The following is a 71376-nucleotide window of genomic DNA, read 5'->3' on the forward strand; positions in this document are numbered from 1 at the left end:
CAACAGAAGAGTTACAGAAACCTCTCTGAATGGCTGTGGCACCATATCCAGATCAACAATTACAACATTATTAAAAGATTCCAAAAGATCCAGTGAGACTTAGAGTCTGGTAATTTAACGGGTATCGATATTTTCATCCTAGGAAGTTACAGGAATATCGTTCTTAAATATACATGAGTCACCAAGACACTCAAAGCTATAAAATCAGGGGTAACTTTGTCAGGCATTGGACAGATAGTCCACATGACACATGGAATGACACAGGAACATGCATAAAGCAGCTGAAAGAGGTGACATCAGAGTTTGGGTATGTGGTGGTGAAAAGAGGCATAAATAACTGTTTCCAAAGGGGTTTCCTTCCAGACCTGGCAGTTTCTGTAATACACTTAAAAGCAGCAGGACTGAACACAAAGCATCTCAGCCAATAATTAGCAAAATGAAAATAGTGTTTGCTAAGAATGTCACCTTTTACTAGATGGGGAGTGAGGACTCTCTGAAGCATCCAGGCATGTAGCTGAGAAATCCAGCCCAAGTCAAACAATGGAACTGAAAGAATGCTTCAGATCACTGAAACTCCTCTGTTCCTAAAAGAAGAAAAAACCCCACCCACAAACTTAGAGGGTCTGAAACTGTTAGTAAAGAAATAACCCTAGAAGTGAAACAAGCACATGCAAATATTACTTCATATAAAATACTTTCATACAGTTCAAGGATACAACAGCTTAGAAGTGCCCCAAAGCTTTCTTTGTGCACTGTAAAATGGCTGTAAACTTATCTATCAAGCAGTGGATGGGATCTGGCTGGTATTTTGAGTAAAATCTTTGAGCTTACTCTGTGATTCTCATTTCTTGCAGAAATATTAGCTACTAGAGTAAATAGAAAAATGAATTATCTTATGCTGTGGAATCTAATTGATTGTGTACTATGTGTGTTAGAATTTGTCTGCAGGACAGTTATGAACTAACCTCTTGCTTCTCCCAAGGATCTCCAATTCAAAGCTGGTAAACAGAATGATGTGGAGCTGCTGTGACTCAGTGGCTAGAAACAAAGGACAGGGAGAAAAAACCCCACCTAACTGTTGGAGTATACATAATTCCCAAAACAACAACAACAACAACATGATGACCATGAGCTTGAAAATCTAAGTAAACGATTAGTTTAGGACTGTCCTCCTGTCTAGGTTTGAAAGACAGGTGTCTGCCAAGGAGGGTGGGAACCTCCCGTGGATTGGAAAATACGACCCCCCTTCCCTCCTTTCAAAATTGAAATTAAGGGGCTTTCAGGCAAAGATCCGGGAAAAGAAATAACAGTTCTTTACTAGTATGTGTATGTATGACAAGGCAATCAAACAACATCAACGGCAGCAATAACAAACACAAACACAAACCCCAATGGACGATCTCGCTCTTCAGGCGCGTTCCCCGTGGGTGCAGTTCCTGTCACGGCCACCAGGGGCGCCGCTGGCTCCCGGCCGGGCAGGGCTGCCGTGAGTCCCCCGCGCCTGCAGGGGGCGCTGTGGCGGCAGGAGGGGATGAGGGGGGTTTCCTTTACGGCCCTGCAGCGGCAGCCAGGCCCAGGGCCCCTCTGGACAGCGAAGAGAGAGCAGCAGGGAGCTCAGAGCAGCAAGCTGGGAGGGCAGGGATGATCAAAGTCCTGGAGTGGTGGATGAGATGTGTCAGGAACTCCTCAGCTGTAGCTGGAACCCCAGTGTGTCCAGGCCAGGCAGGGGTACAGGGCTATAATGTAGCAGAAACTCGGATCAGTGGCAAAAACCAGCAGAGCTGGGTAGTGCCAGCCGGGCTCCTCCACAGCAGCTGCTGCACACAATGGGTAAATGCACCCTCCGGGAGGGGGTTGGAGTCCCGGTGGTTTCCCTGATGGACCCGAACAGACAGCGAGGGTCCTTTTCTTGCTGAGGCAGGGCGTTAATCACGTCCAGTGCAACAGCCGCTCTTACGAGCAGGGCTCTGCTCACGGTAGAGGAAAGCAGAAGACAGAACCCTGCGGTGGTGCTGAGTTCTTTCCACAATGGCTGCAGCCTCCTTCCCTCCCAATGCCCAGAGTGCAAGAGAGATAGAAGTTGTACACAATCCTATTTTCCCAGTCCTATTATCTCTGCCCCTCAGAGAAAAAAAATCTCAGATAAAAGAATAGCCAGCTACACCCTTCATAGGGCAACTTCTTTTTTCTCTCTCTAAAGTATTGATAGTTATTTTTTCCTAGCAACCTATGGGACAGAATTCCATGAGGGAAAAGAGACAAAAGGAAAGATCCTAACCCCCAGCACCTCCCTGTCTGGTGGGGCTGCATTTCACCATGGCCTATCATCTCTAACTCAGGTTGTCAGTTTTCCTCTCGGGATTGAGGTCAGCCAGAGGAACACGGCAGTGCTCTGACCATATGTAACAGTGGATTCTCTTGCCATGGTTCATTGGTGCTACTGAAAAACCATACACTTCTAAAGTCCAGACATGCTCAGGGCTACTGTCTGCTTAATGCAACAAAACTTTTGATAGTTTGTAGCTAATTTGTAGCTACTGAGAGGACAGAAGAGCAAATCTTGACACTATTAGATGTTATTTGCACTATCATTTGATGCATAATGGTATATATAGCAGAAAGTAGATTCATTTGACCAGAATATCAAGTAAGGTGATATGGTGGGGCTGTGAATAACTCAGTCTGCCCCAAGGACAGGAGCTGCAGTTGCTCTGCCCTGTGACTATTCAGATCGTCTCCTCTAATTTTGTCTGTAAAATCCACGTGTATGTGGTTGCAGCAGAGAAATTTTCAGGGTATTAACAACTTTGGAGTACACAGTAATTTGTTTTATAAATGTCACAATGACTGTCTCTAAGGAAGTTGATTTCTTTTGTCTGTATAAAGAAATGTATTTTACTTCCCAAAGCAAAAGCTTCCTTTGAAGAAAATTAAACCCTTTCATTCCACGGAGAACAGATTGACAGTTTCTGAATCCTAAATCCTTTTTGAACTGCACTTTGTTCTGGAGGGATGTGGAAATGCAACTGCCCTGGCAAACATTTGCCACCATGGCAAATCACTGTTTTCATACAGAGATAATTGTTCTGTAAAGTATGTCTTCTGCTTTCTGGGTAGGGGAAAGTCAGATTTCTTTGTGCTTGGTTGGACATTTTGCTATCCTGAGATGCCCTAAAGTCATCTGGTGAACTGCAGTCAGAACTCACTGTCCATATCTAAAGGCTCATAGTTTGTCTTCCATTCCTCTACCAGTCATTCTTTTTCAGATGGTTGACACTGGTTTTATACAAACTAAGAAAATTGTTCAGATCAATTAGCTCTAATCTGATGTGATGCTGGTAGCAGGGAAGAACAGCTGTGCCTGCATTTGATGTGCAGCAGTCGTTTGCAGGCAGCTGATCAGCTCTGGGGATGGATTTTGGAGAGCAGCAGTGGGTAAAGGCTCCATTCTTCTGATCTGCAGCTCAACAACCCCTTCCCACACTGCTCTGCAGTCTGTTGGTTAAAACTAGATGAATTCCTACTTCTTATTCCAAATAGAAAGTTGGAGAACCTCAGCACAATTCCAGGTGAAATCATACCAGTTATGCAAAGGTACAAGTTTAGCCAGGAAACCATGCCCAATCTTTTTCCTGGGTATGTTGACTCTGGATGTGCAACATCAAAGAAAGAAAATTTGGCTCCATGCTGCTGTTTGCAGGGCTGTGATCAGCAGTCACTGTGACCCAAGAGTGGAGGCCACAGAGATGAGAGTGTCTGCTGGTCTGGCAGAGCAGTGTGACAGCACAGCTGGGAGCTGGCAGAAGTACCCAGGGCTGCAAGTGGAACCACGAGAGTATGAGAACCACAGGCATTCTTTGAGGTGCCTTCTTACTGCAACAGAAGACGCTGGTGCCAAATGTTTAGTGACAGTGCATTGCTTTTGTAGAGAAAATCACTCTACGAAAAGCCAGTGTCCATAAAAGAGACAGCAGTCCTGCAACTTTATCTGAAGAAAGGAAGAGAGTCCACTGGGGCACACCTCCATGCAGTTTCTCTCTGGAGATTTCCGAGGGTGCAGCTTCCCTTTATCCTAAACTCCGTGTTGCTGGGGAGTGCAGAGGGATGTATGTTGCCCTCTTCATTTCCCCATCAGCTGCTCTGAGAGGAAGGTACAGCCTTCCCGAACCGCTTACCCCACATTCCGCCCTGAGCCTGTCATTTTACCCCAAAGTTCAGAAGCTCAGCCTTGTGCAGACCCTTGTCTGTTTGAGGAGTCAGGCTGTCTGGGCCCGGTAAGGAACCTGCTTTCTGAAGTTGGCAGAGACATTAAGATCCATTTCAAAGACGTTAACACCCTACCTTCACCCATCGGAGTGTTTGTAAAGACATTAGCACACATCCTACCTATCACTTCTCTTCACCCAGCATTCACACAGGCTCTGCATCCACATGCCAGAGTAGGTGTGTAAAGGGAATTAGGGCATCCCCCAAATCTGCAGAACTGATTTTAGAGTCTAGTTAAGGGATACATGAAAAATGGGCATATTTGAAAGGTGATCAGCTTGCAGGATTGAACAAGCACTCCTGCTTGTGGAGCAGAATTGGCTCCTGTGAGGGGACAGGCTGGTTAGCTGGGAACTGCTTTGCTTGGAGCAAATACTGGTGAGTACTGTGCAAGCTATGGAATGAATTCACTTTTATCAGCTGCACAAGAGAATGTGCTTGTTATACCTCCGTACTGAAATTTATGGCATTTCTTCCAAAGGACCGTGACAGCTTCCAGCCGCAGTCCCGGTGAGTCAAATATCAGAAGAGGGTGCCAGCGGAGTCAGCGGCAGAACCCACCTGGCCCGGAGATGGTCGTGCCACCTCTCCTGCCAGCCATCCGCTCCAACGCTGCAGGCTGACAGCAGCGGGAAGTTGAAAACCACGGCCGGGGCGTGGGGAACCCGGGCTGGGTGCCCGCTGTTGGCCCCGGAGCCTCTCTGTGGCTGCGAAGGAAGGCGGCTTCAGAGGGCTGACGCTTCCCGGCTCCTTGGCGGGCGGGCCGCGTACGCGGCGGGCGGCAGCGGGCGCCCCGTCCACATCAGCTGTGGGACCAAGTCCGCCCTGTCCCGGTCCCATCCCGTCGCAGTCCCGTTCCAGTCGCAGTCCCGTCCCATTCCCGTCCCCGTCCCCGTCCCCGTCCGGTCCCCGCTGCCCGGGCAGTGGCGGCGGCGGCCGGCAGGGGGCGCGGGCGGGCGGTGTGGCCGTGGGGGCGGCGCTCGGGCGGGCCGGGCGCTCGGCGGGCGCGGAGCCGCGGCCGTGGGGTGGCGGCTCCGGCGGCTCCAGCTCCGGCCCCGGGAGGAGGCGGCGGCAGCGGCTCCCGCTCCGGGCCCGGAGGAGGCGCCGAGCGCGGCGAGGCAGGTAAGGGGCGGCTGCGGGCGGGGCCGGGCCCCCGGCGGGCAGGTGGGACACCGCCGGCGGGGAGCGCTGTGGCCGGTGTCCCGGCACGCCCCTGCCCTACCCGCGGGGCTCCGCTGCCCGGTAGGGGCTCGGCGGAGCAGGCGGGCGGTAGCTGCCGACGCCCGGGGCGGCGGGGGCGCGGCCCGCGCCCGGCTCCGAAAGGGGCAGCGGGAGCGCTGCGGGCGCGGAGCCGCGGCCGGCCCGGCCTGGCGGGCGGGGGCTCGGCCGGCAGCCCCTCCGCGGGGCCTCGGGGCGGGCCAGCCCTGCAGCCCCTCCGCCGGACGGGACCCGGACTGTGCGAGCCGGGTGTGTGACCGGGGCTGTGCGAGCCGGGTGTGTGACCCGGGCTGTGCGAGCCGGGCTGTGCGAGCCGTGTGTGTGACCCGGGCTGTGCGAGCCGTGTGTGTGACCCGGGCTGTGCGAGCCGTGTGTGTGACCCGGGCTGTGCGAGCCGTGTGTGTGACCCGGGCTGTGTGACCCGGGCTGTGCGAGTCGTGTGTGTGACCCGGGCTGTGTGACCCGGGCTGTGCGAGCCGTGTGTGTGACCCGGGCTGTGTGACCCGGGCTGTGCGAGCGCTGCAGGGCAGGGGCTGGCGGGCTCATCCCCCTGCCATTCCCCCCGTCCCGAGCCTGGCTCGCGGGTGCCCGCCTCGGCTGGAGCGGGGCTCCGCCGCTCCGGGTACCGGACTTGTCATCCTTTGTTGGCGGGTACACCGTGGCCGAAGTGAACTTTGTGAATTCACCTGTTTCCTGATGCCTCTTGTCTTTAGCGTGGTCCCGTAGCATCCTTTTCATCGCACATACTTAACCTAGATAATTTTAAGGTCTTGAACAGACTTCTTAGTGTATCTCTGTGCTGTAGGTTCCTGAGAAATGACCCTGGACGTTTTGGCAAGCATGGGCTTCTCATTGGAGGTGTGCTCTGATGGACATTGTCTTGGCCTTCGTGCAGAGTGTAGCCCTTAAAAAACAAAACAAAACTCTGTGAAAGCGTGTTTTACAATGCTGGGAGTAAGGGCTGAACAATGCATTTGTAAACACTGAATGCAACAATGCATTTGTAACCTGAATTTCTGGACTGATCACTTTACATAAAGTCTTTAACAATGAAAATGACAGGGTGAGAAAAGCATGTGTAATGACTTTATAAGCCTTTTATTTTGTCTGGCATCATAGTCTCAGATGAGCATCTAAGTACATATCTTAAATTTTCTCTTCTACAAATTTTACAAAGATATTTTTCTGTGATGAAAAAACCAGTACTGAATAAGTGGCTCTATCTTTGTACTAACTGCAAAAGCTGTCACATATAATAAGTTATTGTGCCAGTATTACAATAGTAATGGGATATTAAACCAGCACATTTTGGCAGTAAGTAGCTGTAATACTTATGCCCTGTTTTGAAGTCTCTAGAAGGAGGATTAGCTCAGACAGATTTTGTAGTGGGAGGATCTGAGTGAGATGAAAAGCAAAAGCTGCTTAATTTTAATCTTCTCAAAAAGGTAACTACAAGTAGTGCACATGGCTAAAACACATATGCTCCTCTCTCTAATGGCTTTTAATTGTAGTATCTTGAATATGTTATGTAAACTCAGTAGTACTGAAATACTACTTTTTATAAGATTCAATCCATACTGAGCAAGCTCCCTGTTCTGGGGCAAAGGAAGCATTGAGGGATGGCAGGGAAGGTCTGACAACAGCAGAACTGTAAAATGGCTTTGGTGTAACTGAGGCTGTGTCTGTACCTGTGCAGAGGTGTGCCTCGGCTTAGGCTGCAGGCATTTACTTAAATTGTTCAATTTTCATGATTGGGAACTTCATTTTCTCTAAGAGCTTTTTTTTGTCTTCTGAGCTTTTTTTGGTCTAGTGTTAGAGGTGGGCATCTTGAAGTGAAGAAACGGAAAAGCAATGCTTTGTGGTCTGCAGAATCACTGTCTCCCATGAAGTGTGCTCCTCCAGTGGTTTTACAAGGGGTGTGTATGTTTACACACTTACCATAACCTCCTTAGACAAATGAAACCGAAAGTGTCCTGTGAGCTTTCTTATGTATGTTCTTTTTTCATTTTCACAGTCTCATAGGAGACCTTTGAAACTAGACTTTAATTGAATTTTTTTGATGTTTTATCTGATGAAGTTCCAAATATTAAAAAAAAGTTCTTTTGCATACAAAGGCTTTGTATTTTAAGTGTGTCTGCATGTTATTGCCCAAAACATGAACGGTGGATTCATGTGGTTCTGAATGTGGCTTTTATCTGGATTTATGGTCAGTTCTAGTTGCATAGCCTCGTCATCTCCCCACAGTTTTATCTTTTGACCAACAATAGCACGTTGGCCATTAATTAAGTGGAAAACCACTCTGAGATATTGTTGCTCACAAGCATACATCACATGAGCAAAGGAATTAAATGTTAAGCCACCCACTAACATATGCTTTTATGATTTAGATTTATGGTTTATGGCGGATGCTACAGAGGAGGTGGTGGTGCTTTAATTGTTCAAGGAGGTGGAGCCTTCAAGCCTGCCTCTAGCAAAAGGATGAAGGTGTTCTCCCAAGAGCTTGGGAGTGTGCACAGAACACACAGCTATTGCTTTGGCTGTTAAGGGAATCATTTGATGAAGGAAGTATGAGAAGATTAAAGAAAATGGAGTTTGTTACAGGGAATACAGGAAAGTTTTGGGAGTTACTGTAGATAAGATACCAATAACGTGCAGGGAAAGATATCGTGGCAGCCCAGCTCCCCTGACAGGCACTGGAGCAGCACACACAGAGCTGTTACCAGCAGCCTCCAGGGTGAGAAAAGAGCTGCTGATAAAGAACCTCAGTGGTCCAAATGTTGGACAAAGAGTGTAGTTTGGGCCAAAACTGCCCCAGCAGTGCATCACGTTCAGGAAGTGTTTGAACAAAGCCTTTAATCTTGCCCTTCTCTAGGTGAGTCACCTTCAGAAGGGTGTGTTTAAAAAACTCTGGCTTGGATGGTAAATTATATACCTTTATTAGATATTTTTTAAAAAAGCAACTTAAATTTCACAGCAAAAAAGTGAAGATATGTCAAATGCTTGGGAGGAGACTTAAATGTAGATTTCATGCAAGATATTTGCTTGTATGGATTTGAGTGTCGTGGTAATTTTAATGGCCTTGTATTAAAACTTTGCAGTGCTGATAAAATATTGTGCTTCAAAATGCATATTTTTTATTTATTTTTGAAATCCTTTTGAAAATACTTTCTGGAACAGGGACTGGAAATGCAGGCCAGTGTATGGCATAAATTGCACAGAAACAGAATTGGAAACAGTTGGTCATAAAGCTATGTAAAGGATGATGACTGAGGGTTTCTGTAGCAGTTTTCCAGGATGATTCTAGGAATGCTCTGCAGACTGTGACATGCTTCATATTCTGTTAAAATCAGGCTGCACTTTGGTGAATCCCAAAGTGAGTCCCCTGAAGCAAGAATTTAGCTTAGCACACTATTTAGGGCAGAAGAATGTGGAAAATTTTATTGTCTAAAATTTATAGGGGAGGATACATGAGTCTTGACTTATGTCAATGTAGGAGCATGTGAGGTTTGCCCATATGACTTGTTTTGTGCCATTTGGTTTAGGTTAGAATTCAAAATTCATGTTCTTGTTTGTCTTGAAAATATTAGATGTTCTCTGATTACAGCTGGGTGAGACATTTTTTTGTTCAGTGAAGAAATATAAGAGTGGGAAGGTGTACTGTGACAAATGGCATTTATGATTCTTCTTAAAAAAACAGATAATGCCTGAATCATCAATGTAATGGTTCATCCTAAGCAGCAAGGAAGAGCATTCTTTCTGCATTGTGCAAGCTGATAATAGAAACATTTTCCAGGAAGGCTACATAGGTAGATGGTAAATGTGTGATTACATACTAAGTGGTTCTGATGACAGGCAGAGGATTCAGAGCATGATTGACAGGCTGTTTCATATTGATTAGAGAAGTAAACTGGGTTTTGAAAAGCTAGACAGCTGGCATATTTCTTTAAAGTAGCTGGTTTTTGGAAGCTGAAATAATTAGGCTTATTTGTTTGTGCCACATGGTAAACACTTTCAGAAGGGCTGTCTGGAAATACTCATCAGTGGCTGTTTTTCAGCTGATCCATTCACAGTTTTTACAGCCACCTAAAACTTCAGCATGAACCAAGAATGAAGTCAGTTTCCCCCCCAAATTGTCACATCCACGGTTTCCTTTGTAAAAATAACAAACCAGACACGAGAGCTGTGTGTCAGTGTGTGCAATAATAAATGTCACAGTTGTGCAGTGGAAGATGCTGAACTGTGCCTTCCCGGTGCTGGCAGTGGGACCCTGCAGACAGCTGCTGCCCTCTGTGGTTAATCATTGTTCAAAAGGACAAAGTAATGCTGGCACTGGTTCTTGCACTCTGCCATGCATTTCTCATGCTTTATTCACCTTCCCTGCGTCTGTGGTTGTGATGTTGGGTTGTTGATTGCTCCTGAGTCTGAACACAGCTTGTGTTTCTCTCTCTGAAGACCTTTGGGCACCTTCATGGGGAGCTTATAAAATGTAAAACCAGCTAAGCAACTAAAGCAACAAAACTGTAGCCAAAGGAAATGCTGGGACATGATGTTTAATGCCAGCGCTGTTTACCTGAGCCTATTTTTATTTTTCCTTCTGAAGCAATGACTCTCTGCCTGTGCCTGTGTGTTCAGCTGTCTGTGAGATGATGTGTTCCTCGTGGTTAGCTTGGCTGCTGCCACAAGGATCCAGGGAAAAGCCAGGCCTGCCCCTCTGCCAGCAGCATGGCTCTTTTCCCAGTATGCTGCCTGTGTTATTCCCCATCCAGCTCTCCAGCCAGGCAAGCTGGCAGTTGTGCAAAGCTTTGTGGGGAGGAAAGGGCAGCAGAAAATGCTGACTGTGTGCTAATGCATCTGTGAAATCACCATTCTGGGGTTAGATTGCAGGAAGATGACAAAACTGCTGAACAAAGTATCTTGAATAGTTTTTTCCTCTCCAGTATGAGCTGCAATGGGTAATAGTGGAATGTGTGGAGAAGCACAAACTTTCCATTTGGAACAGAAGTGTGTATCTGCCCTGTAATTTCGAATCCTTGAGATTTTATGGAAGTGGCTGAATATGGAAGTTTTGGGTGATTTGACTTACAATAATAGGATGGAACAGATCTCATGTAGGGCTACAGGCAGAAGAAAAATCTTTTGGGATGAGGGTCAAAATATAGCTTAAACACAAGGATAGGATAGAGTAGAAATGTGATGGGTAATAAAATCAATATCATCCCTTCCATCCCTCTTGCACAAACACTTCCCAGGCTGTTGCACTGCCATTTTTCACATCTACAATTAAGCTAATTTAGGAAAATGATGCTTTACTATGTGGAAAGCTCTCAGTAGTGGCCAAATCACCAGATGTGAATTGGGACATTTTAGGGTGAGCTGACAGCTGTGGGGGAATGGCTGGGGCACTGGGTTCAAATTCTGGCAGTTTTCCAGAGGTGAGGAATGAAGGACCAGGTGAAGATGGGATATAAGACAGGATGGGGAGTGGGCTGAAGAGATAAAGTCTCCCCAAATCCATTCAGGTTGGATACTGTGAGCAAATGAACCTGTGTGAGCCCCTGAGGTGTGTGGGTGTGTGACTTCCACCAGTAGAATATGTGTGTGTGAGGTAGGGTATAACCTGACCCAGTATAAGGTCATTGGAATTAAAAGAAGTACAGATTTGGGAACTCAGATCACATTTCAAATCCAAATCTAACCTAAGTGGAAGAGCTGACAAGCAGTGAAGAATACTGTCCTTATCATTAGCATCATCTTGGACATTACATGGGATAAATTTGACTCAGTGTGGGAAAATAAGCATTTTTCTGTGTTTATGAGCTTTCTTCACTGATCTGTTTATTCAACTTGTCTTCCCTGGTTGATCACAACCAGCTTTGAGTGTATCCCTGCAGTGTTTAATTCCAAAGTTAGTGCCAGAAGAAGGTATTTGCCTCAGGACACAACCCCTGGCACAGGGGCAGAGGGAGGCAGATTCCTGCTCAGAGGAAACACACGCACAGGGGAGTGTTATTGCAGGAGATGGAGCTGTTCAAACAAAAAAACCTGCAAAAAAGTAAAACCTGAACTTCAAAAGAAACCCCAAAAATCATTTAACAATTCAAGCATGTTAGCTGCATTGCCTTTGTGTGCTTTTTGGAGCTGTGATGTTATCTGATCAGCCACTGCCTGTGATCTGGGGGTGATTAGGATCTATGCTTATGGTTATGAGCATATGGTATATAGTTTTAAAATTGTAAGTTTAAAATAATTACATCCTGGTGCTGTTTTTTAAGAATTATTTAATTTTCTCTATGTTCTAGAATGGTTTTGCAGCCAGTTAATATTCAGTTCTGGCCTAGAGCCATCAAATCATACGGTTTCCTTCAAGTTTCATAATACTGTTAAAAAGAGTTGCTCAGTTTCCTTTAAGGAAGTACAAGAACTTCCTTTGGTTTTGTTTTTACTTTCTCTGCCTTTCAGAGGCTTGTATGAATTATTATTGCATAGGAAAAGGAGTAGGAATATGGGGACGTTCCTGAAGTGGATAACAGAGTTGGGCTTGTGACAGATCTTCCTGGGTATTAAAATCTGGTTCAAGCAGAGCCTCCAAAATGATGTGTTGGACTGATGGGTTGGTATTGACCTCAAGTTTTTTAAGACTTCTACACAGTAGTGTAGGACACTGATCTTATTTCCAACCAAAAAGAGGTGATCAAAGCCAGATCAAAACACTTGCTGAAAGTTTGTCTGAGCTGAAGAATCTCTTGAATTAAGGGTTTATGTGGACCAAAAGAAACCAAAGTTAAGAACACCTACTCCTGGAAGTATTTCATGATCTCATATGTGTGCTGTTCAAGTGAGTAAACCACATGAGACCTGTAAAGGCATAGTTGGAAAACCAAAGGCCAAAGCATGGTGATTTTCAACAATTCATAAAAGGAATATGAAAATAAGAGGTTTTAAGCTGGTGAAGGAACTGCAGTGGTCTCTTCAATACTTAGGATTTGGGTATGCCATGAAGCCTGACTTTTTAAAAAGGGGAATAGGTTGTGATCCATCGTTATTTGAACTCTGTTGAAAGCTTTGTACTTTGACAGATTTTATTATAGATTGGATTTTGTTGGTAGACTGTAACACAGCAGTGAAGCTTCTCTGTGGTTTGAGGGAAGCAGTCTGTGCTGTATCATGTTCTGTCCAAAATGTGGCTTCAGATTCAAACCCACATCCTTCAGGGATTGTGCTGCACCCTGAGCTTAGAGCAGCGTTGATGGTGCCAAGCAGACACCTCTGCTAAGGCCTTCAGAGGTTCCCTTGGGTGCCATGTGGAGCTTTTGTGTTTTCCATGGTGTGCAGCAGAACTCACAGAGGTTCCTGTCTGCCTCTGAGCCTCAGAGTGACGTGGAGCATAGCATCAGTGACTAAAAGTACAAATCAAAAGGGAGAGAATGTGTGAGCTGGCAACGTGGATCATGCTGCTGACCACTGTTTTGTCCTCTGGTCTAAACAGATGTCTAAATCTGTGAGAAAGTAGAACATAAAGGGCTCTGCAGACAGCTTGGAATAAACATTCCGTAATTGTTTCTATGTGCAGCCCTGCTTTTTCTCTTTGTTTATTGTCAGAGCTAATTTAGACTTTTGTTGAGTTCCTCCAGGCAGGGCATGTCATCCCTGTGTCCTGGCTGATGGGAACACTGCATATTCTGTGTAAATAGACCAGTGAAGCTGGTAGGAGCAAAAATGCCTTTGCTGCCAGGGTGCTGCCAGAGCCTGGCATGAAGGCAGCAAGCTGTGTCCAAGCTGAGTGTAAAGGGAAATGTTCTGGGAGAAAAGGAGACTCAATTTATCGTGGTTTTATTTATTTATTTTAATGAAAGGATGTGTAGAATGTGGAAACATTATTTGCATTATTTGAATTGCAACTGTTGAGGACTTCTCTCACATATACTGATAATTTTAGGAATAGTAGAGAGCATGGAGAAGGAAAAGAGCATTCTAGGGCAGTGACTTCATCCCCAAAGAATCAGATATTTATTGTACCTTATACTCTCAAACTATGGTTGTCTTCGTCTCTAAATTAGTTCATGTATTTACTTATATTTTTCTTATTAATAGTTATAGGAACATTGATTATGTAGAAACTGCAGCATTGATCCTGTTTAGTGACTTCATGACAGAAATTATTGTGTTTGGTCTTAAAAAAACCCCTGTTTTGGCTTTCAAGTTGTTTATAAGGGTATTTACAACTCACAGTTAGGGTATTTCTTCCAAAAGTACTTGTTTGAGTTGTCAGAAGCATTTGGTTTTCGAAGTGTTTCCTTGCAAGGTGGTTAGTGGTCAGAGTACAGGGAGGTAAGCTGACACACCTAAATGGTTTGCTGTGCAAGGGTGAAAAAACCAATTAAAATCCAACACTTCATGATCTTTTCATGCTTTTTTGACAGTTCCCATGCTTTTAAAATTTTTTTTTTACTCAGTTATGTTTGTTCAAGATAATGTGGGCATCATTTCACCAGAAAATTGATGTAACTGTAAGGAAATTCCAGAAATTGAGAGATTTCTGGCTGAAGAGTCAACTTCCAATGCTGTGAAACTCATAAAGAATAGCTGTAGTGTTCTAATGTTACACTGCATTAACTTAATATTATTGCACAAAACCTGAACATAGGTGTCTCTGCATGACTGTGTTTATTGCCCAGTTTCAGGAGATTCATAGACTGGTAGGTTTTAAGTTCAATAAAACAAATACATTCTAAAGGACTTAGACTGGCAAAATCAAATGCAAACCTGAACTATGCAAACATTTGTTCTGCTCACATCTCTTGGCCTCTGGTACCTGAAAGAAGGCAGCTCCCAATGGTGACTGAGCAGGACAGAACTGCACAGAAGGAAACAGCCAGAAGGAAACAACCAGAAGGAAACAGCCAGAAGGAAACCCCTCCGAAGGATGTGAGCTGAAGGTGGCTGTTCCAGCATTTCCAGTATAAAACTTTATGAGAGTCCTGCTCAAACTTGAAAGCTGCTGAGGAGAAAGAGATGTTTAATATGTTCACCAGTTTGTCTGCTTGTGCACGTTGAGGTTTGAAAGCTCAGATTTTGGAGTCCAGGGAACCCTGTATTTTGAGAGCAGTGGATTATCTTTGAGGTGTGCCAATGCTCAGCCTGGCTGTTGGTCCCTTCACCACTTCTGTGTGCTCAGCACTCGTCAGGCTTATTAAATTCAGAGGTAAATCTGCTGCACTGGGAAAGTGAGCGCTGTACAGAGGGGCAGAATTGTTCAAAGATCTGTTTGATCCCCTGGCTTGCATGGAGTGGGAGCTTCTGCTGCTCTCTTGGAAGGCTGGGCAGTACTGCTGGGCCACTGCAAAGCTTTTGCATCTTGCAGCACCAGCTGGGCCAGCATGAGGGTTTTAGAATGGGCTAGGTAAGAAGAAACTTGCAAACAGAAGACAAGAAAAATTTGGATGTGGACATTTTATTGTACTAAAATATATTCAGTAACTTAGCTGTTTTTCTTTTGTAATCAGATACTTGTGGTAAAATGTTAAGTAGTTAAGAAATAAAAGTATTTTATAAGTAGCTATTAGTTTTTACATGTAGCCGTGTTCTATAGGACAGGCACTGTTGTTGGCACTTGCTGTTTCCATGCCTTACTTGTGGAGTGGTACGTTGCCTTTTTTATCATGGCTTTTTTTATCTTCTCTTAGGTGTTGGGGGTTTCTTTGTACGTGTGTTGTTTTGTTTATTTTTGCTTCATGAGGCTGCTGACCTGTTTGTACTTCCAGTTGAGTTTTGCATGTCCTGTGGTTACTGACTTCCAGCTTAACTCATGGGGTGAGTGGGCTAACACGAATAACACTACTGAGCAGGCCTTATTTAATATTTTCAATGATGAGCTGGTTTTACTCCTTTTAGAAGTGTTGTGACCTGTTTATTTGTAAATGCTATTTGAAAAAAAAGAGTGTGCTTCTTGTTTTTTTCCAATGGGAAAATGGAGGGTTGTGCTGAGCAGTATCACAGATGCTGTGCTACTTTGTGGTGCCGTGCAAAATGCACCCTCAATGTTGCAGGGATCATATGTCCAATTTAAATTGCTGCTGCTGCAGTGGCTGCAGGGGTTTTGTGAGGGTTTCCTCACTGTGACAATTACAGGCATCAGTAACTAAGCAGGTCATGCTGACCAGGGAATTGGTTCTGCTGCGTGTTCCCATTTCCACTCTGTTCTGGTTCTTGCACTGGTGGATTTGGTCATGACCAGAAAATCCCAGCCACTATTTTACATTCCTGCAGGGAAAAAAGGCAAATTCCTTGAAGTGCCAAAGAAAAGGCTTGACTTGTGCCATTTGCTGACACAACTGTTTTCTGTAGTTGCTAATTCAAGAGTATGAACTCACTGTCTGAAGTTGTCTGGGGGCTGGACTTGTGAGCAGATGAAAAATGTGCCTGGTAGGCTGCCCAATGGCTGGGGAGAGATTGGTGGGGCATCACGAGTTAAAGTCAGGGCAGAACTTTTCATTGTAATTGTGTCAGGAACTGTAACCTTCATTTCAGATGCCTTCAAAACAGGCTTTGTCAAAAAATAAGCTTACAGATGTAGATGAAAAGCAAAAGATATATCAAAAATAAATTATAGTTAAAATCTCTTATGCAGTGTAGAGATAAGAGACTGATGGGTGGGTCCCTGTGTTACTCTGTGACCTTTCCTAAAACTATCTATGAATGTTACTCCAAATCAACCTTTTGTTGCCTGTGGGCTTTTTGTTCTCCCTCCTACACTCTATAAGCTTGCTCTGAAATATACTTTTCTCTGTCTTTGGCAGATAGTTATGTACAGACTGAGCACTGCCTTCCTTTTGGAGCAAAGTCTCCATTTGTCTTTGCTGTTTTTTTCATTGTGATCACTTTTGCTCACTTGTGCTTTGGTAGACAATGTCATTTTGATGCAGCATGTCAGATAAATACAGTAATTTTATTGAGGCAGACTTTGAGGAGTACTATTGATTATTTATGGAGACATGCTGTTTTAATCAAGTAAATTCATTTAAGCTGTCATGGTGAGTCAGTACAATTCTGTGCTTGCTCTTCATGCTGGAGAGTAGGTTTGTATTATAGATGGTGATTTAGAGGATGTAACAGCATCAGTCAATTGGCACAGGAGTTTGGCAGTGCTGGTTTACTGTCACATCTAATCTCACTTTGAAAGCATTGATATAAAGTTATTTTCAGGGCCTGACTTAAACAAAAGAAGTTTAGCCAGTCAAGAAGTGCTTTGTGTCTGTTCTGCTGAGGAGCTGGTGCTGCCAGGGCAGGTTCTGTGTGGTGGCAGTGCCCCTCCAGTGCTGAACACAATCTAGGTTGGTGCTGCCAGCTGCTCTGCTCTGGCCTCCAGGCTGCCTGCCTGCCTCTCTCCAGCATTTCTAGGTAGTTACTAATTTCTCCTGACTCCCTGGCCTGGCCTTCAGCCACAAGGCTGTTTTTACTTTGTGTGAGCACGCAGTAACACCTTGCACCAGCACTTGTGTGAGATTAGATAAGTACCCGGGGTGCTCTGAGTGCTGTGAGTCATTCTGGCGTGTTTTGATGAGCTGAGATTTGGGATCATGTTTAAAAGGAAAAGTTACATTCTGTGGATAGGTATGCTGCAAAAAGTGACTGAGGAGTTGCCTTTTACCTGCATTTCAATGTAGCACGCTTTATTAATGACAATCCTTATGAATTTCTAAACTGTTTAAGTGTGTCACATTTAAAATTAGTGTGGCTAGAATGTTTGGATTTTTATAGGTCATTGTTATCAAGTACTGCATTTATAGAAACAGAACTGTGGAATTGTTTAGGTTGAAAAAGGTCAAGTCCAACTGTTCCCCCAGCACTGCCAAACCCTGAGCACCAAGCCCTGAGCACCACCACATCCCCAGGTCTGTTAAACCCCTCCAGGGATGGTGCCTCCACCACTGCCCTGGGCAGCCCGTTCCAATGCTTGGCAGCCCTTTCTGGGAAGAACTTTTTCCTGATATCCAATCTAAACCTGCCTGTCTCAGGGGTGAACATCAATCCCTGCACTGTGGGCAGGTGTCAGGAGCTGCTCCTGGCCCTGAGCCCCGCCTGGGTGTGGTGCTCACCCCTTTAACAGGCGAGTCCTTCCTCGGCTGGGAAGGGCAGAGCCAGGCTCTGTTCCTGCAGCCCAGAGAGGTGGTGCTGGCAGCTGGTGAAGGAATTGTCCTTTGGGAATTCAGGGTGTGAGGCTGGGCCAGGACCTGCCTCTGTCCTGGGTAAGCAGATAAAGAGCAGCAGTGCCAACATGTCAGATTAGCAGAGGATGCTCTGCAGTGCTCTTGCTCTGTCAGACTCTGTCCTGAACACCCTAAATGTGTTTCACTCTGTGGTTTGTTGTTCTGTTTCATCTGCATGTAAGAATAGTTTTGTGGGAAGATAAGGTTGTTTTGCTTTTATTTCTCCCCCCTCCAGGCTTCCTTTTATATTTTTTAGCTTACCAGTTCTCACTTCAGTGAGTGCTCTCCATTCTCACTGTACTGCCCTCCCTTACATGTGCTGGCCAGGTAGAGCTGTGCCCTGGGGTAGCTCGTGTGCCAGCCTGGAGGGGCAGAGGCTTCAGGACTCAGCCTCACATCCCTGCACCTGATTCCTGCAGCTTCCAGCCGAGGAGGAGCTGATGGCAAATTGTGTTGACAGCCTTTTAATTAACAGCTGCTCAGCAGGAGCTGTTCCTATTCCTCATAAGTTGCAACAGAGCAACTTTTAATTTGTTGGCAAGCCAGAGTGGATTCAAAAGAAAATTCTTTCCACTTTGTAGTTTCTTGAATGATGCCTTCACACTCAATGTTTTAAAGCTTCTGATCTTGCAATTAAAGCTTAAAGCTCATTAAGCTTACTCAGGAAAACATTTTGCTAACATGAAGTAAGATCTATTTTTCAGTCTTTAATATTTTTTTAGTGGTAGCTTTATTTTATGCAAAACAGTATTAATCTGTGTAGACTGTGCATAAGACCTCTCATTCCTGAGAGCTTTTTAACAGATTTTACCTTCTCCTCCCTGCTAAATCTATTTTCTGCTCTTTCCTGTGGTTCCTTCTGTTGTCCCATCTGTTTGGTTGAACTGCTTTATTCTCTCCTGGTGTTTGACATAGACTAATCCTTTTACCTTCTATCCTTCCCAGCTTTGTTGAGTTGCAGTGGTGTAGTTCAGTTTTGCTTCTGCCTGCCTTTCACATGGATGTTCCATGATGAGCTATGATTTTTTAACATGAGAACTGTTAAAAATTGTTCCTTCCAACTTTCCCTCTCCCTCTCTTTTTACTTTATTTTTATTACTGCTTGCACATGCCATTTATGGTGCTGTTGGCATTTGGGAAAAATACTGTAATGACTCTGGTTTCTTGCTTCTCAGAATCTCCAGATCTTTCCATTTTCCACAGTTTCCAAAAGCTGTAAAAGTAGCTGTCCAAGTAAAATGAGGTGGAAAGACCTCAGTCCTGCAAAATGTATGTGTTTAATGGATTTCACGTTCTGCAATCACACAACTCTTTTCAAGACCAGCTCCAGTGGATAAAATAATTTCAGTGATTCCTGAGACCTTTTCAAATATTAGTAAGAAAATAATTTGGGGGGAGGGGAAAGGGAGCAGTGTAGAAAAAACCCAGAATTTCGAAGTTGTGGTTTTATCATCACTCAGAGATTACAATCTTATTAGAGGTGGTTAGTTTTTGGAGTCTAGAAGAATTTTGGTAAGCAAATATGTATTAATTACTTGTGTATGTAAGACATGTCATTCTCAAAAGCAGAAAAAATAAAGAGAGGCCTCATTCTGTGAGGAAATAAGTTCTGGGGCAAAAAGAAACAGTGGAGTCGAAAAAGTTACTTTCTGTCAACAGGTTTGAATGTTGTGTCATAAATAGAACTCAGTTCAAAGGATCTGGGAATCTCAGAAGGTTTCTTTCAAGACTAACCAATTTCCTGCAGCACACTGTCAGTGCTAGGAGGAGGAATCTCTTGCACATAAGAGCAGCTGGTTGTTTAAAAAAGAAAAAAAAAGGCATGTAGGGGGGAGAGCAACCCCCTCTCATCCCTTATATAGAGCAGGAGAACCTACATCTGTGAAAACTTCAGCAAATTCTGTGCTCTTCAGAATGTCATTTTGCAAGGAAAAGTGTGTTTGGATGTTTTCAGGAGATGGCTTGGGATTTTTGTATTTTTGTTTTTGCAATGAGTAATGACTGCCGAGGCTTTATTCCTTTTTTGTTTACTGTGTAGTGGTATTGACAGCTTTTCTTACTCTTTTTTATCTTAAGCATTGTGAATGTGAGTATTAACCCTGTGTTTGCAGGAGCAAGTCTGATTTTATGGAAAATGGAAATCCTTTTTATTTACCTGAAAGTTTTGTTGTGGAAATACAGTTAGGAATCTATTGTTAGGATGAAGGCAACTTCTCCATTTTGTTGTTGCCAATTTGAATTGCCTTGTGTGCTTGCCTTTAAAGAATAACTGACGCTTCCACATCTGAAATATGTATTTGCCACTGTTTTGTTGTTTGCAGGAACCACAGCTATCTGAAGATGAAACCATGAAGAGCAAGCAGAGTGAAAAATAATAATGCTTTTCCGAAACCGATTTCTGTTCTTGCTGGCCTTGGCAGCCTTGTTAGCCTTTTTGAGCCTCAGTCTACAATTCTGTAAGTGTCCTCATGTTTTTTACATATAGTGCTCTATAGGTGTGTTTAAAAATGACCATGATTATGTGTTGTTTAAGCATTCTTTCTTTACTGAAATATTTGGGGGTTGTTTTGGGATTTTTTCTTTGTTTGTAAGGATTTTTGTTTGTTTGTTTTCCAAAAAGTAAGAAACATAGTTTTGTGTGCTGTGTAGGAATCTATACAATCTAGAGGGTTCAAATCAGGCTTTTTTATTTGGAAAAATCTGCATTTTGTAGTGCAGTTAAGTAATTGAATGTGATTGAATCCTTTCTTGAAAGCAGACAAACCACATTGGAGTGAAAACTGCTGCAATTCCTATTTTACATTGCATCAGACCAGATGGGATTGAGGGAACTGCTGTGAGAGGTTTGAGTGCTGGAACTTGTCCTGATTTCTACCTCACATCAGCAAACTTCATGCAGTTGGCTTGGTTCATCAGAATTGCTTGGTTTGTTTAAGAACAGATAAATTGTGTTGTGCTTCAGATGAATTTATTGAGGTTCAGTGCAGAGAGCCCTCGCATCCTGACACCTGAGCAGGAGGTGGTGCTGAGGGCAGGGCAGGTGACAGATGAGATAAATCAGCCCTGGGGCTGCTGCTCACCTGCTTTAGGAGAGAACAATTCCTAGGTAAAGCCATGTTTTGTGATGATGTGACTGTACTGCTTCAGGAGAGAACAATTCCTAGGTAAAGCCATGTTTTGTGATGTGTCTGTAGTGCTTCAGGAGAGAACAATTCCTAGATAAAGTTATGTTTTGTGATGATGTGTCTGTGCTAGTGCACAGCAATGCAGTGAGTTGCTGTTAGGAGGCAAGTAAAAGTACACAGCCACAGGATAGGATAATGTTCTTTGTTGTTGTTGTCATCTTTCATTGTGCTTTAATGAGCACAGTCCTTCTGGGCCGTGCCTTTTTCTGCATAGGGTAAAAACCCTCAAACTCAAAAAGATTGTTAGAAATTAGAATGTGGTTTTTGCACATGACAGACATGCCTCAAAAAAAAAAGGGAGGGAGAGAAGATGAAAGAAACTTTGTGGTTTTCTGCTATTATTTTTGTGTGCTTAAACTCATCTGCATGTAATAAAGGGACCTGTGGCTCTGAATTGCTCTTTCAACCTCCTCTGGGCACAAGCCAGGGGCCCTGATTGCAGCTTATTTTGTCCCTTAGGCTCGTTATGGCTCTGCCCTTGATGTTGCAGGGTTGGTTATGAATTGTGCATGGGGTGAAGGTCCTAGAGGAGCTGCAGCTGAAACATGAAACTGAATTGTTAACTAAAATGAGTTTTATTTAGAGATGAGGAGGCAGGCATTTAGGAGAGTGAATCACATTTCATCTAAAGATAAAATTATTTTCTACTTAATTAGAACATAACATCTCTGCTAGAGATAAGGATGTTTGAGAGGTGCTTTAAAAAGCACATAAGCTGCAGCAGGCAGCAACTGTGAAGCTCAGTGCCAGTACCAACACTGATACAGGAACCTTTTCATAATGAGAACTGCAATACAGTCCACTGGGAACCAAAACATTCAGTCTTATATCAGTCTGATAGTTTAACTTCTACCAGCTCCAGGATGTAGAGCAATTAGTCCAAACTTGGAGCAAAGACCATCTCCACAGCAAACCCCAAACTCTCTTGGATCACTTGTGCTGTGAGCTGTGCCAGCTGGGCAGCCTCAGCAGCTTCAGGTGAGTCACCAGGGCTGTCTCTTGTTGCTCTCCTTATCAGGAACTTTGTCACATCCCCATCAGTGCCTGTTTCTGTCAGGAACATTGTTTTTCCACATCCTCAGAATGTTTAGCTTTGGGATTGGTGAGTCAGGCTGGTCTCAGCATTCTTCAACACCAAAATTCACATGAGCCCCTCCTTCTCCATCCAACACTTACAACTTATTTGCAAATAGGGTAAAATCTGAGCAATTTCCCCCCCACTTTGGCAGAGCATCCTGCTCCAGGCCCCTCATGACAGGGCAGATGCTGAGGTCTGGAGCAGTTCCCCAGTGGAGCTGGTGCAGGGTCTGCAGCACAAGGCTGATGGGGAGGGGCTGGAGGAGCTGGGAGTGCTTAGCCTGGAGAAAAGAGGCTCAGGGGGATTTTATCTCTCTACAACCACCCAAAAGGAGGTTGTACAAGGTGGGGATTTCTCCCAGGTAACAAGTGATAGGACAAAATAGGCTCAAGTTGTGCCAGGGGAGGTTTATATTGGGTATTAGGAAAAATGTCTACCAGAAGGATGGTTTGGCATTGAAACAGGCTGCTCAGAGCAGTGCTGGAGCCACCAGCCTGGAGGGGTTCCAAAGACATGTGGATGTGCACTTGGGGTCATGGTTTAGTGCTGAACATGGTGGGACTGGGGTAATGATTGCTGTTCATCTTAGAGGCCTTTTCCAACCTAAATGATTCTATGATAATGATTTCTGTTCATGGAATGAAAATGAGTGTTTATACATTTAGACTCAGGAAAATGCCCAACCCACTGATTTGTTTTGTTTGTTAGAAGGGAGGTACCTCCTGAAGCATTTGGAGTGGAAAGGAATGTTTTATGGTGTTGTGAGATTGTGAATCTCTGTTAGCAAGCAGTGCACAGCTTTGTGGAGGAGGGCTGGTAATTTTAAAATATGCTACTGCTTTTCTAAGCATGCAGTGTTGAAAATGTCTGTTACTTTCTGTGATAAATTTGTTTATAAAAGCAAAACAGTAACACTAAATATATAATTATACAAGGGGTACATACCTTCCTTTTTCAAACTTCTGCTTTAGAGCTAACTCCTGTAAATGCTTGATATTTTATCCCTCTTATCCACGTGTGGAACTGTGGCATTTGAAGCCAGACTCAGGAGGTGTAGCTGACTCTGAAGCAAAGGGAGCAGTAAAGGCTGAGCTCAGCTGATTTTCTGACTCAGTATTACAAACAGCCCACACTGGGATGGCTGGCAAGGTCACAGTCTGGCTCATGCTTCAGCTGGGAGGGCTCAGGAGTTGCTTGCAGCAGTTTGCCACCCAGTCAGATAGAAAAGGCTGCTGGTTTACTTTGATATACTGTGCTGGGAAGGACCTGGAGCTGCTTATGAGCAGCGATTTCTGCAGCCACCATGAAGTGGAGGTGATGAGGGTTGTGTCAGCAGCCCAGTAAGTTTGTCCTTGCTTGTAAGACAAACTCCTGAGGCAATTGTTTCAGAGCTAAGAGTTGTCACAGCTCGAGTTTAGACGCTTGGGAAAACAACCAGTGTAGGACCTCAGAATCTTCATGTTGGTGGGCTGGGGATGGACCCAGGATTGATAGAAACCTCTGTCCCCTGTTAGGATGTTTGGTTGTTTCTTTTCTCTGGTGCCTTCTGAGTTCTGTAGTCTGCTTTCCTGTGTTCAACTCACAGGGTAAACCAGGGAGAAAATTTCCCCCAAAGTCTCTCTCAACAGCTCTGAGAGCTGAAGTCTTCTCTCCCACCAAGAGTTTCAGTGGACGGACATGGAGCATTTGGCTGGATCCAGGCCAGGAGCTGTCCCCAGAGCTGTCCCAGGGCTGTGGCAGGCACCTCTTGGAGCCAATTCATGTGTGCCACATGTTGTGTGCTGGCTTGGCTGGCTGCACCAAATGCCAGCTACATCTCCCTCATCTCCCTATCCTGGGTAGAAGAGACAGAAGCAGATTGCTGCACAGCTGGAGACCCTTTTTAAAGTGTGGTAGTCATTCCTCAAGGTGATGTGATGCTGTGGATCCTGTAAGACAGGCTCCTTCCTGCCAGGGTCCTCTGTCCTGGCCATTTTGGGCAGTGGGGCATTTGGCTGGTTCTGCTCTTCACTCCTTGAGCAGGAGCAAAAGGCACAGACAGGGTCTGTGTCTGATCTTTGTCTGCCCATGGGGCTGGCTGCTTGCCTGGGAATTTCACACGGAGCAGCAGGGGAAGGGAACTTTCTTCAGGAAGTCCTGCTGTTTTCAAACTCTGTTTTTATTGAGATAAATAATACCACAGTTTGTTTTTTTTTTCCTGAACATACTTGGTGAATGATGGGAGAAATGCATTTGAGACACATTTGAAAATTTACTAGAATATTCTTATACCTATTCTTAGTTTTGTCAGGTTTGGTTACCATTTCTAGTAGGCACATAGAAGGCTTTTAACAAGGAGTTTATACTTGCTGAAAACATACAAGCCTTAACAGTCCTAGGTATCTTTAATATAATGATGTGGCCTGGACTTCAAAGCAAAAGATGTGCCCTCAAGTTCAGTTTGGCCATTAATGCATTGTACATTAAACCTGGAGCAATCAGCAATACAGGGAACCTCTCCTGAATTGCAAATGTCACTGGATTTTGTACATTTGAATATTTAAATAGTGTAGGAAAATGACAGTGTTAAAAGTTAACATAAAAAAGATGTTCCACTGCTGGCTAGAAGAGTGCTCTGACGTGTCTAATGGATAATTATATCAATGGAACGTTTTTGTTTGGGAAACCCACTGGATAAGGAAACTGGTTGACTTCCAAACCAAATAAGACTGGCAGATTAAAGTTTTATTAGGAATTGTCATGGTTTCCCTCTTGCTTTATGTTTGGGGCCAGGTCTGCAGAAAAGAGTGGAGAAGTATTTTTCTTATAGTGTTTATCATTCCACATATGTTTTTATTTTTCTCCTCTTTGTTGATGTAAATGGTCATAGTTGTAAAACAATTTAAAACTGCAGCATTAGAGACAAAAGGAGAGCTGGTTTTGGTAGACTTGTCGGTTTAGGCTGTTCTAAAATGTACTTGTGTTGTTTTTATCTAACTTTTTCAGTGTTTTGCTTTGTCAGAAAAACTGCAGAATGGAAAAATGACCTGTGCTAGACCGTGGGCTGTATTTTTTGTCTCTGTAAATATTATCTGTCATGCTGTTACTAAAAATGGGCAGTTTCCTTCTGTGCAAACACAGAGAATATATGTAGGGATACTTCACTCTTTTTTTCCAGGAGAAGAGGTTGCATGGCTGAGGTCTCCCTGCTCTGTGCTGTGTAAGCTGCCTGGAGCAGTGCAGAGGGAGGGTAAATGCAGTGGTTGGGGACAATTCTGCAGTTCAGGGACAGAGGATGGCAGTGGCCCTACATCCAAAGGAGGTGTCAGAATCCAGCTGTGGTCCCGCAGCCTCAGATAAGGAGATAAGACAGAATTTAGGGCCCTGTCTATGTTAATTGCATTGGTTAGCCCTTAGGTCAGCTCAGGAACTGGAGTTTACAAGGAGCCCTGGCTTCCTTTTTCCTCCTAAGATTGGTACCTGAGAACCCAATTAGGGGGCAAACACAGGCCTGTCATTACACTGGAAACATCTGTGACAGCAGGAGCCTCAAGGTGGGTGTCCTCAGGATGATTTGAAAATTTATCCATGAGTTTCCTTGAATAAACCAAACAGAAAGGCAATTTAAAAGCTATCTGTTAGGATGCCATGTGTACACTCTGTAAAATTTGCTTGACAATGATTTATTTTCTCTGTAATCAAAAGAAGGTAAATTAATTTTTCCTTGTTTTACTTTTTTTTGCTATTTAGTGAAAGCCTAAGGAAAGTAGCAGTCAAGAGAAGAGGACCAAAATGATAGTGGGATAGCATCCTTTTTTACAGGGATACTTTTTATAACCCTGTGGCTGGCATCAATTCCAGACTGTCCTTCTGAAGGCCCTGACTCTAGGGCAGCTCTTCCCCATGGGGCTTCTCTTCTGCTTTAGAGTTTGTTTTGCTACATACTTTGATATTTTGATCGGGAACTTAGGCTTGCCTTTTGATAAAAAGAATGTTGGTGACTGATTGTTAGGATGTTTGCCACTGCCCTGGCAGGGTGATGGTTCCCATGTCAAGTGTGAGAGCTGTTTTATGTTTTTTTGGAGTTTTTTAAAAATGCTTTCTCTGCCTTGATGGGTCATGCTTGGGTGTTGGTGTATCAGCATGTCTGCAAGTGACATTTGGCTGTTCCAGTAATAATTTCCCTCTACTTTCTGTCATTTGATTTTGCACTGGAGGTTTTGGTTTTAGAGATGAGTCACAGGAAGCAGAAATTGGGATTTTCCACACAGAAAAGCAGAAGAGTTTTATTTCGTTGGCTTGAGCTTTGCCAGCAGCTCTTTATGAGGACAGTGTGGGCATCATGTGCAGCACTGGAGTGTTTGGGGTTCAGCCTGAGATCCCTTCAGCCCTGCTGGGAGCCCTGGGCAGTTCTTGCTTGGGTGATACTGCATTTTGCTGGTCCATACAAGTAACTATATTTAAAAAGCCACAGCTTTAGAATTCTTGGTGTAGAGAACTTGTTTTTGTCATGTGTTACCAGCATACAAAATTAAAAGGAGAGCAGATATCTCCCTTCATGAATTTTGCCTTCAAGCTCATAAGCATGGCAGATTTTCCACTCATGAGAAGTCTCTCCGGGTTTTGTTTTTTAGAAGTGCTAATTTAATCTGAATTTAAGATTAAAGGGAAAAACGACCCACAAATAATAAATTCAAGGCTCTGTACATTTTAGCAGCAAATGAAGAGAACTAACTGTAACTACAGAGGAGTTTTTTGTTAAAGATCCTTTTTATGTTTGTAACTGGAGTTTTAAATAACTTTTATGTGATTTTTCAGAAGTGTTGTTACAATGCTTCAGTCCACAAAATGAACCCTTGAGGGGAAAGGGGACATGAATGCTTGAGAATGATACTATGAGACAGTCTTACTGTCTCCTACAAAAATAGAGCAATCATTTCAAAATAGCTGCTTTAAATATAGGTCAGGTTAAATCTCTTGAGACAGGATTTGACCAACAGAAGTTACTTGTTAGGCTACAGAAGTTCATAATTCTTATTTAAATATATATTCTGACTTCATCCATGGTGGTTAGTTGGACTGTATTTTAGCAGAATTAATAGGAAGTGTTAAAGCACATGTTTGAAGGCTCCTGTACATTGATTCTGTAGTGGTAGGTCAGGTGATTGATTTATTTATGTATTAGCAAATTCTATTTTGTCATTAAACCAGTTCTCTGCCCCTCCTTTTTCACAGCTCTTGAAAGCCAAGTCAGGCTGCCTTACAGGTCACTGCAGGCACGTTTTAGAATGGCATGTCTGTCTTTTAAATCCAATAAAATTATTCCTAGGATTTTCCCATATGTTAATTGTATACTGGGCTAAACTATGTTTTAACAACTGAAACCTTGTTTTTAGATTTGGATTTTCACCCTATTTTGTTTGTAGAAAAAACAAAAAGAGAATATAGTTTCTAATGGGCAGCTGTCACATGGTGTATAAACGGTGAGTCAGGGTCAGCTCACACAGGTGAAATCTGCACAAGGTAAAGCCTCAGTTCTCACAAGAGCAGGGCCCCTCTGGTGGGGTTTGCAGTCTGGCTCGTGTTTGGGGTTTTCAGGGTGGCACATGGGGCCAGTCCCCCTGCCCTGGCTGCCAGGGCTCTCTGGGAGGTGGGCCCTGGGCTCTGCTCACCTGTGTGTGGTTCTGCCCTCCCTGCTCATGTTCCTGTTGGGCTGCCTGGGTGCTGGGCACTGATTCTAATCCCTGGAGGTTTGTTCTCTCCATTAGCAATTTCTCATCTGCTCATCCCCTTCCTTGCTACAGGGCTGCCTTCCCTTGTACTTCTGTTTTTCTCATGTTAGAGATGATGACATCAAAACAAAACCTGGATGTCTTAAGCTGAGCAGGCAAACACAGCCTTGCCACTCAGTTTTAGTAGGAGCCTTTTGTTAATCCTTTGCTGACCACTCTGATTTTTGAACAGTTTTCTGAGAATTCACAATCATTCACATTTTATCTCTCTTACTTTACTTTGAGCAGAGCTTTTAGGACAATGTTGTCTATTAATTGCAAATGAGTTCATCATACTTTAGTAATTTGCTGTCCTTTGTTTGAGATTTGGGTTCTGCAACTTGAGAGAATGTTCTGACCCAAATTTCCCTTCTCTCCTTGTTCAGTGAGCAGAATTTCAACAGGACAGTACCAGAAAAACTACCTTAATGTCACTGGGTATAATGCACTTGTGCTTTCCCTATTTCTAGGCCATGTGCAATCTTTCTGAAAAGCGTGGAGGGCTACTTAAACTTCATGTTTGGTGATAGGTTTGTTTCTCTGAGCTGTGCTTTGTCCTTGCATTAATCCCCACTGTGCTGCTGCAGATTGAGTTGAAAACCATTGGGGTTTATGGATGTGCTGGTTCCACTGTGTGTCTCTCAAAGAGAGATGCTTAATATGCTTCATACAGTTGTTCATGTTTCTTCTTAGTCCTTTTAATTTTTCTCTTGCCAGTTGTCTTTTGGGCAGTTTTGTTCTTTTATCTGTGCTTTTGCTGGGATCTCATCACTGAAATGCTACAGTGACTGACTTAATCCAAAGGGTCTTGTCACTTGACTGTGAAGGTTTTTGAAAAATTTATTGTGTGTTCTTGGGCATGTGGAGTTTCTGTGATTAATAAAGTGTCTCAAACTGTACTGATTTTGAAGATTTTAATGCCTACAAGCAGTTTTTATTGCCTTTTGTTTTTTCTAATAAGAGTAATCTCTGTTCCCCAAATTAGTTCCCTTTTAGCTTTTGAAAGCTCATTCTCTGAGAGAAAAGCAGTGCTTGTACATACTAAATGGCATTGTGGTTTATTTTAAATGAGGCAGGGTTTAAGTAGTTTGTATTTAAAAGACTGGGGCTTTTGTGGACTTGCTGCAGTGAAATATGAAATCTTGTAAAATGGAAGTGATTTCCCTTCATTACTTTTGTGAGATGGTTGGATTAAAAGAGCTGGAAGCATATGTGATGTAATTTTGGCTTTACCAACTGTGCACATTAATGCTGAATGAAGACAAGAAGTAAGATTCACTGTCTTCCCCTAAGCTGTTTTATGGAAAGAGTCCCAAAGATACCAATAATTCTCTCATCCTGAGAGCACTGTTCTGAATTCCCGAGATTGATGATACTCATGGAAGGCTTCCCCAGCACAAAAATCTGCCAGGTTCTACTGTATTAAATATGTTATTCTGAGGTTTGCTGCTGGCAGCTCCATGGCAGCTTTCTGTGCCTTGCCTGGTGTTGACAAGGACGAACAAGTGAGCTGCTTTGGCTTGGGTAAGCAGTGGCATATGGTGTTGAGATCACTTCCCTGAGCAGGTCAGCTTGTGGACAGCAAGCAGTTGGGATTAGATGTGAAACAGGAAAGTGCTAATTTAATGCAGTAGTGAAAATATTGATTTGAATTTGTAAGGCTTTTGATCTTGGAAGGACACTGCTCTAGAGAAGTGCCAGATGTCTGTGGATTGTGTCTGGCTGATGACATTAACATATGAAGCAGTTTGTGCCCTGTGCAGAGGCTGTGGCTGAGCTCCAGCTTTGGGCTGGCAGCCTCTGACCTCTGCCTCTGGCCAGGTGTGCAGGCAGAGAGGGCAGCAAGCAGGTCAGGAGATGAAGCAGCAGGTCAGAGGATGCCTTTACCAGTGAGCAGATGCAGTTTGTTGCAGCCAGAAGCTCCTGCTTTGGTGTTCTGACACCGGGGGAGCAATACTTGTGAAGATGTGATGGGCAGAGCTAAGGTGGGATTTTGAGTCCCTTTATTTCTTTGTTTTCCCTGTGTATTTTGGGATTCCTGTTTCAACAGCTGGTTGTTCTAGTACACGTCCTAACAACAGCTGACTTGAATGTCAAAAGACATTGTGAGTGTTTTGGGATGAGTCTGGGGAGAAGCCTGAGGAAAAGAGGAGTTAGGATGATGGAAAGAGCAGTGCATGCTTCCCCTGTGTGCAGGGAGCATTCATTGCTGCAGCTGGAGCGAGTTCATGTCAGCAGCAGACTGCTGGGTCACAGAACAGGAGCAACTCTTCACCTGTCTTGAGCTCTGCTTTATGGGGCATATTTTTGTGTCATGCCCAGCTGCTGTAGATGAAAGGATCACTGAAGCCCGAGGATTTGTAGCCCATGTTCCTGAGAAAATGCTTTTTCTGCTGTGTGTTCTTCTGCTGTGCTGAATCTTCTTGGCTGCTATGTTGGTGTTCAGTTCACATGTGAAATCTGCCAAGCATCTTTTTTTCAGTCGTGTAATTGCTGCACAGCTTCTCACTCCAGTGTTTGTGGGAATCACACAGGACAAAAGGAAAAACAAACAAAAACAAACCCCAGAGTAAAAGCAAAGGTCTCCATCCCCTGGAAGAGGATGGCAGAGGCATTCAGTACAGTGTAGATCAGTGTAGAGCAGTTGATCTTTGTTTTGAGACAATGCCATGGAAATGGGAAGGGTTGCCAACCATTTCTGAACACAGCTGATAAAAGCTGTTTGCAAAATCTGTTCCAGGATAGTTCAGTTGGATTCATTCATTTAGCTCTTGCTGAGTTCTGTAGTGAGATGCAGAACATGGTTTAAAATGTTACTGCAGTGCTCATGAATCTTGTTGGATGAGTAGCAGTGGCTGGATCTATGGTATTTATAAAAATCCCATGCTCAGGCCATGATTCCCCCCTGTTCAGTCTTTGTGTATTTAAGCCTTGTTTGGTGGCCCTCAGGACACTGATTTGATATTGCTGAGGTCTCCTCACAGCACGATGAGAGCTCTCAGCAGCAGGAGGGGCTGCAGCAGAGTGTGGTGCTTTATGGTGTTTGTTCCCCTCTCATTCGGAATCGCAGCCTGTGGTGGGCCAGCACCAGCAGAACTGCGGCAGTGTGAGCACTGCTGGGGCTCCTTTTGCATCTTGCCACCAAACAACCTGGAGAAGGAGCAACTGTGCCTTGAGCAGTGTGTTTACAGAGCAGCAAACTCGGCTGGACGTCTTGTAAGAGCCTCCCCTACTTCCAGACCGAGTGCAGAGCCAAGCAATGGGGAAATTAGACCTGCTGAAAAACAAAAGCTTTAGTATGCACATGAATTTATTTTAAAAAAGTAGTATATCAAATTGATGAAAGTAGAAGTCTATTCTGTGATGAACATTGTCGAGTTCCAGTGTAGTAGGAAAATACAATAAAATACAGCAAGGAATTTTTCACTTTGGGAGGAGAAGTGGAAAATGATTGTCATCTCTAGAGCTTGAAAAGGCTCAGCTTTGCAGTCAGCGTTGCTGGGTTATTGCTGTCAGGCTGAAAATCCTGGAAGCTATTTAGGCAGTGCCATATGCCCTTCTGAATTGTCCAGTGGAAAACAATGGGGGGCGGGGGGAAACCCTTAACACGATAAAGCTCTTTTCAGAGGCACATCTGGACTTAATGAATGCAAGCACACATTGTATAATTTAATATATCTGCTTAAATTAGGTCTCAAACACAAGAGTACAAGGCCTGCCATGTTGTGTTTGGTGCAAAAAGGATTTTCTTAACATATTTATTCTCCTCATGTATGCCCGATTGTGACCTTGTAAAAAAATCTGCTAGCCATGCAGCTAATGCAGCTGGAAATAAGAAACCTGTTTTCTGCAATGCTGGTGTTTGAAGCTGGTAGGCCACCAGGCATGGTGTTTGTGTGTGATTGTTCTATTTTACCTTTGAACATGAACCCACAAGTGCTGAAATCTGGTCTCTTGCCCTGGCTCTGGTGTGGAATAAGGCCCTGGGTCAGTACCTGTGAGCTTGAGCAATTGCTCCAAAATGAAGAAAACCTTTAAAGAAAGTTCACAGCCTGTGAGCCAGGAAACAGGCAGACAAGTAGGGTTTGCCCCACTTGTGGAAAGGGGTAGGAGGGTTGGCTATTTCTGTCCAACTCTGTGAAAAACAGCTGAGGAGCAGCCTATTTATAGGAGTTCTCAGTTGTCCATAGGAACATTTGCATCTCTAGTGGAAAACTTTAGGGGTCTGAAAACCAAGAAGGCTGAAGACTCAGATGGCATTAGACTGAATAATAAGCTTTTGGTTGCATTTCATGAAAGAAAATGACACCAGGATTGATTAGAAAAACGAAGATGCACTTACAAGTTGTGGCTGCAATTGTATTGTGATTGTTCTGGGGAGAAAGCAGGGACTGTGGTGAGAACACTCCTGCTGGGCTGTAACTTCCATTTCGCTTGTGCGTGGCAGGAGAGCAGTGCTAAGGCTAAGGTTTTTTCCTTATGTCCTAATGTGTGTGATTTTCTTCAAAACACACATATACATAAAAAATCTAAATACTCTAGAGCTCACACTCATTCCCCCTCAGTCAGATCTGACTTCCCCTGGGTTAGCTGAGGGATATCTGCAGCCTCCTTGTTTTCCTGAGTTCCCATTTTCTGTCGGTGAGCCTGTGATATACAGGATGCTTCAGAAAACTTACATTTCCTACACTTTAAACAGAGAAACAGCATTTTTATTTCACATTTCCCCTGGATATTTTTTCAGTTGGAGGAGAGTTGTTCCTGGTGTTGGCTGCCCTGCTCCCATCTCCAGCATGTTTGGGATGGAGACTAATTGTAGCTGAGTTCTCCATGTGGAGAAGGGCATGAAGGGACCTGATGCTTCAGGCTCTGTGGTGACTGAGTCTGCAAGGCTAAAAGAAAAAGGAAGTGCACCTCTTTTCTTGATTTAAATCACAAGAAGTAATTGGGGGAGGAAATGGGGCTGTTACTTCTGTACTGACTCTATGAAACTGAAGATGTAGTTTGAGGAATTACATGAGGAAATAGAAACAGTACTTAACAGAATTTTGAAAGCAGCGTTTTTCTAATATTGACCCAAGTAATGCAGAAATTTACCCAACAAAGGTGAGTGCACCGAAATGGACACACCCCTTCCTCATCCACCCAGCTCCCCAGCTATGTGAATTTAATCAATTTCTCTTGCCAGGTTAAAGTTTCTCAGTAAGAATTTGAAATATGATGTTCTGTTTCCCAAGTCTGCTGCAGCATTCCTCATGGTCTTCCAAAGTAATTGTTTTTTTTCTGCTGTAGGAAGGGAGATGTCCATGTTTATTTAATAGGATCAATAGAACTGTTGCAGTGGGCTTTAATTTCTGGTGTCAGAATCTGCTGTGCTGAAGGCCACAGCAGAACCATGGCTCTGCAGTATGAAATGCAGGATTCGAGGCTGCTGTAGCAAGCATTTTTCAACACTTTTGATTAGAAGCACTGCCATGAAAAGAGTATTTATTTAATGATATCTGCTACTTGCTTGCTACACCTAAATACTCTTTGTGAATACTTTTTTAAAGTTTGTCCTAGAACTTGACATGTAGGCTACTGGCAATAGGATTGTGCTGCAAAACTGCTTGAAAAGTCTCTAAATTACTATGATGTCTTTCACAGAAGGAAAACCAGCAGCAGCAGTCACAAAATGGAGTGTGGTAAATAGGTACATGTGTCAGGCCATAACTCACCTGGGGCTGAGTGTTTGCAAACTGTTGGGAACTCAGAGGGTATCTGCAGTCTGTTTGCTCCCATTGGCAGCCCCAGGAGCCTGGGAGTTCCTGATGAGTCTGTCTTTGAGTCATCCATTTGCAGAGTTTGGTGGGTAACATTTATAACATTTGTAACATTTCAGGTGTGTGAGGAGGGCAGTGCTCACCTCTGGTGCCCTGCCACAGCTGCAGTCTGAAGGCTGTGTCCCCTTGGAATGCACGCAATTGTTGGGTTGGAATATTGTGGAGAAATTACACTCTGAGGAGCCTTCTTTATCTTCTCAGGGTTTGTTAAGGCAGAGCATTTTGTTGTTGCTATTCCATGTTAAATTTAACCGTGTGCCCTCCTCCACCCCCCTCTATTACCCACCTCCCCCAGAGCTCCCTTCACTCTTCCTTTTTTCTCCATTGTGGTTGTGCTCAGAGAATTTAGCAGCACTGTGGGAATAAAACCTTGAAGCCCAGAGCCTGTTGTGTAGTGAGAGGGCTGTGGCTGCCCATGAACACTTCTGTGCTTGAGGGACCCTTCTGCTCCTCAGCAGGAAGGACACACAGCACGAGTGGAGAGGATGGAAGGGCAAATGCTTGGGGAAGCTGAGTTGTGAAAAACGCAGTGAAGGGATTGAGGCTGAAAAGACACCGAGGATTGTCACTTCTGTGTAGGTTCAGTGTGGACAGATTTTACATTAAAAAAAAATTCCTCTTCAGGTTCTGTAGGGCAAGAGGTTTGATCTAAAGCAAAAGTTACTGGCTTTTTTGTTTAATTAAGCTGCACATTCTAATAAACTAAAAGCCAGTAGAAATTTAAGACTGTGAAAGTTTAGTAGCTCCATTTATATTTTATATAAATACCAAATCTAAAGTTAGAAACTTACATTCACAGGCTTAGAGAGCCTTTCAAAAGACTTTTATAGTATTTTTTTTTAAATAGCACTTGATAGTTTGACCAGTGTGAGGTTAATAAGCCTTTTTTTGTTTGTGTGATTACTCAGCATTCAAATACAGCACATTAGTGATTGTGGCCTTATGCATTATGGATGAAAGCCCTTGCTGTTAATACAGATCTTACCTCCGAGCCAGTCAAAGCCTTTATTTAGTGATACAAAAGAGGAAAATGAGAAAGATGGGTTGTGTGTCACACAGGCACGTTTGAACTTCATTAATACCCAAAGGTGCATTTGCAGTCCAAGGCAGAGCTCTAAAACTGCTCCTGGGGCTGTGCTGCTTGGGGGTGAGGGGGGGGTTTGCAGGGCTCAGACCCGGGGGTTTGCAGGGCTCAGACCCGGGGGTTTGCAGGGCTCAGACCCGGGGGTTTGCCGGGCTCAGACCCGGGGGTTTGCCGGGCTCAGACCCGGGGGTTTGCCGGGCTCAGACCCGGGGGTTTGCAGGGCTCAGACCCGGGGGTTTGCCGGGCTCAGACCCGGGGGTTTGCAGGGCTCAGACCCGGGGGTTTGCCGGGCTCACACCCGGGGGTTTGCCGGGCTCAGACCCGGGGGTTTGCGGGGCTCACACCCGGGGGTTTGCGGGGCTCACACCCGGGGGTTGGCAGGGCTCAGACCCGGGGGTTTGCGGGGCTCACACCCGGGGGTTTGCAGGGCTCACACCCAGGGGTTTGCGGGGCTCACACCCGGGGGTTTGCGGGGCTCACACCCGGGGGTTGGCAGGGCTCAGACCCGGGGGTTTGCGGGGCTCACACCCGGGGGTTTGCGGGGCTCACACCCGGGGGTTGGCAGGGCTCAGACCCGGGGGTTTGCGGGGCTCACACCCGGGGGTTTGCAGGGATCAGACCCCGGGGTTTGCAGGGACCACACCTGGGCCTTGCAGGGGTCATACCCAGGCTCACAGGATGGCAGAGCTTGGCAGTGCTGTGCTCAGGTTGCTGCATTTCTCCACTGGCAGTGTACCTGCACAATGTGCTCCTCAGCCCATGTGTGCTTAGCTGTTTTCTCCAGATTGCTTTTCAGATCTTTTCCAGATTGTTTCTTCGCCTTTTTCCCCTCACCTCAGTCGTTTTCAAGAATTCCTGCCTCTTCTGGGTTGTTCCTCTGTACAGTACTCCTGTCCTAGCTTCCATTTGTTCAGGGAGAGAGCAGCTAGAAGAAGAGCTGAGGGCTGAGCTGTTTAACCTGGACAAAAGGAGTCTCAGAGGGAGTTTCTCTCTCTCCAGCCTCCTGAAAGGAGGTTGTAACCAGGTAGGAATCAGTCTCTTCTCCCAGGTATCAAGCAACAGGCCAAGAGGCAATTGCCTAAAGTTGTGCCAGGGGAGCTGCAGGCAGGATATGATGAAAAATGTGTGGATGTGACATTTGGGGCCAGGTTTTAGTGGTGCTGGGTTAACAACTGGATTCAGTGATCCTAGAAACCTTTTCCAACCTTAAAGATTCTATGAATCTGTGAAGTCCACATTCATCAGCAGACTTTCAGAAGCCTGAGTGTTCTGCTCTGTGCTAGGCAGCCTTGTTACTGCCCTGGTAGGAGCAGAAAGGGGTGGGGGAAAGGTGGAAGTGGATAAATAACTTTTTGTGCTCTCTGACATGCGTGTTTGCTTTTTTTTACCCATCAGCTTAAGGTTACTTACAGTGGGGTTGCTGTTTTTCATTTCTGCTGTGTGGCTGCATTTCTATTTGACTGTTTTAAATGGTATGTTTGCATAGGACTGAAAGAACCTTCTGTATTATAAAAGATGAGAACTTCAGCTCCCTGTTAAGTCAGAAAATTGAGACTAACATGGCTACTTGTGCTGCTGCTTCTCAGGCTGCTTGGAGCTACAAGGGAAAACAGCAATGGAAACCAGTTTTATTGCCTATCTTTCTGATTTTAGGTAAAAGTTGTTGATTCTTTTTCATGGATAAATGTGTTTCTTTTTGGTATACAGTGTTTCTACCTTTTGTGTGTCAAGCTGAAAGGACTGCAGGAGGGAGAGAAATTGATAATGAAGAGATTTAGTGTTTAATTTGGTGTTCTTTCTACATGAATTGCACTTTATTGTGTGTTTGGTTTTCTGCTGTACTGAATTCTGTCAAATTCATGTCAGTTTTGTAGCCCTAATGTGTATCTGCCTCTCTGCTTGGGCTTCTGAGCACAATAGCTGATCTGGTAAACTTGATATTTTTCCAGAGGGGATTAGTTGCTGTGTAGGAATTGTTACGATCATTCCACTGAAAGCACTTCTGAGGGACTGTCTCTCTTGCTTGGAAACTACTTGGCTAATATTTGGGGAGTTTCTGTATTTTGTGGCATTCAGGAACTTGGTGTGGGGGAGTATGGAAGTCAGACAATTCACTCTTTGCTCTTTAATTAGGTCCTAATTAATGTATATGGAAATAAAACCATACTCATAGTGCTTGAGACGCCACTGGGTTTGCTCTTAAATACATTTATTACTCAAGCTGTTGACTTCTTTTTACAATATGGTCTTCACATTCTGTGGTGTGATTTAAAATAAGTGTTCATGGAGTTTTTTTGTTTAATTCAACTCAGTATCGGAATTCGGATTTTATTTCTTTTGAATTGTGTTGACTTAAAAAATAATCTGAGTTTGGAGCTGCAAGAATTCTTGAATGAGTGATTCTACAGCAGTATTCAGGTGTGATTCTGTGTGACCAGTGCCCCTCTGTCTCACAAGGCAGCAGTTGCTGTTTTATCCATCAGGTCTTACTTCTGTCTGATAGCAGCCTGTGTATTTAGTTTTACTTCAATTTCAGCCTGATGGGACCCTGGGAAGGGTTGCATTGAGCTCTTTCCTTTTATTGTTTCTGTAACTTACTGCATTTTCTTCCTCACTGTAACTTTTTCAAAATGATTGTTTCAAAGTAGTTTTTATGTAGCTTCTTTAGTTATAAAAATAAGTTTATGAATATTGGGAGATAAAATGTGATCTCTTTCCCTTTCTGTTGTCAAGCTACCTCTGTAATAAGATGTCCATATTCTTTATAGTTTCAGTGTTGGCAAAGCTTCCAGTAGATGATGAAATATGTTTCAGATCTATTTTATTAACTGCTCTGGCTGCGGTAAATGCACATCAAAATCATCTGTTCCATTTCTGGTTTACATTGTATTCCTGTTGTAGTGAAACATGGGCTTTGAAAGGCACAGCAGTGGAAAAATCCTGCTCAAAACCTCTCTTAATCATAGATTTAAGTATGACTGTGTGCACACTGGCAGCCTTCTGTTTTGGGCAAGTGCATGTTGCTGTGAACTAAAAGAGAAATTCACATAAAATAGTGCTAAGCTGTACAAAACAATGTTAAAACTGTGTAGCATATTCTGACCTTGTAATGATTTATAACTGGAAGAGCAGAACTGAGTATAGAAAAAAAGGACAGATTTCAGCTTCATGTGAGGGGCTATTAAAACTTTATTTTTATTTATTTTTCCCTTTCCTCTGTGAGCTGTATCAGTTCAGTACTGTTTGTAGTTTTGCCCACTGCAAACGGACCAGAAATCCATGTGGGAGACAAAGGTGGGATTGGCACTGCAGAGGAGGACTGTCAGTAGGGAAATAGGATAGAAATTGGATACAGAGAGACAGTCAGCTCTTCTTCAAAGAGCTTTAGAGAACTGCTCTGCGTGATGCAGGGAGTTCAAAAATGAAGGACCAAAGTGAGCCTGCTGTGCAAAGGGAGCTGGAGAGGACGAGGTGTGTGAAGCAGGACTGGAGAGCCAGGAAATGGGATAAATGAGGACAGCAAGGGAGCACGAAGGGCAAGTCCTTGAAATGAGAAGGGAGGGAGAAAGGAGAGAGCACCATAAATACATGGGGCACTGACAATGGCCAGGGCATGGTAGGAGATGAGGAAATAGTTGAGAGACAACTAAGAGCACGGAAAATATCTCTGTTGTTACAGCAGGCAGAAATACAAAGAGAAGATGTGGGAAGATGTGTTACTGGGGATGCTCATCCCAAAGCTCTGAACTGTTCCAGCTTCTGAGGAGCTTTAACAGGGCTCAGGAGGACCAGCGTGGCTGGGTGGGCTCTTCAGGGTGACTGTGCTGAGCCACAGGAAGGCAGCTCCAGCTGAGATTCATCTCTCCTTGGTCTTGTGTTGTCATTCTTCCCTGTTGTCCCCCTCATCCCTCCTTATCCCCATTCCCCCAACTCTGAAATAGTTGTTCTTTTCATGTATATGCACCTGGTGGAGATTTTCAGGAGACTGCAGAGACTGGTGCCCAGTTCATGTAATTCCTTTTTCTATTTAGCTACATTAAATAGACAATCCATGTATTTGCCTAGGTAGTTTGATTGCCATTATTTTAACCTAATATGTGTTTTTTAACACATAGTTTAGTGTGTTAAAAGCAAATACTGCTCATCATGTGTCTTTTCTTCTCCCTTGTGTAAGCCAAGAATATTCACTGTGCAGTAAGGTCAAGTTTTACCTGCTATGACATGAACTTTTGATATTTCTAATCTCTGAGTCTGTTTCCAGTCCACAAAATATTCTTAACTTGTACACATAGTGCTCTACTGAATTAAGAGTCTCCTTTAAAATGTTCTTTCAGTTACTTTTTAAACTGCAAACATGCATTCTGGCAGTCCTGCAGATGTTATTTGTATTATTCAATTTTATTCTTAGTGTTCAATGTTATTCTTAGTATTCAATGTTGTTCTTAATCTTCAGTGTTATTTTTAATATTTTACAGAGAGTAGATGCTTCTCTGTAAGATTTAGTGCTTTTCCTTATTCCTAAATTTGTCAGGCAGTGTTATGGTATTTATTCAACTAGTTTGATTAGAAATGAGACTTGCTTTCTGCAAACAAGGTCTTTGGCCTCAGGAATCACAGGCACTTGACTTGAAAAAGCTGCTCTGTTGGCTTCTGTCCTTAATAGTCTCAGTACAAGGATGTGATCAGTGTTTTGTTGTTAAAACTGCCTTAGATAAAAAAAATTAGGATCTTTATTTTGCTTTTAAATCTCCCAACCAAAATTTAGGATCAGAGTTAACTTGGAGTTTTTGCTGTTGGGGTATGGTTCCCCATCTGCTGAAACTCTCCTGGGTCTGAGCTGATTTGAGCTGCACGACCTCTTGAGTGCTTCAGCCAGCGCTGTGTCTGTGACATTCAGGGAGCTGTAGCAGTGTTTGTTTGTGGATTGCTCTAGAGAGAATTGTTGCAGAAAGCTGAGAGTTGTTGCTGTAACCTTTTCTGGCTTGGAAACTTGGCTAACAGAACTTACCTTTAATTTGCCATTTGTGCTGTGGACAGCTGCTGTCTGTAGTGCTGTTTGCTTGCAGAGTCCAGTCACTGTTGCATCACATTCTTGTGTTTGGGATTTATTCCCCAAGTACAAATGTACTGCACAGCCCCAGAGTTCCCAGCCTCTGGTGGATCTTGCCAAAGCTCTGTGTTACTGCCAGGTCCTTGGGCAGGGGTTTGCAGTGGCTCACAGAATGTGTGTCTAAGCAAGGAGGTAAAAAGTGAATCTGGATAAAGGCTGCAATGGCAGCTGGGTTCTACAATTAAAAGTTTAATTACAGTTTAATATTCTCACCAAACACAGCTGAAAGAAAAATCTGAAGCAGCTTAATGAAAATTTCAAGTCACTGCCCTGGCAGGTATCAGCCTTGTCAACAGCACTAGCAAGGCTGTGGAAAACGCTTGGGTTCTGGTTTTGGCAGACAAAGAGAAACCACATTAAATATTGCAAATGTAATGTATTGTAGTGTAAGAATGAAGAGCCTGTGTTCATTACTGGCTATGTGTTCTTAAAATCTATGTGTGTTTTGCTTTGGTTTGCTGTCTTCATTGGTTTTCCTGGAATATACAGCTATTTATTGTGGAACAAATGCACCTCTGAAATTGGAACTGGGAGCCAAGATGGAACTGAGAAACTGATACAGAAGAGTTTGTAAAGTTTTGCTTTGAGATTTGTTGTCTCATCTTTTCTTTCTTTCTTCTTCTTTTTTTTTTTTTTTTCTTCACACAAAATAGAAGACAGGGTAAAAATATGAACATTTTCCTCTTTTTCACCTCTAAAGCTTCTGATTTGAATTCCAGAAAATAGAATAGAGACATTTGTTATTACAAGTGTAGTCTGGTAAGACTTATAAATTACCTGATGCTCTTACATCAAGGCAGGGCCATTACAACTCTGGCCCTACATTTAGATATGCTTCAGCTTTCAGCTACATGTCAGCAGACTTAGTGGGGGTATTTCTGTTAGTTTCTTCTCTGTGTGTGTTTATTGCATTTCTTTGTGTTTCACAATTTTTTGGGTAGTCTCAATTTTATTCCAAGAAATAAATTTTCTGTGCCTTTTTCTTTTTTTTTTTTTTTTGATAAACCTGAATCTTTAAGGTTGACAAGGTGCAAGGTGGCAATATAAGGGCAGAGATTAGTGAGTAAAATGATAAATAATCCAGTTCTCCAATCCTGACTGCTTTGTTTGCCCAGTGGTTTGTGCTACCCTCATCATAACTGTGCTGTGTCTTTTGCTGATGTCCTTCAATGTCAGTTTTTAAGTTAAAATGATGAGAGACAGCCAGACCTGTTGTGTTTTTTATGTGATTCATGCTATAGACTGATAGGAAAAATAGGAAAAGCAGCTTCAAGAGGAGTGCAAAACCCAGAGTTGTTCTACATCCAGGTCTGTTCCTGAAGTCTTAGCCAAGCATTGACTTAGCCAGAGAGCTCTTCTGGACTATGTAAATCAGGGGAAAAAAAATCACAATGAGGTTGTTGCATACTGTTGAGAGACATCCTTTCATTAATCCATAATCTTTGTGCTTAGTTACTTAAAACTAATGAAAAAAAAGTCCTAATCCTATACGTCTCTAAAGTCTCCTGAAGGTGTATGGTGTATGTTTTGTATCTTCCAGTGCATTTAATCCCAGTGAACCCTGTCAGGGAGGATGGGTTGAACCCCAAGAGCCGGAAGAGGATAATGCCTGACCTGCTGACGGAGCCTCCTGCCATCGACCCCCTTTACGAAGCTCGCGTGTACTGCAACGTTCCCAGCATTGCTGAGCGCAGCATGGAAGGTGGGATGGGGGTCACACCTGGGCTTGTTTCTTTGTGCTCTTAGTAGAATTGTTAACTCTGTGCCTTGTCAGTTCATTGCCTGGAGAAGGTGGAGCAAATGTCAGCTGGTCCCTGAATTACATTAAGCTGTTCAAAACATGCTGCTGCTCTTTCCGTCCCTTTGTGTCCTCTTTGTTGTCTTGATTTTTGGAAATTGTTCTGTGTCCAGCCAGTAGTCAACAACAGATTGAAAACTGAAAGGGTTGGGAGAGGTATAAATATTTAATATTTGAGTTGTAATTCTTGTTACCCGTCAGCTGCATTTCAAACAGTTCACTTGGAATTCTGGAAGAAACACCCCACAGAAGTAATTAATTTTGGAATTCCAAGCCATTAGACATGGTCAGCTAGAAGGTATGTTTGCATTCTTTACTCCACAGCAGCTGCAGCAAGTTTAAATGAAGTCCTTTATTAACATATCCAAATAATGGTTATCAAATAAATCACAAACTAGTATATGAAAAAAATCCAGATTAGACATGCTGCAAAATCCCTCATTCTGATGGGGATCAGAAGAGAGGCATTATAAAAGTGAAATAGCCTTGTTGTATTGACAGAGTTCAGTGCTTGAGTAATGTTTTGTGTGATTGGTGGACTTCAGATGTACTGTGGAGATGTGCTAAGAACCTCAGTCTTGTATAACTTGTCTTGCAATCTGAAGTGAAATCTTTCTTGGGTTGGTAAGTTGTAATGTCCTAGGGGTATTTTCTTTCATTTCAATACCAAAGCTATCAAGCTAATGACACCTGCTTTTTTTTTATTAAAGAAATTTGACGTAGGTAACATTCTCTCTCTCTCTTTTTTGTTTTGTTTTGTTTTCCCTTCCTTCACTCAGGTCATGCCCCTCATTATTTTAAGCTGGTGTCAGTTCAAGTGCTGATTCGACACGGCGATCGGTATCCTCTGTACGCCATTCCCAAGACAAAGAGACCTGACATCGACTGTATGTTGGTGCCCAGCAGGTAAAATTCTCAGAGTTTGTCTTTACTAAGCTCTTTTATTGCTTGAGAATCATTTTTTCCTCTTCAGTTAACAATTTGTGCAGCCTGAAATGTGTTGTGGCTTCTGACCATTGTGTATTGCCATGGTTTAAAAAACCAACCCCTGCATCACTGGAGAACAGTATTTCCTTTGAAACGAGAACTATTACATGTTACCAGTTCAGATCAGAGTAAGTTCTTCATATTTCTTTAAAAAGCAAAAGCTATTTAGTTAAATATTTAGGTTGCCATTCCTTTTAGATAAGTTTCTACATTTTGAAAATGTAAGTGCACTGTTTGAGATGATCTCTTCAGCTCAGCATGCTTCCCTTCATCTGAATACAAAAAGCTCTCAGGCAGTTCAACACTACCTTAAGAAAATCGATATTTTTATTTTATATTATTTTTTCTTTTACTCTTCAGAAATACAGGCTATCAGTTTTCCCTTAATGATTTGTGTCAAAATTCAGGAAAAAATGGAAGCTGTACATTTAACTATTAAAATACAAGTTAACAGAAAGTGGTAGTGTTTGCTACTTGACAACTACCCCTTTCCTGAAGTTGCCTCTCTTTGTTTAGACCTGTCACAAGTTAGTTATTTGTGTCCAACTGCCATTAAAACATCATTTTCCTTTCTGTTTCAGTATAATGCTTTTGTCTAACGTCATCTTTGTCGGTTGCTGAACACTGTTTTCACACCTGAATCACTTAGAGCTGCAGATATGATCTGAATTGCTTCTTTGTGGCAGAAGCTTCATTTTGTGTTTAGAGTCTAATCACTGATACAGATGAATTATAGTGTACAGCAGTAGAAAAAAACCAGTGATGATGTAATTGCCTAACCTTTGCCATGGCTCGTTTGATTACATGTAAGTACTTTTAAGTAAGATGATGATGATTTTTCAACAGAGGACTTATCAGTGAATCTACTGAATACTTAAGAGAAAAATACCAAGATTCGTTGGCAAAACCTCTGGGCAAATCAATCCCTTCATGCTGCTGTCCCCTCAGCAGTGTCAGGTGTGGAGATTTCGATGGCTGAGGGCTGTGTGTTGTGTTCCTGCATACATTACTCAGGAAAAGAGGCACAGTAGGCACACAAAACAGTGTAGATGGACCATAAATACTTTTTTCAGAATGGCATGGAATCTCCTCTCTTTCATTCCACACCAGAAAAGCAAGAACATGATTTCTTTATTCACAAATGGATTTACTCTGTTTTGCTGGAACTGTTAATGCCACACTGAAAGTACATTTCACCTTAGTGCCTGGGAGGATCATGGAGCAGATCTTCATGGAAAGAATTTTTTAGGCAAGTGCAAGACAAAGAGATGATCCAGGACAGCCAGCACAGCTTTACTCAGGGCAAATATGCCTGACCAGTCTGGTGGCCTTCTGTGGTGGGATGACTGAGATGGTGGTCAAGGGAAGACTGACCAGTGTTGTCTACCTGGAGTCCTGTGAGGCTTTTGGTGTTGTTCCTCGTGGCGTCCTTGACTCCAAAGTGGAGAGATGTGGATTGGAAGGATTGTTCAGGGGATGAGGAGTTGGCTGAATGGGTGCAGAGGTGATCAGTAGCTCTGTGTCCATGGAGGCCAGTGATGAGGGGTGTCCCTCAGGGCTCTGGCTCCAGTGCTCTTCAATATCTTCACTGCTGACATGGACAGAGTGCACTCTCAGCAAGTTTACAGCGACAAGAAATTTATGTCTAGCTTGAGAAATGGAGCCATGAGAAACTCGAGAGGGTGAAGAAGTTCAAGGGGTTCATCTGGCTCAGGGCAATCCTAGACGTGGGTGCAGACTGGGAGGAATCACTGAGAATAGCCCTGCAGAGGGCTTGGGGGTTCTCAAGTGAAAAAGATGAAAACCTGGGCACAAGCCAGCAGTGTGCACTGGCAGCCCACGAGGCCGGACATCGCCTGCTGCTTTTCTGTGGTCACACTTCAGCTTCCACCAGAATGCCTGTTTTGTCAGGAGGTGTCATCCAGGGTCTGCTCCAACATCCTTCAGAAGTTGGATTTCCTTGAGAGGTACCTAACCCCAGGAGCACTCTGTGCCCACTGCAAACTGAGTGGCTTCCTGAAGTCAGATGTGCATTTCTGAGACTGCAGAGAGGAGACCAAACTTCAGTTATCTCTGCCACAGAGTGCAGTGGGAGATATTTAATAAAAAATTAATTTTCCTAAGAAGATGGAAAATGAATCATTTGCTAATAGCTATGATAACATTTTTAATGACCTACCTATAAAGGGTGAGATTATTTTCAGCATGAAATACTAAGTAGAGAAATATGATCCAGATCATATTTCTGCTGGAGTTCCTAAAGGCTCTGATCTTCTGGTCTTTCTTAATATCTGTCATGCTAGAATGAATGTGACAAAGCTTTACTGAAAAGATGTTAACTGCAAGTGACAGTGTTAGATGAGTAACTGTGTTTCTCAATATTAGTGTGCCACGTGAGATCTCAGTTTTGTATTTGTCAGAAAAGCTTTTATAGCTGTTTCCACTTCAGTTTCAGGCAAGGAGTACAACATGAGGGCCCTGGAGTGAGAAAAACTGTCCATAAAAGGCAAGGAACAGTGTGGCTTTGACACAGAGTGACCAAGTGGAGCAGCTGAGAGGGCACAGTCAGGCTCTGAAGAGGCCAGAGGGGGATGCCCGTGGCTCTCACAGATTTGTGACACATTAGAGCATCACCGTGTAAATGACACATCCCTTACCACTCAGAGCCACTGAAAGGCCTTGTCTTCTCAAGAACAAAATCTATGTAAAAGAGCATCTCCTCTCCTAATTTAGGGCAGCAGAAAGATTAAAGGAGTTGGCTCTGTACCATTTAGTCCAGATGTGTTAAAGCTGACCTTACTGAGTAAAGCTAGACTTAAGCCATTGTTTTGAATGGAACATTCATTACTTCAGCATCAGGAAGTGATTTGCTGTGTTTGGCTGTCAGGCTTATATTCCTTTGTGATGTAAATTTGGTGCTTGATTGTAAATGTATTTATATGGGGAGTGTGACAGGGTCTGTAATCACCGCCTGTGAGGGTTTCTTGCTGCTGTACGGTGGAGTTGAGGTGTCTGATGGAGAGTCTGGCTTGGTTAAGCTTTCTAACATCAGATAAGTAAGCTGCTCATATGCAGGCTGCTCTTTATTTGACTTGGCATTCAGCTGGTGGAATTCATTAATTAAGCAGATTATGCCACAGCCCCACAGCTAATGGATATGCAAAATACCCTTGAGGTCACGCGTGGCTTTTGTGAATTATGGATTGTGACATATAAGTGTGGAATGAATATAAGCAAATGGATTAAATGCTTTGGAGATTTCTTCCATCTAAAACTTCAATTAATATTACTGTTATCAATTTTATTGTTCTGGATGCAAATTTTCAAAGGGAACCAAATAATGCATACTTTTTTCCTCAAGAAAATCACTTGAATGATGTTATGGAAATCTGTTCATTGTAGTGTTTGCTTGTGGGGGAAATAAATTAATCCCACACATTTTTTTCCTTATGTAGCTCACATTTATAGTGTCAAAAGTAAAAAATAAATATGCAGTGTTTCTTAACTGAGTTTGTATGTGAGAGGGAGAAGAAATGCTTTTTGGAAGATGCTAAAATGATTTCAGAGGACTGCTATAATTTGATAGTAAGCTGGGTTAATTAGCATATACTTGAAGACATTTTGAAAGGTGTTGATGTTAATCATAAGAAGCTTAGTAACAAATACTGAAATTTTAGGTTCAGTATGCACATGTTTTGAAACTGCCACAAAAATGAGCTGGGAGGTGGGAGATGAGAGAAGTATCATGCTGTGAGCTGAAGGGGGTGTGGATTTGACTTGGAGTGAGGTCAAAGTGGGATCCAGACCAGAATCAGGTGAAGAAAGGTCTCCTGAGGCCTCTGCTGACTTCAGAGAGTCAGGCAGTGCTGGTGTAGATGGAATTACAGAGCCATGGAGTGCTTTGGGGTGCAAGGAGCTCACTGATCCTCTCATTCCAAGCCTCTGCCAGGGGAGCACTGTGGAGTTTGTTATAAAAATGTGCAAACTGCCAGACCTTTCTGAATAAATAATCCCCAACAGTACCACTACTGCCTTAGGATTCTTTTGTAGACTACACTGATCTGTTGTTGGGTTTAGTGGCTCTTTCCATTCATTTGTTTTCTAAAAAGCCCACAGTGTAGTCCTTTGATCTCACACTTTTTTTTTTGCCTACTTGAACTTCACAGAAAACACATGTTATTTTTGCTTGATGTTGTAAAATTTTTTTTTTACATTTTAGGTAAAGAGAAAGGGACTTGCTCTTGGTACAGTTTGCAGGCAGAATCCTGTGTTGTATGATTACAAAAAAGTCATGTTTGTGTGTCTGAAGCCTGATGGGATCAGGTTTACTCACTTAGTGATGCACTGAGGGCTCTGCAGCTCCTTGTGAGAAGCCTGGTCCTCTCAGCTTTTGCCATACATTTTTGTATCAACTCCTCAAGGAAAAAAGAAATTTTATTGAAGGACGCCAGCTCTGTTCCTGGCAGAAGTACAAAATACAGTTCAAATAGTCGTGCAATATTTCTTTCTATGTACACTGGTTACAGTGTAGCAATAAAAGGTGATATTGAACCATTTTAAGACCTTTGCAAATAAGATATTTAAATGTTGATTAAGGATTTAAATGTTGGTCCATTTTAATGCTAGTACCAGAGTATTCAATCTGGGATCTATTATCCCAGTGTTTAGGTTGTAAACAACAAAAAGATCAGCTGAATTAATTATTAGAGGGAAAAGAAACATCCTCCTTTTTGTTACAGATAAAATTTATTCTATTGTACACAAGTAAAATCATTAAAAGGCAAATTAACAGTTTTTAAATAAAGGAAACCAATGTTAAAATTGGGAAGTGTGGCTATTGTTAGTGGGTTTAAATGAAAAGCTGTTCCATTTTCTGACAAATATTTTTTATACTCCTACCTTTTGCAAATGTGGTAGCTTGCCATTGTAAGGCCAGGAAAATTACAGATGGATATCTCTTTAGTTCATTTTTATTTTCTGATTACTCTTATGGAAATAAAATTTTAAGGATAATTCAGTCTTTTCAACTGTACTACTGAGCAATTTCCTTGGCTTCCTGCTCCAGCAGCCCCAGCAGCCTCGGCCGTGTTGCCTGGATACTCCATCTCCTGCAGCATCTGTAAATTGGCCAATTCAACAGGAGGATTCATATTCTAAATAAAAGCCAAGTCTTGGGGAGGGAGGGGGAAGGCTTTGTCAGCTGGGAGCCCGAGTGCTGCTGCAGATCTTGCTGCTGAGGAAAATAGGTGTTTGTTTGCCCAGTTGTACAGGGATATCTATTTAAGAAGAAATAATCTTTGAATTTCTGTTCAGAAAGATGTCCAACAGTCATAATGCATTTCTGCTTATCGTGTGCTCACTTTAAATACAGCGTAATCCAAAGTTAAATAATTTGCATCTCCATCTCTAATATTATTAATATACTGTATTAATACACTGGAATATAAAATCATCAATTATCATCACTTTTGTAATTTTATCTTGAAAGTTAATTTATTTTGCCTGCTATTTTTTCAGAAAAATCCTTTTGCAAAATACAGATAAATACTTTTCTTTCTTCTTTCCTTTCTTTCTTCACACAAGTGATTGCTGGCAGTTTTATCAGCACAGATTTGATTCTATTAGAATTCTTTCAGTCTTTTGTAAGCAAAGCAGCAAAAGAAGCAGAATGGAAAATGCAGTTCTCTTAGTTTTCTTTCACGTGTATTTGCAGAACTTGTTGATTAAGTGAACAGAATTTAAGGAAAATTTTGATTGTCAGTTTATTCTTGTGTAGAGTTTTATAAAGTTCAAAATTTAGAAAACTGGTGGTTCAGCCTGCTACCTCTGTAATAAGCTTAAAAACCCATGGGCTAATGGGTGTAATTTAATTTTCTCAACTTAATTATTCCATTTTTAGATGTCACTGCTGGGCTGTGAAAATAGTGCAATGTGCAAAATGTTGTGTTGGAAATTTTTGTCTGGAGCTGGAGTGAGCTTCTAATGTATGATTGTACAACAGGAAGCCTTCACTGCTCGAGAAACATAAACCAGCCTTTGTTCCTTTCTCTGCTTTGGAAATACTAATCTTCACTTGCCCTGCTAAAATTACAATATACAGAAGAAGCTGTGGATTTAGCATATCATAGGTTGTCTGGTTTTCCTTTAATTTGAAGTTAAAATGAAAAAATTAGTGTGATTTTTAATCTCATTATGCTTTTTGTCTCATTTTGAATTTTTTTCTTACTGGCAGTTGTGGCATAATTATAACATTTTCCTGCCAGGATTTTTTTTTTCCTGAAAAGAAATGAAATACTGGAAAATTCAAGTTTTATGAAATGATATGAGCTGCCTTTCTGTTGACAGACACTGATTCTTATGAGCCCTCCTGTATATGCAGGCGGTGAGCAGAGCTCTGCAAGAGGTCCTCTCATGTATGAGAGCTTCTCAGTTGGCTCTTCTCAGTAAGCATGGATGTGTTTGTCCCAGTAAACTTTCAGATTTTGATCTGAGATTCCAGACTCTCATTGATGAGATTCCAGACTCTCAATCCTGCTTTAGTGGTGTTACTGCTCCCTCTGGTGAATCCTGCAACTCGGGTTTCTTTTTAAGACCTGATGCTTTTATATTAAAAATAGTTTAACATTCTAACAAATGTAAATATGAGCAGTAAACACAAATCCCAGAGTTCTGTAAGAAATCCCTGACAAAGTTTATTTTATATATGTTTGTTTCTTATATGTTTGTTTTATATAATTTTTAAGAAACATGAAAATATAGTACTTGTATTCAAGCTGAACATCCTATTAAGACAAGAACCATGTGGAGCAGAGTTGGGTTGCCAAGCAGTTTCTGATTTAGTTGTGCACAAAATTAGAGAGGTGACTGTGTAAACTTTGATAATTGCTGACATTTAATAAAAAAGTCCCTCTCATGTAATGCATTTCTGCTGTAGGAATGTGATCACAGATTTATTTTTTAAAGGTTCAGTTTACCTTTAGGTTACATTGTAGCTTTCTGCACAGCAGTACCACAGTGAGCTGAGTCCATGGTGTATTTGAAATTTTCAGTGCAGTGTGGGAGATCTAAGCTTTTTTTCACTGACTTGAACTCTGTTTCAGTGAATTAACTTGGATATTTTAGTGAATATCTCTTCCAGCTGCATTCATTACTTGCATGTTGGCAGTATCTTACCTGTGTATGTGTCCAGCAGTGGCCTCTTTCTTCCTGGATAAAAGTGCAGGACCCCAAACAGTGATTCCAGTTTTAAAGGGGCCACTGGGTCCTGCTTTCCAGTCCCACATAACTGAGACTACATGTGCCATTTGATTTGAGGCTGAAGGAAGTAGAAATAAAGGCTGAGATTGTTGTCAGCATTGTACATTACAAAATCTGAGAATTCCTTCAAGATCATCTACTTAAAGTACTGTATCTGAATCCCTTTAGATTGTTACTGCCTTTGGCTGTGCTGTTAAAGAGGTAATCCTTGAAGAGGTACTTCAGAAACTGGAGAGATATTTGGAGGTTTTTTTAAGGATTTTTTAATATATTCTCATTTTAATTTTAATAGTATTAGTGATTGAATTCAAAGCAACCCCCAGAAATTGTTCTAAGTTACTTAGTGAAAGGTATCATAATTTTAACATGACAAGATATCTGTTTCCCTATAGTTCTTTGACAGTAAGTATTTAGATTTCTTTTCCATACTTGCACAAGTGCTGAGTAAGAGCAGATGTTGTCTCAGTGGGATATAACCTCACATCATGAAATTTCTGAGCTGGCATACTTGGAATACTTGACTGTCTCGAGCTGCTTTCCCATGCGCTTTTGGAAGTGTTCACATTTTGATTTTCTGTCTCTCTAGGAAACCGTCTCATCCTCAGCTTGAAGCCTTCATGAAGCATATGTCCAAAGGGTCTGCAGCCCAAATGGATGGCTCTCTGAGCAGCCTGCCTCACTTCCCCAGCCATTCCCTGTGTGAGATGGGAGAGCTTACACAGACAGGTGAGCTCCCAGCAGCTCTGTCTCGTCCTCTGCTCTGTTAAACACAGTCTGCTTGAAAAGGGATCTTCTGATTCTCTTTATATTGACATAAATGCTTTTTTATGGAAGCTTGTCATGTTGGTCATATCCTAGGCTGTGCTGGGATATGGATAAAGTATTAGACTCTCAACTGTAAAAGTGGCAACAGTTGTAGAAACCGTGCTTGTCCTGTAGCTTGACAATCCTGTTACACACTGGTCAGTCTTGGCATCTCTTTTAACTTCCTTTGTAGCAAGTCAGAGCACTTTTCTTTGATGTTGCTTCACACCTCAGAGCTCCTCTGTTACCCTTGGGACAAACAGCACTTTGTGGTCAGTCTCTCCTGAGGAAGATCTGGTGCTCTGTTACTGACAGGGCTGTGATTCTGAGGGGCCCTGTGTCCCCTGCAGAGATGCTGGTGTAGCAGACAAAGCCGATGTTTGTGTTATGGAAATGCTTTATACCTCTGGTGCCTGTCAAATCCTTGTATGTGCTGGGATCCCTTTGGAAGGAATCCTTGGCCACTGTCAAGCTCTGCACAGTGATATTTGGAGAAAGCAAGGCAAGACACCACTGAGATTGTGTACAACACACGGACTGTGTCACTGAGCCAGCATCTGGGGACTCCTGTGGTTTGTAGCAAGGTATATAGAGGTGTTCTAGTGCATAAAGAGTTCATGCCTATTGCTCTGCTGCTGTGCAAGAGATATGGATTCTGGAGTACAGGTTTTGGCACGTGAGAGGGATACACTCTCCAGCTGGATAAAGGCAGAGTTTTAGCATAAATTATCAAGCAATTTAAATACTCCCTGAAGGAAGATGGAGAAGGAAGCTTGATGCAATTGCTACACCTCACAATTGTTTTGTGAGTTTACACACTAATTTACATTCTGTGTCTTTGTGTCCTGGCTGCTGGTGGCTTTATTGGCTGCCATAAATTTTCAGGACAACAGCATTCCCTGCCTGCCTGAAAACCTGACTGAGGTGCAGTCTTCAAAAACACCTTACTTTTAATCACGTTAGACCCATTCAGTCTTGTCTTAGTCCAGAGAATTGATATTAAACCATTGAGGTTTTAAACGAATTTTATGAAACCAACTTCTTTTCTATATTTCAGGTTAGTTCTTAGAATCTGAGAGATATTGAGGAATAGCACGTTTCTAATGTTTCAGACAGTTTTCTTAATAGTCCTTATAACTGCATAAGTGAAGTTCAGTCTTGTATGTTTATAACCTTTTAACAAATTGTTCATTTATCAGTAAGGCTACTAGCTGTAATTATTGGGTTTTTTTTTTTTCAAAACTGCAAAGATTCTAATCATGTGTTGTAATTTCTGTTGAAACTCAGGGGTTGTACAACATCTGCGGAACGGACAGCTGCTGCGAGAAATTTATATCAACAAACACAAACTGCTCCCTGGTGACTGGACAGCCAAGCAGCTCTACTTGGAGACCACGGGGAAAAGCCGAACCCTGCAGAGTGCACTGGCACTGCTCTACACCTTTCTGCCAGATTTTGACTGGAAGAAGATTAACATCAGGCACCAGTGGAGCACCATTTTCTGCTCGGGAAGCTGCGACTGTCCCATGAGAAACCACTACCTAGAAGAGGAGCAGCGCAGGCAGTACAGCTTACGGGTGAAAAACAACAATTTGGAGAAAATATATGTGGATATGGCAAAGATTGTGGGCATTCCCACCAGGCAGCTGAGGGCTTCTAACCCTATAGATTCTCTCTTGTGCTATTTCTGTCATAATGTCTCATTTCCATGTACTAAAGCTGGCTGCATTGGTATGGAACACTTCAAAGTAATCAAGAGACACCAGTTGGAGGATGAGAGAGAAAGGCAGGAAAAGAAACTTTACTTCTTGTATGCACTATTAGCTACTCATCCTCTCCTCAACCAGACTGTCAATCGGCTGCAGCGCATCGCAGAAGGCAAGAAGGAAGAAGTGTTTGTTCTCTACTCTGCACATGATGTCACCTTGTCACCTGTTCTTAGTGCCTTGGGCATTACAGAGGCCAGATTTCCCAGATTTGCTGCCAGATTAGTTTTTGAGCTGTGGCAGGATGGGAAGAGGCCCAAAGAACACTTTATCCGCATCCTGTACAATGGTGCTGATGTCACATTCCAGACCTCGTTTTGCAAGGATCATTATAAACGTTCCAGCAAGCCAATGTGCCCACTAGAAAAATTTGTCAACTTTGTCAAGAGGGATATGTTCTTAATTTTTAACAGTACAAGCTACTATGATGCATGTCATAGGAAGGCACTGTAGAGAAGGAGGAGGAAAGGAGGCAGTGTTAACTTATGTCAGTGATCTGTTTTCTGACAGAGGCACAGTTCAGTTTTCTTCTTGTATTTTTACGTGTAAGTACAGAAGGGTAATGCTTGAAACATTCTTCAAATAGTTTTATTTTCATTCAGGCTGCAGATGGCCTTCAGCAGAAGAACAAATGCCAAGGGTTATGTGTACGTGTATGATCACAAATGCTGTTAACTGCTGTGATAAACCACGTGGGTGAATGTAACGTGGCCCTTGCTTGATAGAATGAGAGAGCACAGACTTTGTGTTTCTCTCTTCCAGAGCAATACTTGGATAGCATAAGATTAAAGTCAAAACTACCTTTTTTTCCACCACCATCTTGCAATCATTTAAGTGGTTCATGTCAGGGTCACAATGAATTCCAAGTGTCTGCATTAAGGCATTTGTAAGGAATTTTTGAATTTCTTTACTCAGAGGAAACCTTCTAATATTATGGGGCACGTCCTTAAAGCAAAGTGCGTGTCTGTGTGTGTGAATACTTCCCTGAGCATGTACAAATGAGCGTGTGCCTTTTGCACCTCACAGCCCTAGAAACCCTTGGCTATTGTTGCCACTGCCAGAGAAGGGTGTACTGGAAAAGGGATACAAAACTCTACTCTTTGATCGCACTTTCAGCACTTTGAATAGTTCAAACACAGTCTAGAAACATGTAAAGGCCTTGTGACGTTAAAATAGATAGCAAACACTAACAGTACCACTAAACCTGAGTGGGAAATTAGGGCTAGAAATCAGTTTTATGGTGAAGTGTTGGGCCCATTGTGGACACGTTCAAGCTGTTGTGCTATGGAACAAATCAGTATTTTAGGAATTTGCTATGGTGACTGCTTGAGACAGCTTGACTAAATGCTGAGAAAACTTTGTAGTTGAGTTAGTATTTTTATGGACTAGGAAACTCTTTTTTTTTTTTTTGTAAGACCAGACTTGTACATATTGTACTGTGTATATTTATAACACAGTAGATCTTTCTTACTTGTTTAGTTTGTAAAGACTTGTGGAGGTCACTTTTTAGACTTTTTTTCCCTTGATCAGGATGTTTAGACTTCAGAATAAACTGTCTGTTCTGGGTAATTTGAACAATGAGTAGATATGAAAGACTGCTTTCATCTCTGTAGGAGTAGTAAATTGAGAACCAATTTTTAATAGAATTCCTAGAAATTTTATAATGATGGAGGTTTTTTAACCTCTAGAAATAAATTAGTATGTGAGTTGTGATTCACTGGTGCTAGTTTGTCAAAGAAAACATAATTCAGCATAAGTTCTCTGACTCTTGGCATTCCACTCTCTCTCTGTTTTCAATGCTGCATTTGAACACTTTAAATAAAATTCTGGGGTCTCTTTGTGTATTTGTGTGTTATGTTCATTGTGACTTACTTAGCTGTCTGCAGGAACAAGTTGGATATTGTTAAGCTGCTTGTTGCATTTCTGACTTCTGCACTTAATCCGTCCTGGGCCCAGTCTGGGCAGGAGCAAGTAAACATTTCATGAATACTGAACTAGAAATCCTGACAGAATATCTGGGGCTTTTGTACCCCATTGGAGTGGTAACCTTTCTGTCTAGGAGAGTGAATCTGTTTGTCATCATCCCTGCTTGTGTGCTGGAGAGCAAACAGGAAGAGAGAATCTGAAAGGTGAGCTGACTGTAGAAACTAGGTGAAGGGCACCTTTTGCCCAATACAAGTAACAAAGGTAGAGACCCCATAACTTTTCCTTTATGTTGAGGTGCCCCACTGCCTCCTGTCACTGGACAACACAGTAAAGATGTCTCTTATAACTCCCTTCAGGTATTTATACCCGTTGATGAGATTTCCTTGAGCCTTCTCTTCCCAGGGCTGAGCAGACCCAGCTGTACCCTCGTGTCAGGTACCCTTGATCACCTTGGCTGTCAGTGGGGACTCTCCAGTAGCTCCATCTCCCTTGTCCTGGTGTGATCAAGAGCACTGATAGCTGTTTCATCCAAAATGGCCTCTACTGTGGTCACAGCAGTGACAAGAAACCTGGACTGGGGAATTGAAGGAAATCTGGAACTAAATTACAGGTTAATCAGTTACAGGTTCAGGTTGTCAGTACCTGCTCACCTGTATGTTTGATGGTCACTAGGTGGACAGAACCAAATCTTTAATGTAAAAGTAATTTTTTAAAAAGGGCAAAAGCTAATTATTCTTCTGTGTAAGCACAATTCATTAAGATGTATTAATCTCTTCTAAGCTACACATGCAGAGGATCTGCAGCAGTGAAAGACTTGATCCATCTCCAGTGCCACCACTTGCTAAAGGAAAGAGCTGAAGGGCTGAGATCATTCTCACAAACCTTGGACTTGCCTATGGAGATAAAGTGATAAGCAAAATGCATTATTGTAGTCAATTAATCATTACCTTTTGAAGTTTGACCTAGTTTATGATTCAATTTGTAATTTCAAGTGGATTTATGTTTTGATTAAGGTAACAAATATAACTACCTGAACAATGAAGAGAGGAATCGGTGGGACTTTATTTATTGATAATAAATAACTGGAATTTATGGAATTGATAAACCTTTCTGTAGGGGTGCACTGATGACTTAGCTGTACTAACTGGGAAGCATTGACTTGAGCAACTGCAGTTTAATCAAGCGGTGAAGCAGGACTAAAAGCTGCTGCTTTCAGGAATGCTGCTTGAGATCTTGCTCTTGGCTTGAAACCGACGTAGAAGTGGCTGTTTTGTTGTGTGCTAAACACGGTACTCCGAAACTGATGTTTAAACATGTTGAGTGCTTGTACTGTGAATGAAATGATGCAGTGCCTCCTCCCTCAGTCCAGCTCATTTTCCAGCGCAGTGCTGATGTCCCGTCTCTCCCCGCCCACTCCTCGCTTCTGTTTGTTGCATTTCTAGGAAGGCGTAACAGCTGTAGTTTCTAATGCTCCTAGTGAGTGCCAAACGGCTTGGCGTGAGCTGCCGAGTGTAATTTGTGTATGAGAAAGGGAGGGGAGGCCTCTACAGGCGAAATTCGCGGTGCCAGAGGGATGCGGGGCAGGATCCCCCGGGAGACGGGGCTGCGGCGCCCTCGGGTGGCGGCTCCGTGCGCTGCAGCGCGGGGGAGCGGGAATTACACCGCGAAAGAGGCTCTGGAAAAACAGGAGTTAAAACCAGGTGTGAACTGCAGATGGATTTCATCCTGCAGTCTGAGAGAGGCCCCTGCCCCGTGGTTTGAGTGAATAGGTGTCTATGTGAGATGCTCAGAGCCTTGTGGGGTGAAGAAGGAATGACGACAGTTGTGATGGTTATTTTCAGGTGAGTCATTCATGTTGTTGAACACAGGTTTGTTCTGCCGGTGTTCTACAGCTTTGCTAGCCTGTGTACTAAAATCAGCCCTACGCTTTTCGGCAGAGTTATTTTTCAAATGAGTAAAGCCTATTCTATGTGGAAGTATAAAACAGAGTATTATTTTTTCCTACAGTTTTCTGGTTTGGTTTCAGTTTGCTTGCCCTGCAGTTTTGTTCCTTCTCCCTTTTTCACATGAAGGTAGCTATGCTGCATATGAGTTCTGTGACCTCATTAAAGCAGTTGAGATGTGACAGAGTCTGAACTTGGTAAAGTTCCTTCAAACCTAAATCAAACCTTTGTTGTTTCCGAATGTCCTGGAGAGGCATTTTCAAAAGTGATTTAAACTTACACTTAAGCTCTTCCTTTAGGATCCCCGACCAAAATCATAACTATTCTTTTCTTCTGTTGAAGGTAAAAAGGGTGAAAGAAAAGTGATGGCATTTGAACTGTAAAGTAATCCAGTTTTCATTCTAAAAACAGTCTTTATGACAGAGTAACAAATAAAATCATGTGTTTGCCAGTCTGTCTCAGTTTGAGACAAATTAGGAGGAAATGTCCTGAAATGAACGTGTCATCTAAAGAAAGGTAGGTTTCGTCAGCCTTTTCTCAGAGGTTTGAAAGGAATTTCTTGGAGGAAAATGAAAAAACCCTGTTTATTTAACAAGCAGAGTGCACACAGGCACAAAAAACAAAACCGTGAATAATGTTAGATAATAAACCTTCTGGTTGTGGAGAAAGCTGGTGGATTTTTAGACTCCTGCTCACTTCCCCTGAGGTCTGGAGCTGGGAGCGATGTCTCTGCAGCCTTCCTCTTGCTGGGCCATGGCATGGGGCTCCCAGTGATGGTCTGGTTTTTGGAGCAGAGCTGAACAGTGCCAGAAGAAGCAGCCACTCTCCCAGGACAATTTCTTGCCTCAGCTAACGAACAAGAGCTAGCTAAAAGCAAAGCCACAAGTCCTGGCCACATAGCAGAGAAAGCTGAGGGAGTCTTAGAACTGAACACAAACTGTGTGCCAAGGAATTCCCCCAGCTTCCCTCTGCTTCCAGCTTCAAGTTACAGGACCCATGTGTGGGCATAAAGCAGATGATAGGGGATGCAGTATCATAACATCACCCCAGGACAGTCTGTAAGATGCCATTATAGAATGGTCATGGGAGGATGTGGGAGGGGAAAAGCTTGAGCAGAAGTTGTTGCTGTAGGTCCTTGCAAAGCAGGATACATAGGATAAAAGATGAAAAACAGCAAATAGAAAATGTGGCTTCTTGCATCGATCTTTCCTGGTGCAGGTACAGAGGCAGCTGTTTGAAGCTGTTCCTAACCAGGAGACTGAAGACCAAGGGCCGGCTACAGGACAGAAGAAATATCTAAAGGCAATAGCAGGGTGCGTGTGTGAGTGCTGGGGTGTATGCAGCAGTGACTGAAGTAAATGGAAGGTTTTAAAAAAAAAAAAAAGCTACAGGACACTCTGAGTTCTGCCTTACTCCTGGTTGGACCTGTGTAGGCACAGCTGCAGCTACTGGATAGGCCCAAACAATTTTGTCATCAGAAACAGAGTGATCTGAGAAGGGATCCTGCAGATTTAGATGATGAGAGGAATGACTGTAATACTGTTTCATCTTTTAAGAAGTCTGTCTGCTCCCAAAAGTGGTGAGTGACAGAGATGGAATCAAGCCTGGTTCCTGATGAATCAGTATTGATCCATTGGTTGCTAATTTCATTTTCCTTTTTGAACTAATTGCATACTTAACATTCTTCTTTATCAATGCCAGTTATAACAGGCTTTTGACCAATACAGTGCCTTTTAAAAAAACTTCAACAACCAAGCCTTTATAAGTAACAGGCTACGGTGCTTTTCTGGTACACTCATACATGCATAACTCAGGCTTATCTTGAAGGGTGATTAATAGCTGCTGTCATTTTTAGCTGTCAAGTGGACAACAATAATAGCTTGAGTCCTATCTCATGCACGGCGTCTTTTTGCTTAAACCTCTTCCAAGGGGGATTAAATGATGTCCATGACATAGGACTGGTGTAAGGTGACATTTGTCATCAATTAGTGTGCTCTCAGCTGTGTTCCTAAGCTTTTAGCTGTGAACCTAGAGTTAAGTAGTTTTAGGAAGAGTTTTACCTCTTAAAATTTGAGTCTGCGATGTGGTAATTGAGGTTTTGGTTAGAAAGAGTGCTGCATCTTGTTGAAGAGTGATAAAAATACTTCTGCATTTAATAGGGGACTGGAAGCAGGCAGTGCTGCTCTGAGGTGGTGTTTATAAGGAGGAAGGCAGCCAGCTTAAACACAGATAGACAGGGGCTCATTATTGTGAATCTGAGTTGCTTTCTGGCAGTGCTTGTTCTGATTGGCATAGCATGGAAAGTAATTGTCACAGCAGGATCCATGTGTCCCGATATCCACGTGGAACCACTGGATTTGGCTGAATCTCACCTTTTCACAAAGGACTGACTACTTGCCATCCTTAATTTTTGTAAAGTGCTTCACTGGGACACAGACCTTCACTTTCTCTGTTTTGCCAGGAGGAAAACTTCATGCAGATCCTGGAAGCCAATGGCAGGAGGCAAAGCAGCCTCTCTGTCCTTGATAGCTCCTTGGTGGGCTCCTTGGGCCCTCTCCTGTAGCTGCTGGAGCTGTGATGTGCCGCAGCTACTGCTGCTCTGGTCCTGCACCTTCCCCACTGCCCCACCGCCTCCCTGCTGCAGGTTAAATCCCACAGGTTTGCTCCTGTTCTGTAGCTTTTCCCCTTTTCACTGCTGCCATCCCTTGATATTTGTGGAGCAATACTGAAAAACGCTGCCTGTGGCCCTGCGAGTAGCTCGGTCGATGCACACACAGTCTAACAGCAGTTTGCTGACCTTGGCTGTCATTGATGGTTTCAATTTTAATTAGGGGTTGCAGAGTTACTTCCGCAACATCAGATGACAACGTAAATGTTACACCTTGCTTTTTGTCAGGGAAATAGAGCCCTTTACTGTCTTCCAGCTCCTTCTTTGGATGCAAAAAGTCGAGTTTTCTACAAGTGGTCGATATTCTCAATCCTGCAATTTCACTCGTAAAGTTCTCTCATACCCTGGGCAGCGGGGCTGTGAGGGGCTGTGAGGGGCTGTGAGGGGCTGTGAGGGGCACACAGGGGCTGTGAGGGGCTGTGAGGGGCACACGGGGGCTGTGAGTGGCACACGGGGGCTGTGAGGGGCTGTGAGGGGCTGTGAGGGGCTGTGAGGGGCTGTGAGGGGCACACAGGGCTGTGAGGGGCTGTGAGGGGCTGTGAGGGGCTGTGAGGGGCTGTGAGGAGCACACAGGGGCTGTGAGGGGCACACGGGGCTGTGAGGGGCACACAGGATGTGAGGGGCACACGGGGGCTGTGAGGGGCACACTGGGGCTGTGAGGGGCTGTGAGGGGCACACGGGGCTGTGAGGGGCACAGGGGGCTGTGAGGGGCACACGGGGCTGTGAGGGGCACAGGGGGCTGTGAGGGGCACACGGGGCTGTGAGGGGCACAGGGGGCTGTGAGGGGCACACAGGGCTGTGAGGGGCACACGGGGCTGTGAGGGGCACAGGGGGCTGTGAGGGGCACACGGGGCTGTGAGGGGCACAGGGGGCTGTGAGGGGCACAGGGGGCTGTGAGGGGCACAGGGGGCTGTGAGGGGCTGTGAGGGGCACAGGGGGCTGTGAGGGGCACAGGGGGCTGTGAGGGGCTGTGAGGGGCACAGGGGGCTGTGAGGGGCGCACAGGGGGCTGTGAGGGGCTGTGAGGGGCACACGGGGGCTGTGAGGGGCTGTGAGGGTCTGTGAGGGGCACAGGGGGCTGTGAGGGGCACACAGGGGCTGTGAGGGGCACAGGGGGCTGTGAGGGGCACACAGGGGCTGTGAGGGGCACACACGGGGCTGTGAGGGGCACACAGGATGTGAGGGGCACACAGGGCTGCAGGTGCCGGCCCGGCAGCGCGGGGCTGAGGAGGGGGAGGAGGGCTGAGGATGCTCCGGTGAGGCGGAGCAGCTCCGCGGTGCCGGAGCTGGGAGCATTAGGGGACCGGGACCGCCTCCTGCCCGCTCCCGCGGCTCGGTTCGGCTGTGGACAGACGGGATGCAGCAGCCAAAGCGGGGAACGCGAGCAGTTGTTGCTAAATCACGACGGAGTGAAGCTGGACCTGAGAGACCTCGGACCGCCCCTGCCTTCTCTGGGGGAGCATCTCCTGGGGACGGACCCGGGACGGAGCCCCACTGCAGGGGCCCACACGGCTCCCCCAAAGGTGACCAGTAGAAAACTACAGTCATCTGCTCTATGTACTTCAGATGTATGAAAAAGGCTTGTAAGAGCACATTCCAAAGTCGCTGGTGTTGAAGTTGTGGCAGCTAAGGAATCGTGGGGTGTGACAGTGACGCTCCTCTCCCGGGTTCTGCAGCCCTGTGTGTGTGAGCAGGTCTGAGCAGCAGTAAAGTCCCATGAAATGTTCAAGCCAGGGCTTTCCCTGGAGACAGGATCTCCTCTCCCTCCAGCAAATCCCCACAAAGTATTTCCTTCAAATAACTGGAATGCCACCCTAATCAGCCTTTTGCTTCATCCAGAAATTCTAGATGCAGGTTGAGTTCATGCCGTGTGCTGACATTGTACCCCAGCTTCAAATGCTTTTTAAATTTCCTGTGTTTATGCTCTCATATATCTGTTGAGGGAGTACACCAGCACTGGCACACTTGACAGTCATCAGCTGTTGCACAAATGTTTATTTCCTTATAAATATGGTATAGATTTCATTCACCTTTGGCAGTTTTGAAGATATTTTGATCAGAAAACATTAATATTAAAAGTATGTGAATGAGATGAGAAAGTTACAGAATGTCAAATATTAACCACTGGTAACAGCAGGTGCAGGCTACAGTTTGCATGCAAGCTCAAAACTAAAATATGTTATGAAATCCCTTTGAATATTTCTGGATATAGCACTGAGAATATGAAGCTGGATTGAGGATCCTTCAGCCCAGACTGTTCTGTGTGGTTATTCTGTGGGTGGAAAGATGATAGATTAGTAAATGGTTCAACTCCAAACATACCATGAGCAATTTACTTACTGCTATGGAATAGGAAATTTTGTATTTGCTTTAGTTTCTTTTTTAAATGGCATTGTTTCACCAGTACAGAATCCAGGTCATGTTTTCTCAATCCTGTGTGCTTTTAAGTAATGAATATGGATTGAGTATGCAACATGTTTCATCCTTGTTCTCTTAAGCTTACAATTTATCATGGAAGCAGTCACAATTCCTTTGGCCTCTTGGAGCTCTCGAGCACATTGAAACCTATTATTTCACCAGTATGAAATGGTGTTAAAATACCTGGTGCAACCTTTGAAAGTTTCTCTCATTTATATTTATTAGAAATAACTCTCAGGATAACTCAAAGAATAAGTCCCCCGCAGGCTATACTAATTAAGACAAAATACATCTATTTAGCAAAAACCTTGACAAGGGAGGAAGGGGAATGTTTCTCAGAGCCAGGATGGGGTTCTGCTCGAGACAACCAGAGCCAGGTGATGTTGCTGTCTGGGGACTGCAGGAGGGAGATCCAAGGGAGGAAAGGATGGTGCACTAAGGAAGCGATGTGGCCTAGAGAACACATGGAGTGATCCTCCCTCTCCCTCAGTGCTGGTGAAGGACCTGCCGCAAGTGCCATGTCCTCTTTTGAACATCTAGAACAGTGAGAAATCTCAAAACTGTGGTTGAACAACCTGGAGGGAAACTCCAGAGAGAAATCTAGAAGGGGAGAAGGGTTTAATCAAATGCAAATATGGTTACTATGAAAAAAAAAATAAAAGTATTTGAATCTCTTCTTCCTCATGGTTCTGGCTAGAAGCAATTGTAGTTAAAAATACTCAAGTTGGGCATTTAAGAAAGAAATTGTGGGAGTAAGCTTAGCAGAATGGTGGGTTGAACTGGTGGGAGAAGTGTGAAGTCTCAGACCTTCAGTGTCTTTTGGAACAGGAGATATAAACACCTCCCTGTGCATTTAGTTTGTTTTGCAGCTAGGAGATGAAGAGGTGACTTCCAAGTCTCTCTCACCCTTTATTTTTCTTTGATTGTATGGAAATACTTCCCTAATGTCCACTACTTCTGGCATGCAGTGGTAGCCTCCTGGCAAACAGCTCATGAATTTGGGTGTCTGGAAGCTGTGCATTTCTCCCAAGTCTTCCAGCCATGTACAGCAAGCTATCTAAAGCCTTTCCATCCATCAAAATGAAGCCACAGAGCTTGGCAGGGCTGAGGTTTCTCTCAGTTCCCACTGGAATGTGCAAATGTAGATTTCATTACCGGCTTCCTGCCAAAAACCTTCCCAGGGGAAAAATCTGTATCATCTTAATCTGTTACCTTTCATTACTTCCTTTGTACCCATCCTCTCCCCTCACAATTTTCTCTCTTTCTAAAGAAGCTGATATATTTTTCTCTTAAATCAGTGACCGATCAGGCAACTCCAAACTATTGATATGTGTATGTGGAGTTCTTTTCCAGACACAGAACTGAGAAGGGCTAATTGCATCTCTGATCCACTCTGTTTCGAAATCTTATAAACTTACAATTTTTAACTTCTTATTTAATCTTGTTGCAAAGTGTGGCTTTTCCAGAATCCAAATGATGCCTGTGAGTTCATGTGTATTTGTTACGTGGCTGCATATAAATACAACATCTTAGAAGGATTTCTCATAAAGCTTTTTTCACTGTTTCTTATTTATGCTCAGATCTCAAATCTATCAGGACTGGGATTGAATAGAACACTTTGCTCTGTGTGCACTGTTCTCTTTCCTCTGGCCCTCCTAAATTCAAATTTTCAAAATTTCTTTATGTGATTTTCCAGCAAGGTTCCCCGTGTGGAATGTAGTATTTTTAATGAGAACAGTTCCCTGTGAGAGGAGATTACAGTCCTGTTAAATACTGATCTAAAATTTAAAACTTGTTACAGCATTTATCAATCCAGTTTCTATCAAAATTTCTGGGATTTGTATAGATCATCTGGGCAGAGATAGGAAAAGGCTTTGGTTGTTGCCTCCTTCAGATGTTAGGAACAGAAAATGACTTTGCCAGTGGAAGAGAGTGAAGTGTCCTTATCAAACACTCTCAGCAGAGGTCTTCTCTATCTCTTCTCAGAAGAGTTTTCTCAGGCTGACAGAATGCCAATATCTGCTGTTAGCCTGGTGGGCCAGCTCTGTAAATCACTGATTTGTTGGATGTATGGGAGAAAAGAGCACAAAGCTTTGGTTCTTTGATCTGGTACTTGACTGAATCTGGTCTAACTGGCAGCATCTTAACACAGGAGAGAAGGGGTTTTGTAGTCACATCTGGCACTGGTTTGGGGAGAGGTCTCCCCTTGGTAAATTTTGAACCTGGCTGGATTTCAATATTTGTCAGGAATGTAAAAGTCACCAAGCTCTACAGATTTTGTGAAAATATATGACCAGCAGAGGAAAGAGATTCTCTAGGGGAAGCTAAACACTGTTCTGAAGACACTGAAGTTGATCAGAGGTAAGATAGAAATTCACAGACACCGGGCTTCTAAAATCCTGACCCTACTTTTCTCTTTGTTGTTTTCTATCAATGGACACTTGCCCATAAATGTTGTGCAGGTAAAGCACCAATTCCAGGTTCTGCTTATACTCCCACAGAGCTGGTCTCAAGAGAGAGGTTTCTCTAAGGAGAGCAGGAAGGTAAGTTCCAAACTATTTTTTTTTCCGTTGTGGCACTTTGTTTTCTTAATGTCAAGAGAAGAAGTAATTTCAGATGATTCTTCTGGAAATGTTAGCGTGTGATTTGCATTGAGAAATGATACCTGCACCTCCCTGGTGGGTGTTATTGGTAGTGAGCATGGCCCCTTCACAGATGTGAACCAAACTTTGGAAGGGCTCCCCAGCACCCTCATGGAAAATCCTGATCTAATTCCAACACGCAATACCTGTTGGGAAGCTTGTCCAGAGCACAATTCCTTTGTGATTTTACTGACCACTGAAATTGAGAGTTGAGTGAAGAAATGTCAATGCAAAATAAGAATGGCTGGAGGAAAACCTTTTTAATAATTTAAGTTTTACAGATGTTCACAAGAAGCAGTGAAAGGAATGTCATCCTTAGGATTCTGATGAAATTTCTCTCTGTAATTATACTGACTCTGAACTCCACCTGCAGTTTCTACATAAAAAGCTGCTCTGCTTCCAGCTGCAGCCTGCTGTGCAGGGATGCTGCTCAGTGTCAGACAGGTGCTAGAGCTCCTCTGAGAGTGAAATGATAGTGTAATTTATATAATTTATACTGTGCTTTGTTGCGTATTTCAAAGCCCTTTCAAGATTCCTCTGGATAAAATGCACAGCAGAAATTAGATATTATTTGAAGAGATTTTTATGAACTTGGCTGATTATTAAACTTTTTGGGGCTGCTGAATTGTTATGCTTACTTGTGGGTTTTGCCAAAACTGAAAACATAAGTGCACTAGATCAGTGTATACATACAGCAGTGAGGTTTCCTTAAGCCTAGGTCAGCTCCCCTTGTAAACGTAGATCAGCAGAAAGGTCCCATTGCTTGAATAGAGAGTGTGTGCTGCTCCTTCAGGAGCAATTGCTGAGCCCTGTTTGCTGGTCAGGTGTGTATGGGCTCTGAAAGAATCCGCTCCCATTGCACAGTTACCTTCAGTGGAAAGCCTTTCGTCCTCTGTTTTGGGAAGAGTCAGTGAAAAAAGAGATAATTTGCAGCTGGCTGATGCCAAGGGTGTGCCATCCTTCACTTGTGTTTTTAAGGGAGGCATTACCCAGGGTCTGTCATTCTGTAGGCTGTGGTTAAGGCTTGCTCTGCATGGTGGGTTGCTGAAAGGCTCTCTGGCTTTACCATTTTTTTCACAATTTTTAAAGCATTTCTCTTCAGGAATCCAGTTTGTAATTAATTAATGGTGCAGCAGAGTTAAGAGGTTTGCATTGCTTTCTCTTTAAGAAAGTGTTCCCTGCTCTGCAGATTTATGAATTGCACACTACTCCTAACACAGCAATGCAGGACTTCCAACATCTGTAACCTAAAGTTTGGCTTTATACTGGATGTGAAACGCTACAGACTGCATCAAATTCATGTGTGTAACTCAGGTGTTCCTGGTTCCCTAGACTGATAATGATTTCCTCTGGTCCTTCTCCATTAATCTAGCTCACTTGATGATCAGAAGGATAATTTAAATTCCTTACTTATGACCATGATCTTTAATGTGTTTGTACTTTTAGTTGGGAGACTGCCAGCTCACTAGATCCCACTTCCATAATGCAAGTGTGTATACAGGGAGAGATGAGCCTTTTACTGAAATGAACTGGACAAAGTGCTTTGACTAGATAGTGAAAGAGAAAAGTCTTGTCTCCCTGATCTTCACCAGAACCTCGGCCATTTCCCTAGAGCCAGCTGGATGCCCTCAGTACAGGAGTGTCTTTAAAGTGATTGTATTTAGTTTGCATCTTGCCTCTGATTCTTGAAGGTGCATTCTTGCTGTTTATAGACCAAACAACAGATTCTCATGCTGATCCTTATACCAAGAAATGCTGAGAATTTTCTTTTTCTTTATAAATTTCAAACTATAATGAATGTAGAACTATTTGAAGTGACTGGAAGGCTGTGGCTGAATTTAATTAGGGCTTTAATGTTTGTTATATATGAATAGAAGTCTCCTTCCTTCCTAGAAGTAATTCATATTCTGCTAATGCTTGTATGAGAAACCACTGTGTGTGTTGGGGTGGGGAGGGGGAGAGTAAATGATTTGAGGAGAACTCCTGACACTTTGAGATGTGACTCAGAAATGACAGCTTGAGCCTGCAGGTGATGATTTAGCATTAAGTAACTTGAGGGAAGGAATATTTTCTAGTTTGCCTTAGGCACTGAGAACCTTTGTGCTTAATGCATCTTAGAAATTTTCTCTGCAGACCTTTAAGGCTATGAGGACTTCCTAGGGGCTTCAGTGTCTTATCCTTGCTATTCATTCCTGCCTTGAGGTAAAACAGTGCCTGAACGCTCCTGGAGCTGTGAGGAATAATTCCCTTTGATCAGGCATAGCCTGAGCCATGTGCTGCTGCTGTTCTTCCACTGATTTTTTTTCTAAATTGGGCTGCAAACTGAGAGAGGTAACTGCAGTTTGATAATTTGTAATTTATTACAAACTTGTCATAGCACAGGAGACCGTGGTTAGAAGCTCTCTAACAATGTTAGCAATGTCAAATGAAGTTCAAAATTCACATCAGTGACCACACTGAACTGTGATTTTCTCTCTCCTCGCATTCTCTTTTGCATCTAATTAAGATACAAGTCAGCAGTCAGAAACTGTCCTGCTTCCTGCCCACAGCAGAGCTGTCAGCCATTTCAGGGGGGAAAGTGAATTACCCAGGTGTTTGTTGCACTGCTGTGTCTGAGCTATTGCTGCCAGTGTAAATATGCCATGCTGGAATCCAGGCTGCTCATTTGGGAGCCCTGCACCTGTAAAGTCCTTTCATTTTTAAAGGCTATAAGCAGTCAGGAACTTACCACACTGTCACCTGTGGCCTGGTCACTGGCACCACAAATCCCTGCTCTATTCACTGCTTTCTTATTCATCTACAGGCAGTAGCATGCTGATTAATATTTTGCCTCTTGGAGGCACTCCTTTGAGAAGTTTCATAGCCTTATCTTTCATAAATTTTGCAAATGACATCCTAAGCAAATAGGAGTGGATTACTGAGAACTGCCATAATCTATAATAACATGAAACTACGACATCTTAAAGAAGTGAGTGAAGGAAATTTATAGAACTTGTACTTTTTGCCAAGCAAGAGGACTCTATGTTTCCATCTGAGCTATTTCAATTTTTAACTTTAGGGGGTAACCACCTGAATGGTGATATTCTGCCTGGTTCAAAGTGATGTATTTTGTGATGCAGGGAGTCAGTCCACTAATGGGATCCCCCTTGTGGAAGATCTGAATTTGAGTCAAAAATCCTGATTTATTTCATCTAGCGGTTCCTCTCTTTATGATTCTAATATAGCTGGTAATTGCTTAAATGCAATCTAAGAGTGATTTTTCTGAAGGGTGCTGTATCTAACAGTGTCTTTGTTAGTCCAGAGAAGGATCTTGTGTATATCAAGGGGAAGCATTTCCACTTATTGTCATTACATCAAGATTTGTTGTGGTAGTTTGTCTCCAGATCTCAGGAATATCACTGATTTCCCATTCTTTCACTGCTGGAGCAGAGGAAGTGTGTCTGTTTCTCCAGGAGAGGGTGTCCCATCACTGTGTGCCAGAAAGATCTTATATGTAGGCTTACACACACTTTGGTCTGCTTTTTCCCATGCTGTATCTCAGCCAAAACCAGCTTGGAGAAATGCAAAGAGAGTAAATAAAAAAGGAATAGAAAGAGTAATGTGTTAGAAAAGGTTGATGGAAGGACTCTACATCTACCTCTTTCACTTTCAGGATTGTTTCTATTGACAAATCCTGCTGTTGAGCATAGAATGTAGTTCAAGTGTCCTGGGGGAATTGTACCTGTCACAATCCTTTTTTCTTTTCTGTTTCTGTAACAGTCTATCTTATATGGGGTATTTCATTCATTCCTTACCAAAATAACACCTAATTTGTGGGCCATATTTCTATCCTTGTTAGATTTTGTTTTCAGAAACAAGGTGTGTTCTTTGCAGCAACCACAGTATTATAAACATCTATGCTGTGAAGTGCCTTTATTTGATTTTAGCTTCTCTTCAACATGAATGCATTGTGCCTCTTTCAATCTTTTGTTTTTAAACAGTGAGTCATTATTCAAATGCATGGCAACTTTAATGGAAATTTGCATGGGGCTGTAGAATTCAGGCTGGCTGATGATTATGGTATGAATGTGTGCAAAATTTGTTTGTGACTTCAAGTTCTTTGTTATAGTTTTGGTTGTTATTGTTTTCCAAAACCCTGGCAGCTGAAGAAGGAGAAAAAGATTAAGCAGAGAGAGGATCGATAGCAGGAAAATTAACTCCTAATGTAAAATGACAGCTTGACAGTGAACATATTCAGCATGAATTGCAAATATGGCAAAGTCTGGAAAGCCTAAGCTCATACTTTTTTCCCCTGATTCTATGTAATTCTTCTACAGATAGTCTTATATGTACTAAGTGTTAGCATCATAAGAGGTTTAATATAATCAATATTATATTGCAAAAGCATTCTCAATATAATTAGAAGAGTATTATGCCTTCTTAACAGAATTTGCAGTTAATTTTTTGTTGTGGTAAATGTTAATTTTGGAGGAACACACATAAGTCCGAAGAAGTCTTCCCTATTCCATTGACTCACTTTATAAGAATAAAAAATCTCAGGACTTCTGTTCTGTGGTGCTCAGATGTCACAGAAGTAACTTAAATTGGTAGCATTAAATCTGAATAAAGCACTAGTCCTGACTTGTCTCATAAATTGTGGTGGCCATGAAATCCAGACTCAGATCCTCAACTCTTTGGATTCAGAGATGATGATTTTTGGATGATGATAGTGTGTGTGTGGTGCTGTTTAAGTTGTTTCTCCAAATGCTGTACGTAGTGTTTGGGTTTTTCTCCAGCAGATTTTAGCTCTGTTTGCTAGACCTGATCTTTTCCCTCCCTGAGCTTTGAAACAGCCAACACACCTTGCATCCTGTGAGTGTGTACACAGCCCCCCATGGACTTTCCTTTTGTGTTCTGGCTTTCCCAGCCTTGGCTGTGTGGCAGTCTCAAAGGACCACATGTGGAATGTTTCATCTGAGATCCCTGCAAAACAACTACTAATTCTTTCAGATACTTTCCACAGCTGCAAAGCATTCATTAGAACCAACTGAACTTGATGGAAAACCAGGGAAATGTCTAGATTAGTAGCAGTAAAAGGATTAGGACTAGATGTGGTTTTGTGGCTTGAGCCTGTTTTATGTCTGAAGCTTAACATTTAATAGAATGTGTGGCTGAGACACTCACCTTGCAGTGGCATCACACACATTCCTGTGCTACATGTGTCCAGTGGAAAAGATGACATTTGAGGAAAGCCAACGCGTGACTGTGTTCCCTGAAATTTCCTACAGGGACTTGGTTCCAGTCTCTTGAGAATGACTTGCAAATCCTGTGAATTACAGAGCTTCAGATCCTCTTCCCCAGCTACAAGCAGAGCCATCAATTATCACTGTACATCCTAAGCCAAGCGGTCATTCCCTCAGCCCCCTGCTTGGCTCCTTGGCCATGGCTCACAGCTCCTGCACTGGAACTCGTACTCATTTCTTCAGCTGGTGGAGCTGAAAGATCATCAGCCAACTCACTATGGGAAGCTGATGATGTCTCTGTCTTGCCGAGGCTCATTAGCGCTCTCCGCGGGCTCCCCGGCGTGCCTGGCTCTGCAAGGAGCAGGGACACTGTGCCAGGTGTAGGAGGGGTCAGCCAGCTACGCAGGATCCATCTTTGGCAATTCTGGCTCTCCCCTGTGAGAAATGAGCCCGAGATTCCCTTCGTGCTTGGTGTCACACGGTAGCACTGACAGCACCGGCTGCACACCGGGAGGGTGCACAGCTCTCCTTGAGCAAACAGCCTGCGGTGAGACAGGCTCTGTGTGTGTGTGTGCTTGCACACGCCCAAAGACGTGGTGGCTATTGAGCCAAGTCAGAGACGTGAATGTCAAGGCATTCCACAAAGCCTAGAAGGGATAATAAAAGTATGAATATTACAGTCATAACTGTTACATTTTTAAGACCTCCAAAGACTGGACTGATTTATGAGAGTGCAGATCTTTAAAAAAATTAAAATCAAAACTTTCTACATTCAAAACAAATTAGGGAAGTCAGAAGCTATGCATTCAAAGAACTATCTAGAAATAAGAAATACAGCTATAAAGTTTAATATCCCACTGAGAAAAGGAGAACGTTTTTCTTGTCTGGATACAGGACCATGTGCAGTTTTGCTGAAATGTAGTTCTCATTTTGCCTCATACAGTTTCTATGGCAGTGACTGCTATTTTTACTTTAGATGGGAGCTTTTTAATTTCATTATTTATGTTTTCGTTAGCATCATAAAGGAGGTATTGTGACTGTTCTCTGCATTCTGCATGTTTAATTCTAAACTCTGACATGCAACAGCCCTGGTTAGGGCTGTGGCAGCTGGAAATCCAGTACAACTGGCATGCCATCCCCAAGTCTGTAAAGGAAGTGGAGTGACAAAAATACAAACTATGCAGTAGAACAAATGAAAAACGCTCATAGAGACCAACTGGTGTTGTATTGTACTCACATTGTGACTGCTCTCTGTCACTGTCTGCATGCTTAGTATTTTTGTGTAATTTTGGCTCTGTATTCTTGGGTGGTGTAGTAAAGATTCAGTGTTACAGCACAAATGTCCAGACATGGACGTTTGATGTCTAATCATGGCAGCCCAGGGTGGACAGTGCATTGCTTTCTTCCAGTGATAGAGATACAAATTTTGGTAGCCTAAAATAACAGCCACTATGAGAGAAATTCTGGGAGACAGTGAAGAGAGTGAAGCAATGGACTGAGAAGCTGCCTGCCCCTTTCAAACAGTCCCTATTTTTACTGATTCTCCTGAAGGATCTTCTGTCTAGGTGAGAAAATTCTAGCTATTCCATTAAGTCTCTACCAGAAGTGTGAGCAAAAACATATGAAAGTTTTGCTTCTTTTCAGAGAATTGTTAAATTATTCCTTGGCTTATTTGTCATGCTGATAGTTATGTAAGAAGTGGCCTGTGTGAGTAGAAATGTGAAATTTAGTACTGATGTTCTTGAATGTAGAGTGTAGAAAGGAGCAGAGGACTTTGGCTAGCCAAGATCTTCTGGCATTTGAGAGGTCTGATTTTTAGAGAGAACAAAACCTGAGTTTGTTAACAACCACTGAAAATGAGATGTCAGAAATAGAGTAAATAGTAGTGTACCACTTCAGGTTAAAATGTAGAATTCCAGCCCAGAAGTTTTACCCTCATATATGAATTTAATAACACAAACATTTATTTCAAACTGCTGCATTGACTTGTAGGAGACCAAATGCTTTTGGTCATGCACAAAGGATGCAGCTCTCAGAAAATACCTATGTTATCTCTCTCTCTCTTTTTTTTTTTTTTTTTTTTTTTTTTTTTTTTTTTTTTTCCAATATACCTTTTTCCTAAGGTGATTTGAGTAGCATTAAAGAAGTTATGATAATCAGAGCCTGACAGCTGGATAGATTTGTGTTGCTGAAATGCCTCCTTAGCCATGCAGAGGGGTGGCAGAGT

General features: G+C 43.0%; 1 protein-coding gene across 2 annotated transcripts; it reads left to right on the forward strand.

Moving 5' to 3' along the window:
* The first annotated feature begins 5228 nt into the window (after positions 1 to 5228).
* Positions 5229 to 54175, forward strand: PXYLP1 (2-phosphoxylose phosphatase 1). Of its 2 annotated transcripts, none has more exons than XM_063408364.1 (6): positions 5229 to 5388; positions 20012 to 20146; positions 41260 to 41421; positions 42297 to 42423; positions 50348 to 50487; positions 51853 to 54175. In XM_063408364.1, exons 2-6 carry the CDS (start codon positions 20068 to 20070, stop codon positions 52782 to 52784), a joined length of 1440 nt encoding a protein of 479 aa, XP_063264434.1. In that variant the 5' UTR covers positions 5229 to 5388; positions 20012 to 20067; the 3' UTR covers positions 52785 to 54175. The 2 variants fall into 2 exon arrangements, with proteins under 2 accessions (XP_063264434.1, XP_063264435.1); XM_063408365.1 differs by having other exon boundaries at positions 5230 to 5384.
* The last annotated feature ends 17201 nt before the right edge of the window (positions 54176 to 71376 follow it).

The sequence above is a fragment of the Prinia subflava genome, chromosome 11 (genome assembly GCF_021018805.1).
Source record: "Prinia subflava isolate CZ2003 ecotype Zambia chromosome 11, Cam_Psub_1.2, whole genome shotgun sequence".
Taxonomy (NCBI): Eukaryota; Metazoa; Chordata; class Aves; order Passeriformes; family Cisticolidae; genus Prinia; species Prinia subflava.

Coding starts and splice junctions, on each gene's coding strand:
- PXYLP1 (XM_063408364.1), top strand. CDS start 20,068: ATGCTTTTCCGAAACCGATTTCTGTTCTTGCTGGCCTTGGCAGCCTTG. Junction 41,422..42,296: donor TGCTGAGCGCAGCATGGAAG/GTGGGATGGGGG, acceptor TCCTTCACTCAG/GTCATGCCCCTCATTATTTT. Junction 42,424..50,347: donor TGTATGTTGGTGCCCAGCAG/GTAAAATTCTCA, acceptor CTGTCTCTCTAG/GAAACCGTCTCATCCTCAGC.